Raw genomic sequence first — 72089 nt, 5'->3', positions numbered from 1 at the left:
TAATTCCCACTTAGTCTTTTTTAAAAGACTAATACAGTAAAAGGTTGTCAGTGAATGTAAATTCAGAAAGGGTAAAAGGAAGAGATAACTAAAAGCAGACTACACCTCCCCCAAGGAAGCCATCTCCTGCAGACATATTTTTGTTTTAGTTGAAAAATGTGGTTTTGGAAAAACACAGCAGGTCAGGCAGCATCCAAGGAGCAGGAGAGTCAATGTTTCGGGCATAAGCCCTTCATCAGGAATTAAGTATTTGTGTTTTTCCTTCCAGGGTCAAATAGATGGCATTAAAATCTGACTCTAACCCCAATCTGTGTATATTGGTAGCCTGAGATATTAGAATGTGGACGAGTGTGCTGTGAGGGTCATACGTTGCGAACAGCCATTAAACATACCTGCAAGTGAATGAGGAAAACAACATTTCTCACTCTGAAAGCTGCCTGCCAGCCACCATTGAAAAGAATCAGGTTGAGAGAATTTCAACCTGTAAAACCAAGAATCTTGAAATTGAATATTGAACTGTCAACATCAATGCTACCAATACCATAACATTTTCCTGTCTACTTTTCTTGAACAACCCAGAAACTGATCCATGTGGTCTTTTAAAACATTTTTTGGACCCTTATTCCTAATCTGTGTATGTGTGATGCATTCTTCTTGCCAATTTTTCGATGACCTCAGACACATGTAGCTAAGTAATTTTTTTTACTATTCAACTTCCTCTGCCTACAAGATGCATTGCAGAAATTCGCCAAAGATCCTGAGACTGCACTTTCCAAGCCCCTAACCACAGCCATCTAGGGCAACAAACCCTGCATCTAGGAATGCCAGACCCTGCAATTTCCCCTCCAAGTCACTCACCATCCAGACTCTGAAATACTGTATATTGCTGCTCTTTCAGTGTCGCTGGGTCTCAATCCTGGAGTGCATCTACTTGCAGCACACTTTCTCAAGGGAGGCAAGCATCGGGCAATAAATGTTGGCCCAGCCATCCGTACCCACATCCCATGAGTGAACAACAAAATTTTAATAAGTCATAGAATCATCGGTTGCAGCACATAAAGAGGCTAGCTGGTCCATCGTGACAATGCTAGCTCTCGACAAAAGCAACTCTGTAAGTCTCACCCCTCCTCCTCCCTATCTCCATGCCTTTACAAATAATTTATCTTCAGTTGTTTATTGAATTGTCTTTCGAAAGCGCCATTTGCAGCTGCACCTGTCACACTCTCAGGTACTGCATTCCAGATCATAACCACTTGCTGTTGAGAAAAGTTCTGCCTCCTGTCACTGGTGCTTCTTTCATTAATAATCTTCAATCGGTTTCCTCCGATTCTTTGCTTTTCTGCAAATGGCTGCCGTTTTACTGTGTCTGTCCTGCCTTCTCATGATTTTGAGTGGTTCTATTAAATCTTCGCTCAGCCTTCATTTCTCTAAGGAGAAGAATGCCAGCTCTTCAAATCTAGCCACATAATTGAGGGTTCGTCATCTTTTGGAATTTTCTCGTAGACCTCTTCTGCAGCGTTTATTAAAGCTTTTGCATCATTCCTTAAGCGCACTGCCCAAATTAAACATAATGATGGAGTGCATCAATTCAAGAAGGGATTGGCAATAAATGCTAGCCTAACGCAGCAACACCTACTTCAGGGGAACCCACTGAGCCTTAGATGACATTTTCCTTAACATCATTACGACTCATTGGGGTAGTGCACTGAAAATCAAGCACCACGATTCCTAGCACTACCACACATCTGAAAATTTGAATCAAGTACCAAATTACCCCATTTTATCTAAGAGCCGAATTCAGTTAAAGAATATGCACACCTGATTTTCCTCTAACAAGAAAATAGCTACTTATTGTAATCAGACTGTTTTTAAACTAAGGGCAGGAAAGAGACATGAATTACTAACTTATAATTGGAATTTAAACTCTACACCTTTTTAAAATTCACATACAAATATAAACAGACACACAAAGAGACAAGATGAGTCACAGGTATTATGAGAGGGGGAGGAGAAACAGAGTTATTGTTCTGAGACCAGTTTGGCTCACTGCTGCTGATGAGCTGTTTTCTGTCAGTTCCATTAGTTTCCTTTCAACTCTTAAATGAGCAGACAAGGTTTATCAGTGTGCTGATTCTCAGGTTAAGAATTTGCAGTGCCAAGTCTCTAAAGCCTTTGTTTTTAATAAATTTTTCCCTCTCATTAGGAGATTTGCAGACACAGCATTTTACAGGGAAAACAATTAGTAGGAGATTTTATGTTGCTTCTTCACACACAGACAGAGAGAGAAAAAGAGAGAGAGATGTACATGCTTTCTCTTTGCATGGGAAAAGCTGTTCCACTATTTCTCAAACACAAGGTTGGAGCCACTGTCTGAGGAACCAGTCAAGAAGTTGTTACTATGCTGCACTCTCTTGAATGCACAACAACAACTGAAAACCAACTTGGGTTATTGAGTCATGGAAACAGACCCTTCGGTCCAACTTATCCATGCCGACCAGATATCCTAAATTAATCTCGTCCCATTTGCCAGGACTTGGCCCATTTCCCTCTTAAACCCATCCTATTCAGATACCCGTCCAGATGCCTTTTAAATGTTGTAATTATACCAGCGTCCACGAATTCCCCTGGCAGCGCATTCCATACACCCACCAACCTCTGTGTGAAAACGTTGCCTCTTAGGTCCCTTTTAAATCTTTCCCCTCTCACCCTAAACCTATGCCCTCTAGTTCTGGACTCCCCCAACCCAGGGAAAAGACCTTGTTTATTTACCCTATTCATGCCCCTCATGGTTTTATAAACCTCTATAAGGTCACCCCTCAGCGTCCGACGCTCCAGGAAAAACAGCCCCAGCCTGTTCAGCCTCTCCCTGTAGCTCAATCCTCCAACCCTGGCAACATCCTGCTAAGATTTACTTTGCCAAAATGCAGCACCTCACATTTATCTAAATTCAACTCCATCAGCCATTCCTTGACCCATTGGCCCATCTGATCAAGATCCCATTGTACTCTGAGGTAACCTTCTTCGCTGTCCACTACACCTCCAATTTTGGTGTCATCTACAAACTTACTAACTAAACCTCCTATGTTCACATCCAAATCATTTATACAAATGATGAAAAGCAATGGACACCGATCATTGTGGCGCTCCACTGATCACAGGCCTCCAGTCTGAAAAGCAACCCTCCACCACCACCCTCTGTCTTCTACCTTCAAGTCAGTTCTGTATCCAAATGACTAGTTCTCCCTATATTCCATGAGCTCTAACCTTTCTAACCAGTCTACCATGAGGAATTTTGTCTAACACCTTACTGAAGTCCATATAGATCACGTCTACCACTCTGCCATCATCAATTCTCTTTGTTGCTTCTTCAAAAGACAAAATCAAGCTTCTGAGACATGATTTCCCACACACAAAGCCATGTTGACTATCCCTAATCAGTCCTTGCCTTTCCAAATACATGTACATCCTGTCCCTCAGGATTCCCTCCAACAACTTGCCCACCACCAACATTAGGCTCACTTGTCTGTAGTTCCCTGGCTTGTCCTTACCACCTTTTTTAAACAGCGGCACCACGTTAGCCACCCTCCAGTCTTCTAGCACGTCACCTGTGACTATCGATGATCCTATTATCTCAGCAAGGGGCCCAGCAATCACTTTCCTAGCTTCCCACAGAGTTCTAGGGTACACCTGATCCTATTCTCTCTCTGGTTACCCTTTCATCCTTAATGTATTTATAAATCTCTTGTGATTCTCCTTAACCCTATTGGCCAAAGCTATCTCATGTCCCTTTTTGCCCTCCTGATTTCTCTTATAAGTATATTCTTACTGCCTTTATACTCTTCTAAGGATTCACTCGATCTCTGCTGTTTACAACTGACAAATTCTTCCTCCTTTACCTTAACCGAAACCTCAATTTCTCTAGGCATCTAGCATTCCCTACCAGCCTTGCCTTTCACCCGAGCAGGAATGTACTGATTCTGGACTCCCATTATCTCATTTATGAAGGCTTTACCTGTGAACATCTGCCCCCAATCAGCTTTTGAAAGTTCTTGCCTAATACCATCAAAATTGGCCTTTCTCCAATTTAGAACTTTAACTTTTAGATTGAGTCTGTCCTTTTCCATCACTATTTTAAATCTAATATAGTTATGGTCGCTGGCCCCAAAGTGCTTCCCCACTGACACCTCAGTCACTTGCCTTGCCTTATTTCCCAAGTATAGTTCAGGTTTTGCACATTCTCTTGTAGGTATCTCCATATACATGTTCTTGTACAGACTTAACAAATTCCTCTCCATTTTAAACCCTGAACACTATGGCAGTCCCAGTCTATGTTTGGAAAGTTAAAATCCCCTACCATAACCACTCTATTATTCTTACAGATAACTGAGATCTCTTTATAAATTTGTTTCTCAATTTCTCGCTGACTATTGGGGGATCTATAATACAATCCCAATAAGGTAATCATTCTTTTCTTATTTCTCAGTTCTGCTCAAATAACTTCCCTGGACGTACTCCCAGGATTATCCTCCCTCAGTACAGCTGTAACATTATCCCTTATCAAAAATGCTACTCCCCTTCTCTCTTGCACCCCCTTCTATCCTTCCTGTAGCATTTGTATCCTGGAATCACAGGTCGGCGCAATATCGAGGGCCGAAGGTCCTGTTCTGCGCTGTATTGTTCTATATTCTATGTTCTATGAATATTAAGCTGCCAGTTCTGTCCATCCCTAAGCCACATCTCTGTACTACTATGATATCCCAATCCCATCTTTCTCACCGTGCCTTCAGTTCATCTGCCTCTTGAATTGAAATAAATGCAGTTTAATATAACTCATTCTCTGCTTTGTTCCTGCCTGCCCTGACTGTTTGACTTGCTCCCTTTCCAAACTATACGAGTCTCAGACTGATCTCATTCCTCACTGTCGGAAATGTTTATCGTGAGGGAGCATAATTTTAAGGTTGGAGGAAGGTTTAGGAAGATGTCAGAAGTCAGTTCTTTACATAGAGAGTGGTGGGTAGGTGGAATGCACTACCAGCAGTGGTGATAGAGTCAGATACATTAGAGACACTTAAGTGACTGTTGGATAGGCACATAGAAGTTAGTACAATGAAGGGTATGCAGGTTAGTCTGATCCTAGAGTAGGATAGAAGGCCAGCACAATATTGAGGGCCAAATGGTATGTACTGTGCTATACTGTTCTATGTTCTATGTTCCAAAGTCTACTTTTGCACCTTAAGATTTTATAGAAAAGAGCACAGTCTTACTATTCTAAAAAAACACTGCAAATGTTTTATGTTTTTTAAAATTTTAGTCAAGAGTCAGATCTCAATAAAACATATAACCAAAAAGAACCCACTCAGGAATAAAAGAATGACTAGAGTAAGATGAGGAAGTGGGAATTTGTGTGTGAATCTGAGGACATAGGGGAAGCGCTTAACGAATACATTTCATCAGTATTCACATTGGAAAAGGGCAATGTTAGTGAGAATACACAGATACAGGCAACACGATTAGATGGGATTAAGGTTGACAAAGAGGAGGTTTTAGCAATTTTGGAAGATCTGCAAATAGATAAGACCCCTGGGCCAGATGGGATTTATCCTCAGATTCTATGGGAAGACAGGGAGGAGATTGCAGAGCCTTTGGCTTTGATCTTCATGTCATCATTGATGACAGGAGTAGCGCCAGAAGATTGGAGGATAGCAAATGTTGTTCCCTTGTTTAAGAAGGGGAATCAGGACAACCCTGGTAACTATAGGCCAGTGAGCCTTACTTCGGTTGTGGGTAAGGTTTTGTAAAAAGGTTATCAGAGATAGGATTTATAATGTGGAAAGGAATAATTTGATTAGGGTAGTCAATACAGTTTTGTGAAGGGTAGGTCACGCCTCACTAACCTTATTGAGTTCTTCAAGGAGGTGACCAAACAGGTGGATGAAGGTAAAGTGGTTGATGTGGTGTATATGAACTTCAGTAAGGCGTTTGATAAGGTTCCATTGCACAAAAAAAAACAGTTTTGGGATTGAAGGTGATTTAGTGGTTTGGATCAGAAATTGGCTGAAAGAAGACAGAAGGTGCTGGTTGATGGGAAATGTTTATCCTGGAGCTCAGTTAATAGTGGGGAACCACAAGGATCTGTTTTGGGGCCACTGCTGTGTGTCATTTTCATAAATGATCTGGATGTGGGCATCGAAGGTTGGGTTAGTAAATTTGCAGATGACACTAAGGTAGGCAGAGTTGTGGATAGTGCCGAAGGATGTAGTGGGTTACAGAGGGACATAGATAAGATGCAGAGCTGGGCTGAGAAGTGGCAAATGGAGTTTAATGCGGACAAGTGTGAGGTAGTTCACTTTGGAAGAAGTAACAGCAATGCAGAGTACTGAGCTAATGGTAAAATTCTTGGCAGTGTAAATGAACAGAGAGATCTCGGTGTCCAGGTGCATAAATCCCTGAAAGTTGCCACCCAGGTTGATAGGGTTGTTAGGAAGGCATATAGTGTGTTGGCATTTATTGTTAGGGGGATTGAGTTTCGGAGCCATGAGGTCATGCTTCAGCTGTACAAGACACTGGTAAGGCCGCACCTAGAGTATTGCGTGCAGTTCTGGTCATCGCATTATCGGAAGGATGTGGAAGCTTTGGAAAGAGTGCAGAGGAGATTTACTAGGATGTTACCTGGCATAGAAGGAGGGTCTTATGAAGAAAGGCTGAGGGAACTGAGGCTGTTTTCATCAGAGAGAAGAAGGTTCAGAGGTGACTTATAAAACATATAAGATAATCAGAGGGTTAGATAGGGTGGACAATGAGAGCCTTTTTCCTCAGTTGGTGAAGGCTAACACAAGGGGATATAGCTTTAAATTGAGGGATGATTGATATAGGACAGATATCAGGGGTAGTTTCTTCACTCAGAGAGTAGTAGGGGCACGGAATGGCCTGCCTGCAACAGTACTAGACTCGCTGACATTAAGGGCGTTTAAATGGGCATTGGACATAGATATGGATAATAATGGAACGGTTAGATGGGCATCAGGTTATTTTCACAGGTCGGCACAACATCGAGGGCCGAAAAGCCTGGACTGTTCAAAGTTTGTGAGAAGATTTGTAGCTCGGGTGCTCGTTGTTGTGGTTCTGTTCGCCGAGCTGGGAATTTGTCTTGCAAACATTTCGTCCCCTGTCTAGGTGACATCCTCAGTGCTTGGGAGCCTCCTGTGAAGCACTTCTGTGTTGTTTCCTCCGGCATTTATAGTGGCCTGTCTCTGCCACTTCTGGTTGTCAGTTCCAGCTGTCCGCTGTAGTGGCCGGTATATTGGGTCCAGGTCGATGTGTTTGTTGATAGAGTCTGTGGATGAGTGCCATGCCTCTAGGAATTCCCTGGCTATTCTCTGTTTGGCTTGCCCTATAATGGTAGTGTTGTCCCAGTTGAATTCATGTTGCTTGTCATCTGTGTGTGTGGCTACTAAGGATAGCTGGTTGTGACGACAAGCAACATGAATTCGACTGGGACAACACTACCATTATAGGGCTAGCCAAACAGAGAACAGCCAGGGAATTCCTAGAGGCATGGCACTCATCCACAGACTCTATCAACAAACACATCAACCTGGACCCAATATACCGGCCACTACAGCGGACAGCTCAAACTGACAACCGGAAGCGGCAGAGACAGGCCACTATAAATACCGGAGGAAACAGCACAGAAGCGCTTCACAGGAGGCTCCCAAGCACTGAGGATGTCACCTAGACAGGGGATGAAACGTTTGCAAGACAAATTCCCAGCTCGGCAAACAGAACCACAACAGCCTGGACTGTTTCTATGTCCTATTCAGTACTTAAAAAAAAGACAGCAAGGTTACACTTAAAAACCATGCACTTATCTGCTCTCTCTCACACAGGTTCCTCCAAGGTCAGCTGTCAATTTCACTGTTTGTTAAATTTTCTTAGATGCACTCCGAAATCTAGAAATACTATCTGTGGTCAAAACTAACCTGCACACACATACCCTTACACAATGTGTATCGCTTCTCACCCACTGTTCAAATAAAGTAATACCTGCAGATAAATCATCTTCAGACTGCAAATCACCTCTTTCAGTCTCTTGGTTTAAAGCAGTATCTTTCACCACATTTTTAATACACAATCTGATAAAAATTGGTCTTTACAATGCACAGCAACTTATATTTCATATTGAAATTTATTTACTAAAATATTAGGACATTTTAAATTTCAATTAGCAATGAAGCATTTGCACAAACATTAAAAGTTTATGGAAGTGTTTACATGTTTAAGTTTGAACAATTAAGTATCCCTAAAACACTTGATTTTTTAATGTTAAATTTCTGCAATGATGGAATGAAAATGGACATTTTTAAGGCAATCACCACTATAATGACAAAACAAAGCTATGCATTAGGTTATCAGTAACATACATGACAATATTGTTTTTGTTGCTTCCTCATTGTTACGTTCCTATAATGTTAACTGTATACTTTTGAACAGGATATTTTGCAATTTTCTTAATTGCAACACATTCATCAACTATTGCAACTTGGGAAATTATTAGGTAATGCATAAAATATTCCCAGTTGGATCTGTAAGTACCCAACTAGATTGCGTTATTAAACACTTTTAATAATCAGTTCTCTGTTACAATTAAGTATCAAATAGATCTAGGTAACAAAAAATATTCCACAAATGAAACAATTTAAGTTCATTATAAAGAATACATTTACAGTATGAAACATTATCATGAAACAAAGCGTAGTTATTCATATATAATCATCAAATGTCTAATAAATCATATTTAGAAAGGAAATCATTTTACAGAGAGGATATAGCGCCAAAGCTAATAATATATAGTGAAGTGAAATATCCACGCTTCATTCACCCCAGTTGAGAATGAAATAATCTAAATTGTAATCTATTCCTATTTTTCATATCATTAGCATCTAGAATATTGTTCTACAGTTATATAGTAAAATAATGAGATCAGAAGGAAAATTATTTCAATCTTCAAGTGGGTCCATTCACAGACAAAGTTGCATTTAATATTTATGTAATATTAGTAAAAGTTTCATGACTTGCTTATGATGAATCACAGAATTTATAAGAACACAACAAGTTAGACAGAGCTGCTAGTGATTAACAATCCCTGAGGGATAGTCCTGGGATGTGACAGTGGTTTCTGGCTCTAGCAGGGTTCCCAGTCAAGGAATGATGTCCCACAGATGTTGAAGAAGCACGTTCTAGAAATGCTGAACAGAATCCTCAATGTAAATACTCGCAACATCCTTGTAAATCTTTTCTGAACTCTTTTAAGTTTCACAACATCTTTCCAATAGGAAGATCGGAATTGCACGCAATATTCCAAAAGTAGCCTAAACAATGTCCTGTACAGCCGCAACATGACCTCCCAACTCCAAATGCCTTCTTCACTATCCTAACCACCTGCGACTCCACTTTCAAGGAATTATGAACCTAGACTCCAAGGTCTCTTTATTCAGCAGAACTCCCTAGGGCCTTACCATTAAGTTTTATTGCCCTGTCCTCATGAATCATCTTTGTTACTTCCTCAAAAAACTCAATTAAGTTTGTGAGACATGACCTTCCCTGCATAAAGCCATGCTGCCTATCACTAATAAGTCCATCAGGTCCCAGGGACTTCACTATATTAATGCTTTTCAAAACACCAACACCACCGTTTTTACATTGGTATGCCCCAGAATGTCAACATACCCCTCCCAAGACTCACCAACCATCACGTCCTTCTCTGTCGATGTATAGGATTTGTTAATGACTCCATCCACTTCCTCCAGCTCCATGCATACATTCCCCCTTTGTCCTTGAATGGGTCTATCCTTTCCCGAGCTACTCTCTTGCTCCTGATATGTGCATAAAAAGCTTTGGGACAATCCTTAATTCTGTTTGTCAAAAACTATTGCTCCCAATCTACATTCCCCAGTTCCTGCCCAATATTGCGATAATTAGCCTTGCTCCAATTCAGTGCTTGCACCTGAGGACTAACCTTATTCTTAATCCACAAATTCCCGAAACAGTCCCCCTCTGATACTTTGATCCCCTGGCCAGGCTCATTCCCCAATACCAGGTCTCGTAAGGCCCCTTCCCTAGTTAGACTATTTACATACTGTTTCAAAGAACCACTCTGGACACACCCATCAAATTCTCCTCCATTCAAGCTCCTGGTACTGAAAGAATCATAATCAATACAGGGGAAGTTAAAATTAGTTACCAGAACAATCCTTTTGTTTTCACATTTTTCCATAATCTGTCTACACATCTGTTCCTCCACCACCCATTGGCTGTTGGGAGGCGTGAAGAACAATCCTGATGAAGGACTTTTGCCTGAAACGTCGATTTTCCTGCTCCTCGGATGCTGCCTAACCTGCTGTGCTTTTCCAGCACCACTCTAATCTTGACTCTAATCTCCAGCATCTGCCCTGAAGTATAATCCTATCAAAGTGATTTCACCCTCCCTATTCCTGAGCTCTACCCATATGGCCTCACTGAATGAACCCTCAAATGTGTCTTCCCTCAATACAGCTGTGATATTCTCCCTGGTCAGCAATGAAATTCCTCCACCTCTTTTACATCCCTCTCTATCTCACCTGCAACAATTAAATCCTGGAATGTTAAGCTGCCAGTCTTGTCTCTCTTTCAACCAAGTCTCTGTAATAGCTACAACATCATAGCTATATGTATTAATCAAAACTCTAAGTTCATCTGCCATACCTGTCACACTCCTCGTATTATAACAAATGCACTTCTGACCACCCATCCTGCTGTGTTAAATAACATCCCCATTTGTTCTTCCTCTTAACTTTGTTGACCTTAGTCTCTAACCCTTCCTTGGTCATTTTACTTGCTGCTCTACTGCTCTGGTTACTGCTTCCTGAACCATATTAGTTCAAAACCTCCTGAGTGACACTAGCAAATCTCCCTGCCAGGATATTGGTGCCCCTCCAGTTCAGGTACAACCTGTCCTTCTTGTAGAGGTCCCACCTCTCCAGAGGACATCTCAATGATCCACTTATCTGAAGCCCTTCCTTCTACACCAGCTCTTTAGCCATGTATTTAACTGCACTATCTTCCTATTCAAGTCTTCTTGACATGTCACACAGGAAGTAATCCCAAGATTACAACTCTTGAGGTGTTGCTTTTCAACTTGCTACCTAACTCCCTGAACTCCCTTTGCATGACCTCATCTCTCTTTCTGCCTGTGTTGTCAATACCAATACCTCTAGCTGATCCCCCTCCCTCTTCAGACTATTCGGTGCCCACTCAGAGACATGAATAGTACCTTCACTACAATCTAGTCCCATTGTTAAACACAGACTAGCCAACGTGATTTCCATAAGATGTAAATGTTAGCATTTTCTGTTGCCTAGATTTAATAGATGGAAAATCTTGGGTTCAAAATGGTCAAAATTCATAATTTATGCAGTTTTAAGCTGTAAATAAGAAAAACAATATTGTTGAGAAGAGATTTATTAGTTCAATATATGCAACCAAAAACAATGATTGACTAAAACATTTGCCATCTATCCTCATTCTCTTATTATCAATAAAAAAACTTAACATTAATATCTATTATTATTTCTAACTACTTGTTTTGGGAGTTAACAACAGCACAATTGTAAAATATTTATATAAATTAATTGTATGTTTGAAATAAAAGTTTTGGGAATTCAATAGAAAAAAAAACAAATTTCTGAAATCTTTGTGGGGTGAGGGGCATAATCTATGCAGTTGACGTATGGCTCAAATTTAACAGATGGAAAATTAAACTCGATGAAACCGAACAAGCAGAAAGTTGTGGGAAAGTATGTGACATTGTTTATTTTACATTATAGCATGAAAACAGGTTGGACTGATAGAATTAAAGCACTGTTTATAATTGTTAATTTGTATGTTCACTCTACTACAAAATAAAGCAGCAAGTTGTTTGGTGAGGTTTGTGGGGTACTGTTGTTGCATCCTTGCCTTGAGCTTGAAGATGCAGGTCCAATGCCCACCCCAGGACTTGATAGTCAGGGAAGATGTGTTCATAATTCAGTTAAGTTGGTTGAGAATCAATCTGCAAATCTTTCCATTATTCACCCAAAGCAGGCAGTAAGGGTAGAAAAGATTCCTGGTCAGCCATGAAATGGAAAGAAATCTGGAGCTTCCACCATCGCTGCGGGTAGTTTCGGACTACAATAGGCATGGAAAAGTGCATGACGACATGGCACCTCAGACTTCTTGGGAGCCAATTGGCTGGACGGCCATTATGGATCAGACTGGTGCCAATAGTGTAGAGTTCGATCCCCCTTCTGACTGGAGTAGACTTGGCACCTACCTCCTTGCCCTTTCCATGATGGAGGTTACAGCACTGTGATTGATCCTGCCTTTGGACAGAGAAAAGAAATGAAATGATTCATGTCCAGTCGTATTTCACTAAATGTTTGCTTAATCTGCTAGTAGAAAGATAAAATACAAATATTTGGTTAAGGAACCACTAATTACTATTAATACCAAGTTGGGTTGCACTGTATTTTGTGCAGATTTGGGGTAGTTTATTCCTTCTCAAGATCGTAAGGAATTCAGACAATACTCAGGAGTGACTAACATGTAACAAGCCCCTGGGAGGCTATGACCATGGACTGGGTCCAAAAGGAAGGAACCCAGCATCTTGAAATCCAATGGTGACAAAGTGAAGAAGGAAAGCAAGAGCAGTGAAAATCATAAGCAATGACCCCAGCTAATTATCCACAACCAGACAAGAAATGCCCTATCTGCCATAGAGCCTACAGATCCCAAATCAGCCTCACCAGTTATCTTCAGACTCATGGAAGACAATCATCCTAGTCTGCACTGAGTAGGAGGGCTAATGCCACTGAACCCAAGGATCAGTAATAGGGATTTCAAAATAGTATTTTATCAACATTAACAACACCCTAACTGATATATGTGTCACTTACAAGTGGGTTTTGCTCCCAGGAAATCACATCACATGCACTGACAAGAAGAAAAAAAGATAAGTTATTTCTAAAAGTCAAGGATATGTAAATGTCAGCCTACTTTCTTAATTCAGCGTTTGTTATGATGTTCTTAAAAATCAGAGCATTTTGAAGTTTTAAATATCTGTCTTTAAAACTGGGTCTATGAATTTTAAAAAGAAGTATTTTCTTTTAAGACAGATTTTTTTAAAAAATCAGAAGGTACATGCCCTCATAATTTAATCCTTTCGCCCCAGTCTATGATGTCCTGCAATGTTTCTGTGATGTTCCAACTCTAAGATCAATACCCCACTTCCTGATTTCTAATGAACATCACTTGCATTTCTGTTTAAAGGGTGGCTTACAGTAAACAACTGTCTTTATCTTTTTACATCTGAAAGAATTCAGGAATGTTAGAAATGGGGAAAAGTGTTGTTTTTGCAGATATAGAAAAAGCATACAGAAAAGGGGTACAGCAAGAGAACTATTAACTCTGCAGGTGTTTAGGGAAGAGTATCTCTACTTTTCAGTGCATAATTATGGATAATTAAGTACTAACTTTAATGTAGATTTATTAAAGAAAATAATTCCTTTTACCATAATGTTTAAAACAACAGTTTCAGCAAAAAGCTAAGATTACTGAAACATATAAGCGAAGCATGAAAAAGATACGTTGTTAAGGTGTATGTTCAAGAATGGAATGTACCTGTGGACAATGAAAGAAGTTACAAAGGGAACATCGAGATAAGAGTTTAGCCTTATGACAGCTCGTGCAAGGGGGAAAATTGTCAACTTGGAAAGAAGGGGGCATGGAGCATAGATGGGCAGAGGCAAAATAGTAAGAAAGATTGGGTAATGTAGGGATCGGAAGAGGTGACCTCACGTAGCTCAAAAGTATAACTGTGTAATAGTTTGAATAATCATCGCTTCAATTGCTTTCTGCAGTTGGGGTCCTTTCTTGCAAGATCGTAGAATAAATTGTCTTGTTTCCAGCTTTGGTGGTCTCGTCTAAATTTTATTGAATTTTGTTTCTAACAGGAATAGCAGACATTCCTTGTTTTGTTATTTCCTTGGTATTAACTTTCTACTTTAAAACAGTTACACAAACATTAACAGTGTCAGTGGAATGTTATGTTCAGCCTCTTTATGCTGATAAATAGGCAATAAAATATTTTTAGCCTAAAATTTATGTAATAAATTTATTTTAATTTACCTCTAATCTGTGAATAGAATTATCATGATGGTAATGTGTAAGAAGAAAAATTTAGATGTTGGCAGACCAAAGGAAATAAGAATTTTCCTTTTAGTTTTTGAACATTATGTGTCTGAAGAATTCTGAATGGTTCACATTCTATATACATTTTAAATAATGACGAGAAGCTAACAACCCAATGTCTCTGGCCAGCCAAGTTCCAAATGAATGCTTTTAATAATGTCTGAACTCACTGGAAAAATATTGAAAGGTGTGGGTGAACAATAGATCCTGGAGTTCAAATGCTTGATTTCTTAAAGTGTGAATACAGGCCGACAAATCCAATATAAAAAACATCTTAAGTTTCATGAATTGGGAGGGGGGGGGAATTTTCTCATTGTTTCTGAATCTTTCACTGTGTTAGAGTGACATGAGAATTTTCTTATGCAAGGAAAATCAAATGTGTATTTCTGTCCAACTTCCACATTGGAATGTTTTTCAATTCTCATTCATGTCGTGGTGCTGCAGCTCATCCATAATCTTCCTGGCAAGTTATCGTTGGTCACATTGAAATATTGAGTGACAGCCAGTGACAAGAAGAGTGTCCACATTTCCTGATGCAGTTGGGGGAAGGTTGGATAGAGTTCCGTGAGATTCAGCTGCTTTCAGGATACACTTTTCTCAGCAAAACTGGAAAGTCCTTCCAAACTAATCTCTCCGAACTATTGAAATTCTGCTTTGTGCAGATAATAAACAATCTTTGAGACAGTATTGCTTTTTCTATTCCCCCTACAGACATCTGGGCTCGTTTTGGAGTGCATTTCACTGAATTGGGCATCTCGAAGAGTTTTTTTTGCCCTGCCTTCGTCGATGTCCAAGAAGGCATCCGAATTACTGATGCTTGTATTTTTCCCCACAGGTTTGTTGGTACTTGATTTGATGCGATTGTATGCAAGTGTTACAAATATCACCAAGACATGTAATGGTGATATCAGAGTTGTAGTATAATTAGAATGTAAATATTAATGACATGATGTAACATTGACATCAGCAGTCACGTGCTAACAAGACTCTGAGAAAAGAGTAACTTGTACTGGATAACTGTTTTGCAGAGATCAGTATTGTTCATTATAGTGTGCAAATAAGAGATTGATGGAACTTCTGAGAGTCAGACAACAGCCACTGTTAGGTAAGGCAGAGTCTTAGATGCAGCACACTAATAGTGGAGACAGTACAAATTAGCAGTCTGCCAGCAGTGCAGGACAGAACACCCAGTCCCAAACTGCAAGGCAGCATAACCCATGAGAACTGATCAACTTGTATCAGTAAAACTGGATAAACCGTGTGTGAAAGCCAAGACATCAGCACTGATCCTCTTTCACCCCTGTTTTTCCATGATTCCTGCTGGTTTTATACAAGTTTGATACCAAAAATTAAAATGCAAATAAGCAGATGGAGAAAACTTGTATCAAACGGTTGGTACAGTTGTTTTAAAGGTACAGTAGCATTACAAAATGTTCTCAAAATTTCACGCCAATGAATACAAGGGTGAATACATAATGATGATTTTTTATAATCCATTGGTTAGAATACAACGTATGACCATTAAAGTTGTTTTTCAAAGCAGCTGTAGCCAGGAAGGGAAGCGTGCACAGTGACATGAGTATAGCTGTAAAGGTTCAGACGGGGTAAGGTACAGGAATGGACGGTTGCCTGTAGACACAAGAACGTTTGGTGCTTTTCTGGATGTACGACATGGTTGTCACTGATCACATGATGCCAGTTGACCACAACTTCTGAATGTTCTGATCAGAGTAACCAGGGGATGGAAGCTTTTCAAATGTCACACTCCTTGCATTGGGGAAGAAAACAACAGCATATTAACGAAATGGTGAGAGATTGCAGAGTTCTGAGAAGCAGAGGACCCTGTGTATGGTAGTTCATGAATAACAATATTTGCAATAGATTGGTGTGCAGGTATAGCAAGTAATCAGGAATGCTAATAACATGTAATCTTTTATTATATGGGGAATTTTATACAAAAATATGGAAGTTATGCTTCAGTTACATGAGGTGATGGTGAGACTGCATCTAATTACTGTGAACAGTATTGGTCACCTTATTTAAGGACTGATGTAAATCTATTGGAGGCAGTTCAGAGAAAGTATACTGGATTGACACCTGAATTGGATGGATTGTCTTCCAAGGAAAAGTTTGACACACTAGGCTATATTGATAGAGTTTAGGTATGAATAAACTCATGGAGTGATACAGCATGGAATCAGATCCTTCGGTCCAACCAGTCCATGCCAATCATAATCCCAAATTAAACTAGTCCCATCTGCCAGTGCTTGGCCCATATCCCTCCAAACAATTCTTATTCAGGTCTTTTAAATGTCGTAACTGTACCCGCATCCAACACTTTCTCTGGAAGCTTATTCTACACATGGACCACTCCCTGTGTAAAAACATTGCCCTACATATCTTTTTAAAATTTTTCACCTCTCACCTTAAAATCCCTCACCCTAGGGAAAAGGCTTTTGCTATTCACCTTATCTACGCCCCTCATGATTTTATAAACCTCTATAAGGTCACCTCTCAACCTCCTACGCTGACAGAAGTCTCAGCCTATCCAGCCTCTCCTTATAATTCAAACCCTTCATTCCTGGCAATATACTGGTAAATCTTTTCTGAACCGTCTCCAGCTTAACAATATCCTTCCAATGATGGAAGACCAGACTGGACACAGTCTAGTAGAGGCCTCACCAACATCCTGTACAACCTCAACAACGACATGCCAATCCATATATTCAATGGTCTGAGCAATGAAGGGAAGCGTGCTAAATGCCCTCTTAACTACCCTGTCTACCTACAATACAAATTTCAAAGAATTATGAACCTGAACCTCTAGGTCTGGCTGTGACTTGGTTTAAACATATAAAATCTATAGGGGCCGTGAGAGGACGTTTTGTCTTGTGGAAGAATCTAGAAAAAGGGCCACTGTTTAAAAATCAGGGATCATCTGTTTTAAACAGAGATTAGACAAAATTATTTCTCTCTGATAGTAATGAGTCTTCCTGAGAATGTGGTGAAAGCAGAGTCCTTTAGTATTTGTAAGGGAGAGGTAGATAGGTTCTTCCGAAGCAAAGGAGGAAAGGTTATCAGGAATGAGTGGGAATCTGGATTGATGCAACAATCAGATCAGCCAAGATCTTATTGGATGGTGAAGCAGGCTCAAGAGGTTGAATGATCTCCTTCATATCTCCTCAGTTACACTTTCCTAGACTATTTCCATATCTCGTTATCTTCTTAAGAATCTAAAAAGTCTCTTGATCTTTATCATATACTTAGCAGCTGAATTTCTGCCTCTCGGAGAGGTACAGAATTCCAGGGATTTATTACCTTTTAAGTGAAGACATTTCTTGTCATCTCAGGTGAGCTGCATTGGTTGGAGTTCAAACAAGCATCTCGTCCAACATGTGAAGGCATTGTACACACTGTGCTTCACTGAGGCTGAGATTCTGCCCCCCACCCCCCAGACCCTGGAGGATGTGGCTTTCTGATAGGAGCCCTCCTCCCATTCCTCACCCTTTGAACTGCTCCGTGTCCCCATCTGCTCATCCCTGCCATGGTATAGGTCAAGGGAGATAGAAACCACTGCAGTAGGAACAAGTGGTCTGAGCAGAATCCTTGAAGTCAGAACCAAGCCCTTCCTTATGTGCCTCACACACCCTATCGATTTCAGCAATATTAAACAGTACAAACCACCAAACCTTTCTATTGTCTCGGCAACAGCCTTTGAATTCAATCAGCATCTCACCTGAAAGTGATTGGTGATTCTTTTAAGAGCATCCGGTGGAGACCTCTTGTGGTGCAGTGGTGGAATCACTATCCCTGGACCTGGAAGCCCGGATTCAAGTCCCAACTGCTCCCGAGGTGTGTTATAACATCCCGAACAGGTTGATTAGAAAATATTTACAATGGAGCTTCTAGCCTGGCTGTAGACTCCTGGCCGGTGAATTGGTGGGAACTGGAGGCCAAAGTCTCGGCTTGCCTAGGCCACTGGACAGGACAATTCTGAGTGCTGTCTTACAGGAGCTGAGGTCTAGTTATAAACCAACTGGTGGCCTCCATTCTATTGTACCAGCTGGTCCCCATGACCCCTCCTCTTGGCTTTGTCACAAAAATCCAGAGAACATTGGTTCACTTCTTAGGAGACAAAGCAATGTATTGGGTCGCGGCAGAGATTCTGAGTCTGAGCAGGACTGTCAGTCGCTGGTGTGCCTTCACACGTGAGTGATGTCTTCCTGCCTTCAGGCCCTGCAGCGATACCTTTACATTACCTCCTTCCAATGGGTGCGTGACCTCAGTTATGACACGCAGCTCCTGTTCATCCTCAGGACACTTGTGTAACCAATCATACTGGCTTGCTTTATCTTTCTAAACTAAGCAATGTCTGCCACACTGGTTCCCTACATTATACTTAACCCGATCACATTACAGCACCATCACCTTCAGCAGTAGCTCGTCTAGCAGTGATTCAGCTAACCTATCACAATGCACTACCATTATCTGTTATTGGGGCCCTGTAATATGATCCTGGGCATGCATTACAACACTAAGCTGCCAAAGTAACTTCCATATCAGGACCTGATCAATGTCTGTAACATGGTTGACTCGTGCTGGGCCTACCCTCCTTCACGGGTAGCAGCTATTGTCAGATAGCCGTTGGTCAGGAATCCACACCTCCACAATTGCGGGTTCGAGTGACTGATGGAAGGGAGGGCAGTGGCCAGTCGTGTGAATAGAGTCAGGGACACACTGAGTGATGGAGGTCTGGGCACTGAGTGGAGGAGGTCTGGGCACTGAGTGATGGAGGTCTGGGCACTGAGTGATGGAGGTCTGGGCACTGAGTGGTGGAGTTCTGGGCACTGAGTGACGGAGGTCTAGGCACTGAGTGACGGAGGTCTAGGCACTGAGTGATGGAGGTCTGGGCACTGAGTGGTGGAAGTCTGGGCACTGAGTGGAGGAGTTCTGGGCACTGAGTGGAGGAGGTCTGGGCACTGAGTGACAGAGGTCTGGGCACTGAGTGACGGAGATCTGGGCACTGAGTGACGGAGATCTGGGCACTGAGTGGTGGAGGTCCGGGCACTGAGTGGTGGAGGTCCGGGCACTGAGTGATGGAGGTTTGGGCACTGAGTGACAGAGTTCTGGACTGGGTGTTGCTGTGGCAATGAACAGTTAGCTCACAGTCGATGCCATCCAACACCTGAAAATGGCAGTGCTCAGACTCGACGTCACGCATCAGTTGGAGGATGTGCCAGTGTGTGATGGGATCCTGTCTGCTTGTACCCCTGCTCGGAAGGAATTTCCCATTGGCCCCAAAGTCCCAAATGTCCCTCAGGAGTCTTCACCCTGAGCTGCCTCCTGAATATGTGTTGTGTGTCTCTCAGGAAGGCAAAATGGTGGTTCCTGTATAGATTGCTGCTGCACACCATCCACCTCGACTCTTCTGTCCACTGCCTGGACATGCCTTAGCATGCCTACTTACTGCCAGGCTGTCTACACAGGAGGCCTCCCCCTTTCCCTCAGGGCCCTGGGGTGGAGAGTGGTCTACATAGTAGTCACCTATAACCGCAGATTGCGGTAGTTCACTGACTCCTAGTCCAACTGTTTACTTTGCAACACTGTGGAGTCAATGGATTATGTATATTATCAGTTGTAAGCATTTGCGTTCCCTTTTTAGTTATTTAGAAAATTCTTCTGTCGTGCTTTTGGTTGCACTTCAGTCCCAAGCACCTGATCTTTTGGCCCCCGGTGGAGGGGTTTGGGCTGATTGGAGGCCCTCCTTGTGGATGTGTTCCTGGGCCTGGCCAGGCTAGCGAGAAACTCGAAACGTCAATTCTCCTGCTCCTCAGATGCTGCCTGATCTGTTGAGCTTTTCCAGCAACACACTCTCAACTCTGATCTCTAGTATCTGCAGTCCTCACTTGCTATTGGCTATAAACTGGTCCAGGCAGTGGGCTGTGCAGAGGGTCATCTGTGCTGACTGCCCACCCATTTCTGCCGTTAGATTTGAGCCTGGGTATCATTGATGAAGGATCACACAGCATCCACCAATGTTTTAACACCTTTAGGAAGAGGTGGGCACCATGGGGGATGGAGTATATTATTTCCAACTCCATTTTAATTGAGTTCCCTCCCTAAAGCCCAGTTCACACTGTAATGGCAGCATTACCCTTAACAGGATTTGCTTTTGAATGTTCAATTGGCCACATAGGTGTTTTCCTGGTGGTGGAGAGATGAATAATAAAGTACATACACAATGGTGTCTTTTTATGGTGTCACTGTAAATAAAAATATTATACACAGCCATGGGTGATTCATGTTAGTGTAAAGGGTTAAACATAAGCATTACTGTTGGGCCCTCTTGGGTGCAATGGTAGTGTAAGGGGTTAAAAAAAGTGAAAAGAAAGACCTTGGCTGAGGTCATCTTGTGGCACAGTGGTTGCATCCTTATCTAACCTGGGTCCCTGACGCTGTGAGGCTGCAGTGCTAACCACTGTGCCACCCTATGTCACTACTGGCAACTCATCACTGGCAATACATGCTCAGTGATGTGACAATTTTCCTACTAGGCAATCCCAACTCTTGAGCAAACGACCAACACAAGATGGTTCAGGTGCAGCCTCTCCAACTGTGGCCCATCTGCACTCTGTCCTGAAAAGGCAGCTACACTGCTCCAAAATACTGCTACACAGCTGACTTTGTGACAACAAAAGTTAGCCCTTGCTTTTTATTTTAATCCGTACCCGAGCTGCCATCTGCCTTTGTATAAGTTAGAGAATCACAATTACGACTAATTCTGGATGTTTGAGAAAGTTGGCCCAGAAGGTTTGAGGCAATAAACAAAAGAAGCACTCTTGATTTCAAATTCATGGGGATGAGCAACTAACAGCGTGCTCCCACCAATGAGAAAGCTCATCAGATCAAGCACCAATTTGGCTTCAAATACTGACCACGCCCTCCTTGAGGCTGTTAGCCAATGAGCAATAAAGGCTTGAAAGAACAATTCACCCAATTATTTGCCCCTCCTTGCCACTTCCAGGGCAGGAATGTGGGAGGCTAAGTTGCGACTTGAGTCCCAATGTTCCAATCCTTGGAAAAGTCCTTTCCTCAACTTATAACCACAGAGTGATGGCTAAGAGCACAATTCAGGTGGGAGATGATAAGACAATACCTTAGGGGGTTGTAGAAATTGAAAAAAAAAACCTGCAGATGCTGTGAATCAGAAACAAAAACAGAAATTGCTTGGAAGAGCTCAGCAGGTCTGGCAGGATCTGTGGAGAGAAGTCAGAGTTAACATTTCGGGTCGAGTGACTCGTTTTCAGAGACTGTAGTATAACTCACTGCCCCTTCTCTTCTACCTTGAAGAAGTTCTGCTCCTCTTATCACATAATCTGTTACTACAACACAGCCCATTGCTAGTCACAAACAGCCCCCATTGATAGCAATTCACCCTCTAGTCAGATTGTTATCCACCCCTTTGTCGTCCAACTGTTCCTGTCTCTCACTTTGGGATCTATCCCCACTGTGTGGAGTTTGCACATTCTCCCCGTGTCTGTGTGGGTTTCCTCCGGACGCTCCGGTTTCCTCCTACAGTCCAAAGATGTGCAGGTCAGGTGAATTGGCCATGCTAAATTGCCTGTAGTGTTAGGTGAAGGGATAAATGTAGGGGTATGGGTGTGTTGCTCTTTGGCAGGTCGGTGTGGACTTGTTGGGCCAAAGGGCCTGTTTCCACACTGTAAGTTATCTAATCTAATCAGTTACTCCTCCTCACGCCCTATCCTCTGCATAGAAACCAACATTTTCTGAGCTACCTTCTGAGGAAAGTCACTCCACCTGAAATATTAACTTGGATTTCTCTCCACAGCTGCTGTAAGACCTGCTGAGCTTTTTCAGCAATCTCTATTTTTGTTTCTTACAGGGTTACAGAGCCATCTATATCTCATCTCTAACCAAATTAATGTTTGTGTCATAAGAATTTCAGGTTTGGTGAATTGGGAGGTTGCTCTAACCCATTAAAAACATGGAAACGAAACATTTTCTTCAGTCTGGCATTGAATATACGGCTCAGTGGTTAGCACTGCAGCCTCACAGTACCAGGGACCTGGGTTCGATTCCTGCCTCGGGTGATTGTCTGTGTGGAGTTTGCACATTCTCCATATATCTGTGTGGGTTTGCTTTGGTTTCCTCCCACAATCCAAAAATGTGCAGGTCAGGTTGATTGGCCATGCTAAATTGTCCATAGTATTAGGTGCATTAGTCAGAGGGAGATGGGTCTGAGTGGGTTGCTCTCCGGAGGGTCGGTATGGACTGCTTCCACACTGTAGGGAATCTTATCAGTGTACCTGTTGAAATTCAGCTATCGGAGTTTGTGTCTCCCTATTGTCAGAAACCCTGATCAAACGGTGAACAGATTATTATTTTGTGACTTCTGAACAGCTGACGTCCTTTACAAAAAAGAATGACAGATTAATGTTCTTCTAAAAAGATCTCCTGAATCCTAATTTTACAGGGATAAGAGGTTCTGCCATTTTGTCTTAGTTTCACAGAATGGTTTTTATTTCTGTTCGTTCACTGCTGATACCAGGCTTAGAATAACATGTCGATTGCTGTCATCAACTCTGAAATTAAAGCAGTAACTTTGAATGAAATTAACTGTGCTTCATCTAATACATCAGAGAATATTGGCATTAAGGTTGGTGACATAGAGCTCCCCATGTCAAAAGAAAGACAAATAAAAATACGCAACAAGCACAGCCAATGTCAACGCAGGAAGGATAATATGATAAGTTATGTTAACAGTGCTATTTATGTGTGATTGAACGATTATGTCAAAATGGGTGGAAAATGTAAATAGAGATTACTTTTCTCTCATGAAGCCTTGCGACAACACAATCACTTGCGTTTACTGAGTCTATTTATCTGACAAAACATCTGAAGGTGGCTCGTGTGAATATTCTTGAACAAAATGTGACGCCAAACTATTACATCTGGATATTAGCACTTGTAAACAAAGTTTTGAAAGGTAAGCTCATTTTGGGAACTATATTTAAGGAAACGAAAGGTAGTGACAATGGGGATTCGGGAGGGAGTTTCAGAGCTTAAGGCCTAGGCAGCTGAAGAAAAGACACTGTGATAGGGCATCTAGAATTGTGGGTGTGCAAAAGGCCAGAATTCAAGGAGCACAGAGAACTTGGGTGGGTCAGGTCGGGTCAGGTCAGGTTGGGGTGGGGGAGCTGGAATATATCAGAGATAGAGAGGTAAGGTCATGTAAGGATTTGAAACTAGAATAAGTATTTTAGAATGAGTTCCTAGCCTGAGAACCTTATAAATCTGTGAACACAGGAGTGATGGTTAGATCAGATTTGGTACAAATTAGGATATGGGCAGCAAAAAGTCACACAACACCAGGTTATAGTCATCAGGAGCAGCGCCCTGAAAGTTAGTGCTTCCAATTAAACCTACTGGACTATAACCTGGTGTTGTGCGATTTTTAACTTTGTACATCCAATACTGACATCTCCAAATCATAGTAAAGGAAGTGGTAGAGCAATAACTCTTGCTAAGAAGTGGTGTAGCAGCAGAGAGAAGGGTGTGACACTTATCCTGGTGAGTAAAGACCTTTGACCTTGCTGTTGCACTGCCAGCCATTCCTCTGGACCATGGAGTCCACTCTGACATGGATGGTGAAATCAGATCAGACTGCAGAGGTCTGATGGCGTGGTCTCCTCTGCTGGTTCTCTGAGAATGAGCTAAAGGTTTGTGGATCCAGTACATTGGGAAAATGATGGGGAGAGTATTGGAGTAGTCCACTGCAGTGATGATGTGGCAGATGTGCCATTGCACAGTTGGAGATGGACAATATTTTGAAGGTAGTGATGGGATTGTTGGAGATTTCAACTCATGTCCCGAGAAGTGGGCTGGGTCTCTGCATTAATAAATCAGTGAGCCACAAAACCATCATCTCCCTGTATATAATTTAAAATTAGCATCCCCTTTGTGTCATTGCTAATTTACTACTACATTTAATAATGGACTGTTGTGAAGTTTCACCAGCAATTTGTCTTTCAAGAATTAGAACTGTTCATAATTATTTTGACTGCAAATCTAACTTAATATTTACTTAAACTGAGGCACATAATGAGCCATTTAGAGCTAACACTATATATTTGTAAAGTATAATCAGGTTTAATTGCTTTCAAAAGTTGCCAGTTATTGTGATAATTAGAATTGGCTCATAACTCAAAGCCGGTCAATATGCCACCAGGAAAGCAGAGAGAGCAAACGAGATCCAAGTAAATCCAATCCATTGGATGAAAAGCAATAAAATGGTCATCAGGCGCCTAAATAAACAGAGAAAAAAAATTCAAAATCTGTTGAAAACAAAATAGCTACTAGGTTTGAGTTACCATGGCGCACCAATGTTAGGCAGCCTGTAACTACACCACAACAAGCTGATTAAAATGTTGAAATGCATTCAATTTTTCTCACAGCAATGATTTTACATCATAGATGTCTTATCAAAAACATCACTACTTTTATTGTTCTCTATTTTGGTTTGGAACTGGAAGCTGAAGTTGAGAATTCAACTTTAAACAGTAGTTTGTGTTTAAAAACGGGAGGGAATTACAGACAAATGTTTGTTGTTAGGAACTGGCCTGGAAAGATAATGCAGTGTCTAGATTAGAGAGTTGCTGAGAAAATACAGCAGGTCAGGCAGTATCCAAGGAGAAGGAAAATCGACGTTTCGGGCAAAGCCCTTCATCAGGAATGAATTATTCAATTTTCCTGCTCCTTGGATTGCTGCCTGACCTGCTGTGCTTTTCCAGCACCACTCTAATCTAGACTCTGATCTCCTGCATCTTCTGTCCTCACCTTTGCCCTGGAAAGATAATGCAGGTTAATTACTGCTCCAAGGACAGTGTAGATGAATTGGCACTGAGATGTTGCTGTGCTCAGGACTGGCAGTTGGTTGGGGCTGGTCAGTCAACCACAGAGAATGGTGAAAAGGGAAGCAAAGCTTGTTAAGGAAGCTTCTTGGATTGCTGGTTTTTTTTTGGTTTTGCTCTCTTTGACTTACCTCTAATTGTTAACATGTTATATGTTCAAAGGAAAGAATTTTAGTCGATAACAAATAAGTCAAAGTTTCCAGAGGACTACTGTAGTTGTTTGCATTACTGATTATTTCCGAATTCAAGCAAGATATTCAACTCCATTCAGCTGAAATACTACCTGTCATCTAAAGATTTCACGAAGCCCTGATATTTATCATTGAAATGGTTATCGAACTAGCAAATGGCAACTCTTTCATTTTTAAAAAGGTATCCCTTAACTGTTGCTGCATGAGAGGTTTATGATCAAAGAAGATTGGGCTCACATCGTAGATATTAATTAGATTGCCTTGTTGTTTATCTGTGTTGTCTGAAAGTTACATTATTTACAATAAATAGTTAATTTTTGTTTAAATTCTTAACTTGATGTGCAAGATCTGTTATTCATAAAGTCTTATTAGGAACAATTGGGCAAATTTGAGGGGTGTTGAATATCTTGATTGCATTGTGTTTCAAATCCAGTGTTAATGAGGCTAATTTGGTTTGACTTGCCATCCCTGAGTCGTAACAGTATGCAATTCTGATAGAATTGTTGACAGTAAAAGTCTTGCGACAATTAGGAATAATATTTGTGAAAAGAGTGCACACCCAACACAGGACTACAGGGGAACAATGATTATCCAAACAAGATGGGCAGGCACTATTTCATTCGGATAATTGATTATTCAGTTAATCAATTCAATGCCTTTCCTCTGGGCGTTGGAGTTTTCTATTAAGTCTGCTCCCTGTTCAGATTAGGCAGCAGCACACTGCGCGAGAGCCTCCACCCACACCCCCCCCCCGCAACCCCACCTACCCCACCCCCCCAGCCCTGTCCAAAACCCCACCCAGGCCGCCCCCCCATAGCCCCGTCCAAAACCCCACCCAGCCCGTCCCCCCCCATAGCCCCGTCCAAAACCCCACCCAGCCCGCCCGCCCGCCCCCCCATAGCCCCGTCCAAAACCCCACCCAGCCCGCCCCCCCCATAGCCCCGTCCAAAACCCCACCCAGCCCGCACCCCCATAGCCCCGTCCAAAACCCCACCCAGCCCGCCCCCCCCATAGCCCCGTCCCCCCCATAGCCCCGTCCAAAACCCCACCCAGCCCGCCCCCCCCCATAGCCCCGTCCAAAACCCCACCCAGCCCGCCCCCCCATAGCCCCATCCAAAACCCCACCCAGCCCGCCCCCCCATAGCCCCGTCCAAAACCCCACCCAGCCCGCCCCCCCATAGCCCCGTCCAAAACCCCACCCAGCCCGCCCCCCCATAGCCCCGTCCAAAACCCCACCCAGCCCCGTCCAAAACCCCACCCAGCCCGCCCCCCCCAGCCCCGTCCAAAACCCCAGCCCCCCAACCCCGTCCAACACCCCAACCCCGTCCAACACCCCCCCCCCAACCCCGTCCAACACCCCACCCCCCAACCCCGTCCAACACCCCACCCCCCCAACCCCGTCCAACACCCCCCCCAACCCCGTCCAACACCCCCCCGACCCCGTCCAACACCCCCCCAGCCCACCCCCCGACCCCGTCCAACACCCCCCCAGCCCACCCCCCGACCCCGTCCAACACCCCCCCAGCCCACCCCCCGATCCCATCCAACATCCCCCAGCCCAACCCCCAACCCCGTCCAACACCCCCCCAGCCCACCCCCCAACTCCGTCCAACACCCCCCCAGCCCACACCCCCCAATCCCGTTCAGCATCCCCCAGCCCACCCCCCCAACCCCGTCAAACACCGACCCCAGCTTGCCCAGCCCCCTCCCCCAACATTGCACCCCAACCCTGTCCAACACCACACCAAGCCCATCCAACACCGCTCCCCAAACACCATCCAACACTGCCTCTTGCGCGCTCCCCGGCCGCACCCCATCCGCCCACACCCCACCCCACCGCACGACCCCTGTCCTCCCTCTGGGGCAGCCGGACTGGACACCAACAACAAGACTTCTGCTGCTGCTCTTGCCTTTTGGGGGGGTGGGGGGAGGTGAATCCCTCACACACACACACACACACACACACACACACAGCCTTTTACTGCAACGTTTTGATGGTTCCACCTCTGCCCTGTACAGGACGATACTGGACAGATTATCTGGGGAAGGGGGGCTTAGGGTACACCCCTGTGCAGAACTTCAGGGAAAATGTGTGGGGAGGTGGGAGATCAGTCATTTAGAGACGGTGCCTGTGCTCCCATCTGTCCAGGACTGTTCTCGGCAGTACTTTTAATCTCTGTAATCAAAAAAACGCAATCAGCGTTAGACAGACATCTTCGATGTAATGCTTCTGTACCTTGAGATTTTTGGATAATCCAATTTTCGGATAATTGAGGTTCCTTTGTATACATGTGTTTGTCTATATCTAATATATACGTTTATATGTAGTTGGATGACACATTTCATGATAAACTGCCACTGTTTTAATTTTTAGCTTAAATAAAAGCTCTAAGTTAAAATGTAATATTTCTTCAATTAAATCAAAGTTGATGTGCTATCATTATAGGCTGCTGTTTATCTCCAGTAAATCGCTATCAACACAAGAAGATTTTCACACTTAACTGTTCCCTCTGAAGCTCTATTAAATGCAAATAATTAGATGGGTTTCCATCACCATTATCCGTGAAATTACTTTGAAGAGCAAACGCAAATACTTTTAGCTGCAGCCAATTACCGCTTTGAAAAACAATGATAGTCTTCTGAACATTCCTGGAGCCATTGCAATACGTGTCAGCTAGGTTTCATTTGTTCCAGGTAGATGAACCCCAGCAACATTTCCTCTGTTCCTGGTGAATTATTGTTCCTCTTGTGCCAGGTCACTGCTATCAGAACAACAGGCAACAATATTTTCATTCACCGATCTTCAAGCTCTATTATTGATTCAAGCCTGGGAAATCAGGACATGAATTTTGGATTCATATTGTAAATGTTCAGTAAATTTGTGTAAGTGGTTTTGTGAAGATTTGCTTTTAATTCTTATTTATTAACAGAAGGCAATTCGATAATATGAATATAGCAAAATTATTTTGCCATGTGCAACACACTTTGCAAGGATTAATTTCTTTTGTTGAGTCATTGACAAAATGGTGATGGAAGTTCTGCATATTTGCATAAAGCAATGAAACTGCTTTTTTATTCCAGCTGAATCATACCTCCGATCCCTGAAGCATCTTAGACAGTAATTGAACTCTTCATCTGGAGTTATAAAAACAAGTGCTTGTAGTCAATGGGATAGATGGTAACACTGCTGGAGGGCTAGTCTGTTATTTAATCTCCCTGCACAACAAAGGAAAAAGCTTGATTGAGCAGGCATTTATTGTTAAATCCATTTTAAAGCCCAGAAACAGGGGGCCGAATCTTACTACATTTTTGGCCAAGGTTCAGTTTCATGAGTTTCTCTCTATGAGGCCACACATGATCACTTGACATGTCTTACCAAACTTGACTCATTAATGACCTACCCCACCCCTATGGTACTCCTCCCACCTCCAGCCCCATTCTACTACCCACTGTTCTTGAAAGAACACTCCACTTACTACGGAAATCTACCAGTATCTTTGAAAAGCAGCTTTGCGCTCAGATGAGGGCTGGCATTCCAAAGATTCCCTGCTCACCAATCATGTGTCTGGGAAGGGGAAAATGGTGCCACATTTCTGTGAAAGGGTCTTGGAGGTGTCAATGAACAGAGTGATGTACATCTTCTTAGAGAATCAGCAGAGGAAACCATGCCATCAGACCTCTGCAGTCTGGTCTGATTTCACCATCCACGTTAGTGTGGCCTCCATGGTCCAGAGGAGTGGCTGGCAGTGCAACAGCAAGGTCAAAGGTCTTTACTCACCAGGATAAGTGTCACACCCTTCTCTCTGCTACCTCACACCCACTGTATCTCTGCTGCTACACCAATTCTCAGCAAGAGTTATTGCTCTACTACTTTCTTTACTATGATTTGGAGATGCCGGTGTTGGGCTGGGGTGTACAAAGTTAAAAATCACACAACACCAGGTTATAGATTCTGGATTAGTGGTGCTGGAAGAGCACAGCAGTTCAGGCAGCATCCAAGTAGCTTCGAAATCGACGTTTTGGGCAAAAGCCCTTCATTGAGATCTAGTCCACTAATCCAGAATCTGGTTTCCAGCATCTGCAGTCATTGTTTTTACCTCGTTGATTTTAACACCAGGTTATAGTCCAGCAGGTTTAATTGGAAACACTAGCTTTCAGAGCACTGCTCCTGATGATTATAACCTGGTATTGTGTGATTTTTAACTTTCTTTACTGCCATGCAACATCTTCCCTCACTCAGTCTCGTTCCCATTCAGCTTCCCACACAACTAACCCTGCAATGTCTTTGTGCTCTCTACTCACTCATCCAGGATACCTTCCCATGTTTTCAATAGAACAGAATTTAATTTATTGTCAAGTGTAAATTTCCAAACGTATACGGTGAAAAGATTTTTATAAGGTTTATAAAATCATGAGGGGCATGGCTTGGGTAAATAGACAAGGTCTTTCCCTGGTATAGGGAGTTCAGAACTATGAGGGCATAGGTTTAGAGTGAGAGGGGAAAGATTTAAAAGGGACCAGAGGGGCAACCTTTTCACACAGAGGGTGGTACGTGTATGGAATGAGCTGCAAGAGGAAGTGGTGGAGGCTGGTACAATTACAACATTTAAAAGGCATCTGGATGGATATATGAATAGGAAGGGTTTAAAGGGTTATGGACCAAGTGCTGGCAAATGGGACTAGATTAATTTAGGATAGCTGGTTGGCATTAACAGGTTGGACCTAAGGGTGTGTTTCCTTGCTGTACATCTCTATGACTCTCCATCACCATACCACGGCACTTAAATTAATGACAGAAATCATAAATAAGAAGAGAAAGAAGTAAAAATTCATCACAAATCAATTAACAACTTCTGGGTTCAGGGTATGTTGGGAAATTGGGCCAAAACCGCCATGCAGGGCCAGGCTAAGACCTCCATGCCGGGACTGGACCTCCATGCCGGGACTGGACCTCCATGCCGGGACTGGACCTCCATGCCGGGACTAGACCTCCATGCCGAGACTAGACCTCCATGCCGGGACTAGACCTCCATGCCGGGACTGGACCTCCATGCCGGGACTAGACCTCCATGCCGAGACTAGACCTCCATGCCGAGAATAGACCTCCATGCTGGGACTAGACCTCCATGCCGAGACTAGACCTCCATGCCGAGACTAGATCTCCATGCCGGGACTAGACCTCCATGCCGGGACTAGACCTCCATGCCGGGACTAGACCTCCATGCTGGGACTAGACCTCCATGCTGGGACTAGACCTCCATGTTGGGATTAGACCTCCATGCCGGGACTGGACCTCCATGCTGGGACTAGACCTCCATGTTGGGACTAGACCTCCATGCCGGGACTAGACCTCCATGCCGGGACTAGACCTCCATGCTGGGATTAGACCTCCATGCCGGGATTAGACCTCCATGCCGGGACTAGACCTCCATGCCGGGACTAGACCTCCATGCTGGGACTAGACCTCCATGCTGGGATTAGACCTCCATGTTGGGATTAGACCTCCATGTTGGGATTAGACCTCCATGCTGGGCTGTTGGAAGATCCCGAAGCCACCTCCGAAGCAAGGATGAGATCTCCATGCTGAGACGAGACCGCCGCACCACAAGTAGACCTCCACGCTGGGCTGCTGGAATATCCAGAAGCCAACTTCTTTTAATGACTTTGGTAGAAGGAGTCTTCTTCTTGTCCAGGACTAGTGATGGGGTGGCTTCCAATGATTCAGAATGGCAGTATAGGCCTGGCATGACCTCCTGGTGTGGTGGTCTTGTCCAGGAGAGGCAGTCTCGGTCTAGTGGGGCATTCTTGTCCTATCACGGGAGTTCTAGTCCCATCCCCTGCCTGAAGCAGACATTCAGCCCATCAAGTCCACACCAGCCCTCCAAAGAGTATCCAACCCAGACCTACCCCCTTACCCTATCCCTGTAACTCAGCATTTGCCATGGCTAATCCATGCAGCCTTCATATCCCGGGACACTACAGGGAAATTTAGCATAGCCAATCCACTTAACCTGCACATGTTTGATCTGTGGGAGGAAACCACGACACCCAGAGGAAATCCATGCAGACACGGGGACAATGTGCAAACTGCATACAGCCACCCAAGGTTGGAGTCAAACCTGACATCCTGCTGCTGTGAGGAAGCTGTGCTAACTACTGAGCCATCATGCCTCCCAGAAATGGAGTTAATGTTATCAATGAGGGATGGATCCTGTACAGTTTAGACTCTGTGTGCAATGGTTTTGCCTTCTAAAGGACCTTACATGAGTAGGCTGTGCAGCCCACTCCCACATAGGACAAGGCACTTACCCTGCTCACTCCAGGGCTGGTCACAGCTATTTTCTTTCACGTTGTATGGGTTTGATTTCCAGCATAATGGAAGGCGACAGCGAATGCTCTGAGTGGATTCAAGCCTCCACTTCTCTGTGCAAATGAGGTGTCAAACATCCAGATCCCTTTCCTGTTTGCTCTACTCACGAACCCCATCTGCTTCATACCTCTACATATCCCCACCAAACTGCTTTCACAAGCTTGTCTGCCTTTTAGAATCATAGAATGCCTACAGTGTGGAAACAGGCCCTTCGGCCCTACAAGTCCACACCGACCCTCCGAAGAGTAGCTCACCCAAACCCCCTTTTCCCTCTGACTAATGCATCCTACACCATGTCACCTAAGCTGCTGGCACATGGTGCAGGCATGACATTGGTGTAGTACACTGCCATACAGAAAACTAGATGGATCCTTGAGTAAAGAGTGCTGCCCGGCAAGGCAAGCTGCCTAGCTGTGTGACAGTGTGGCAGAGCTAGGCAAGGCAGTGATGCAATGTGTATCCAAGTATGTACCTACAGAGCAAGTGAACAGCCTTTTTCAGACAATGAGCTGGATGCCTATCCCTGCGTGCAAAGTAACCTTCCAGCACTGGTCAAACTCTAGAGCCCAGTGTGGCAGAGATTGACATCTCATGGGAAAGCCCAGCGTGGAGTCGCTGCAGGCCCATAGTTAAAGAAAGACTTATTTGGAACTTTTAACTTTATTTCTTATTCACTACTTTATACTGAGAAGAATTGTAATGTTAAACTTTTAATTTATTTCTTCATTTTTCTATTTTTTAACCTAAGATTTTATACCCAGGTATGTTGTAACTAAGATGGCACCATGAATAGTGGGCATTGTAAACTTTTCACTGTACTCCTGTAACCCTGTACTTGAATACAATAGAACCTAATGCTAATCATAAACAAGAACAGAAATTGATAGAAAAGCTCAGCAGGTCTGGCAGCATCTGTGGAGAGAAATCAGAGTTAACGAGCTTTCCTCAGAACTTCAGTTTTTGTTTCTGACTTGAAATATCCGCAATTCTTTCGGTTTCTAATTTTATTTCTCGTTGCCAGTGTACTCTGTAATGGGAGGTCTCATCTTCCTAAACATCCTGCAAGTGGATCAGAGAGCTGCTATGAGGATTTTCAATGGTTGGCAATTATAGGATGCCAATGTCCAGGGAAGACAATTGCAGAGGGTAGCGCCAAGGGATTTTGCCCTGTGATGCTGTGGTGTAGTAACCAACATGGAGGGTCTTTGCAGCCATTGCAGAGCTGAAGTTGTCAGAGACCTGTTCTGACTTCCCCATCAAAGATCCTCGGCATCACCTTTGGTCGATTGATGCTGCCTGACCTGCTGTGCTTTTCCAGCACCACTCTGATCTAAACTCTGGTTTCCAGCATCTGCAGTCCTCACTTTTGCCCTATCACATTTGGTCGGGCTTTTATCAGTCTGACAGAATGCTGCATATTAACAAACAAACCAAGGTCATTAACAACCATCCTCCTTAATGTACAACTGATTGCTGCCTAGCAAGAATCACACCTCAACATGCCTTTTATGGGCGGCATGGTGGCTCAGTGATTAGCACTGGAGCCTCACAGTGTCAGGGACCAGGGTTCAATTCCAGCCTTGGGCGACTGCCTCGTGGAGTTTATACATTTTTCCCGTGTCTGCCTGGGTTTTCTCCCACAATCCAAAGATGTGCTGATCAGGTGAATTGGCCATGCTAAATTGCCCATAGTGTTAGATGCATTAGTAAATATAGGGGAGGGAAATGGGTCTGGGTGGGTTAGTCTTCAGAGGGTCAGTGTGGACTTGCTGGGCCAAATGGCCTGTTTCCATACTATAGGGAATCTAATCTAAACAACCTGAACCTAGGTAAAATAATTGTCCTCAATGTTGTGATAGATCTTGCTGGAAGTTTTACACAATTCTGTCACATTTCCTATTAAAGTCACATCATTCAATCTCTGAATAAGATGCCACCCATGGTCCCAAATTTTCTTGCAGCTGGTCCCACTTTTCTAGTGAAAACCATGATGGTACCTTATTTATACCAAAACAATCCAACTTATACACAAAAAAGATTTCCAACATCTTTTATCATCTGGTTTGATGGTATACATGATGATTTTGTGTTTAAGAAGCATTGGACAAGGAGAAGGCAAAGTCAAGAACATCAGAACTAGGAGCAGGAGGTTTCAGCGGCTCAGGACTGCTTCACCATCCTATAAAATCATGGCTGATCTGTCCTTGGCCTTAATTCCTCTTTCGTGCCAACTCCTCATAGCCCTCAACTCCTTGATATATCAAAAATGTATCTTTCTGTCTTATTTTACATTTCTTGTCAATGTACTTCTTAATCAATTTTGTTCCTTTTGTTTTGTTAGAGCTTCATTCATTCACTGGCCGTTCCTATAATAATCCTAATCCTCTGGCCTACCACTAGTTTTTGCTACTCTTTGTATGCCATAGTTTTTGATTTGACCCTCTCCTTGACCATCTTTGTTAACCACAAAGAGATATCCCTTCTCATTAAGTGCTTCTTTTTGACCAGAATAAGTATTTGCTGAGCATTGTGAAATATCTGCTCAAATGCCTGCCATTGCCCACCCGCTGACGTTCCCATAAGTCCACTTTTCCAGTTTACTCTTAACAGCGCTTTTTTAACACCTCTGTAATTTCCCTTATTTAAGTTGAGGGCACTGGTTTAAAAGCTCTCTCTCAAATGGAATTTCTAAATTGTTGGAACGTGCTCCCACCTACCTGTAATAACTTGCCTGTCCAGCCATCCCTATTTTATTTAATAAGTCTAGATGTTACGTATTTTGATATTGAGTTTCCTAATTACTCTCTTCCACTGCAATATTATTCCTGAATTATACCATTTGGCCAATCAAAAGTGACATAGATGAAATACCCATAAATCACCTATTTCTGTGAGGTAGCATTTTGGCTTTAGCTGGTAGAGACAGGTAAAAGGTACTCTCTTGCTGCTGGATTTTACCTTCTACTGCTGTTGTCTTTCTCACACATGTCTGCTTTCAGTGTCACTGACTTGCTTACACTCTCCCCAGTCCTTGAAGACTATCTTCAGGATTAAATTTTGAAGTAACACTATTAATTATACATTAAATCTATACAGTTCTATACACATACAAGCTTGTATCTTATAGTTATACAGGTAAGGTCAGAAGTCAGACAACATCAGGTGATAGTCCAACAGGTTTATTTGAAATCATAAGCTTTCTGAGTGTTGCCCCTTCATCAGGTGAAGTCACAGTGATGTTACACTGTTAGCTCCGAGACAGGCACAGATGCAATGGGCTGAAGGACCTTCTTCTGCACCACATCTCTGTGACCATGACTCATCACAAGGTTGCCCCAGGATCCCAAAGCCCTTGCACAGCACACTATGCATCCCGTGGTGCACTGGGAGAAATTCAGAGGGATTCTAAGCCATTCCTATATCCCCATACCTGTTATGCCCATTTTTCAATGAACAACACACCCTTGCTGTGGGCTGCTTTAAATCAATGATTGCAGTTTTCATGAGAAAACCTATTGTCCATAATCACTTACAAACTCTTAAAATACAAACAAATCCTGCTGTCATGTCAAAGTTCCACAGCAAAACACACAATGCTTATGTATCCATGTTATTAATAATTAGAACATTTTTGTCATTACATGGAGATTGTTGAGTGAATCATAACCAGAGCATTATTTGTTGCATGCAAGAGCAGAACTGCTTAGATTTTCTGTAGGGGTATCAATTGTTAGTTCTTTCTGTCGTGACACTCACCTGTTTTCATTACCATCTGACACCATCAGTTTGACACAGTATTTTAGGTTTTCAGTGAGAAGGAGGGGCCATACACCATAACAAACATTAGATACATTCAATATGGTGAATATTCACAAAGTTTATACCAATGTACTCAATTTGACTTACTACTTCAGATGAAACTATTCCAAATGGCTTCCAGACTTTCTTTAATGTATGTTACTCTTCCAAACAAGGAAGCAAATTACCACTTTGTTTTTATACTTCTCAATCTCCAATTATTTCTTTCCTGAGAGCAATGAGTCCTGTCCGGGCTGAGTATGACAGTGAGGACTCTCCACTATCGAAATAGGTGTCCATTATCATTTGTTAGCAAGCTAAGCTTGATCCTTGTCTCTCATATGGATACACACATACTGCACATACACAAAAACACAGACGCACACACACCGTAATAATGCAGATTATAACAATGGTAGTGAAAATGGACTGTCAATATCCAAAGAACAAAGAACAGTATAGCACAGGACCAAGTCCTCCAACCCACCAAGCCTGCGCTGACACATAATGCCTTTCCAAACTACAAACCTTTTGCCTCTATGCGGTATGTATCCCTCTATTCCCTGCCTATTTATGTCTCTGTCAAGATGCATCTTAAACGTTGATATTGTATCTGCTTCTACCACCTCCCATGGCAGTGCATTCCAGGCATTTACCACCCTCTGTAAAACAAACAAACTTGCCTCTCACATTTCCTTTTAAACACCCCCCCCCCCCCTCCCCTTTTACCTTAAATCTATGTCCCCTAATAATTGACATTTCTACTCTTGGAAAAAGACTCTGACTATCCATTCTATCTATGCCTCTCATAATTTTGTAAACTTCTATCAGGTCGCCTCCCCCCAAGCCTCTCACATGAAAACAAATCAGGTTTGTCCAATCTTTCCTCATATCTAATTCTCTAAACTAGGCAACAATGTGGTAAACCGTTTCTGTACCTTTTCCAAAGCCTCCACATACCTTTCTAGTGGTGTGGTGGCCAGAACTATACCCAATATTCCAAATGTGGCCTCATTAAAGTTCCATGCAGTTGCTACATGACATGCCAACTTTTATCTTCAATGTCCTCACCATATGCCTTCTTCGTCAGCTATCCACATGTGTTGCTACTTTCAGGGAACTGTGGACCTGTAAGCCTAGATCCCTCAGTATGTTGATGTTTCTAAGGGTTTGGTCATTTACAGTAAGCTTTCCTCCTGCATTAAACCTTCCAAAATACATCACCTCACATTTTTCCGATTAAATTCCATCTCCTATTTCTCCACCCAAGTCAGCAACCCATCCATATCTCACTGTATTCTCTGGCAATCCTCCTCACTGTCTACAGTTCCCCAATTTTTGTGTTGACTGAGAACGTACTAATCAGACCACTTACATTCTCCCCTAAATCATTTCTATATATTCCAAACACCAGGGGTCCCAGCACTTGATCCCTGTGGAACACTGTTGTCACGGATCTCTGGTCAGAAAAACATCCTTCCGCCAAATCATCATTAATTTCAGCTTTTACTTTAAAACCAGATATTTTTGTGGACTAACATGGTTTTTAAAAAGATAGTATTGACCTAAATGACTGCTGTGAGCATCTAACAAACCCAGATGACCCACATACATGAAGTTGGCTGCTTCAGATATACTATTTTAATCAAGAGACACTGAAACTCAGTGAGGTATGAAGAAACGTATACCTCTTGTTCTACTCAAACTTGTATGATAACTGCCCATACTCAGAGGTGGAAGCCTGAAATGAAATAATGACACCAATGTCACAATCCACAAAGGGGACAGCAGCCTTTGGGCAAAACGAGAGAGAAAGCAATACAGATTGATAACAGCAAGGATATTGCAAGCTGCTATCGCTCTCTTTCTTCTTTTTCTGTCTAACTCTTAATAAGTGGGATTGAGTTGGCCTTGAGAGGGGGGCATGAATACTAGTTGTGGGGCACATGGAAGACTCATTAAACATACCTTTAATAAGATCCCCGGATTCAGACTATGGTTCACAACTCCTCTGAGGGGCCACAATACATGAGGGCATGGCTCTACCTCATGGAAATTATGAAGAGCTAGGAGATATCAAGCCCAGCAATGAAACTGGCCAGGTTGGAATTGCTGGGTGCCCTATCTTGTGCCAGCAAAAATGCTGGTGCCACAAACAGGGGCAGGAATCCCGGAATCAGGTCCTGCCTGCCATTTTAAAGTGGCTCTGGAGTCATCCTGACTCCCCAGAAACCTGGCCCAATATCTCCTTATATGGCCCAGTATTGCATTTTGTTCTATATAGTTTCTGGAAAGCAACACGGGAAGTTTTACTACATTAATGATGCTACATTATTAAAAGTTTAGGTTAGATTACTTACAGTGTGGAAACAGGCCCTTCGGCCCAACAAGTCCACACCGACCCTCCGAAGAACAACCCACTCCCCTACATTTACCTCTTCACCTAACACTACGGGCAATTTTACATGGCCAATTCACCTGATCTGCACATTTTTGGACTGTGGGAGGAAACCGGAGCACCCGGAGGAAACCCACGCAGACACTGGGAGAATGTGCAAACTCCACACAGACCGTTGCCTGAGGCAGGAATTAAACTTGGGTCTCTGGCTCTGTGAGGCAGCAGTGCTATCTACTGTGCCACCATGCCGCGATATAGATGTTGCTGTAAACACAGTTTCCATCATATTTCTGGAGTAGCTGTCTGGAAATTTCAGTGCAACAAGTTGCTGAATAGTTATTTGGTCATAGAGATCTTGGAGTATTGCTGAAAAAGTCAAGCTTCAACAACATGTGTCTTTTTTAATCATGTTGCTAAATACCAGTTACAGAGGAACCTCAATTATCTGAACGACACAGGCGGGGAGTATTTTGTTTGGATAATCGAATGCCAGATAACGCAGTTTAGCCAAGCATCAGGACCTTGTGATCTTGTTCAGATAATCCGAAATTCGGATAATCGAATACTGGATAATCGAGATTCCTCTGTATATCACATATTTACTTGCAATATGGATGTCAGAATCTCTTATGACAAATAAAAAAAATCTAGAGAAACTGTTTTCAATGCACTATGGCTACACTTGATGACAATCCAAGTCTAAAATGTCCTTTTGCTTCCAACTAAATAATTGCTAAAACGATGAACTAGTTGATTGTTTTTTGGGCAACATGCTCACAGTGTCTGCGTCACAACCGAAGGATTTCTAGAAGAATAAAAGAAATATGTTCCTTAGTTATGTTTTAGCTTCATGACATTTTGTTGAATTTTGTTAGATCAGGGCTCATAATCTTATGTGTAGTATTGTGTCACTTTTCATTCTCTTTGTAGTACTGTTTTCAATACCCATGGCAACAGTATAGTCTAAGATTTAAAACACAACGATCTTGTGAACAATTCTTACTGTTCTTCAGCTTCTTAAATTTAAACCATTAAAATTATATACAGGCTCCCATCAGAGACAGAAAGATCTAACGCATGCAATGTTTTCATCACTTTAATAGTCTGCTGGTGACTTGCTGTCAGAATTAAGTAAATTTACCTTCTGCAGTGTTCACACACGTGTAATACTATATTATTGTAAGAACCTGATGTACAGCCATTCTGTATAACACAGTGACTCTGGAGAACATACAAAAAATAAATTTGTTTCTCATTCACATTACCTGTCACTGCTGGAAAACCTGTGGATAACGGTGGTAGATAATTCAGCTTGTTTCTAGACAGCCTGCTCTCTGTTTGCACTCCAGGGTTCTCTAACAGACCGATTAGGCTGCCACACAACAGCTGCTACTGAATTCTTCAGCTGCTTGATGACCACAAAAAGAAATAAAGCCAGCAAAAGCAACAAAAAGAAGAAGAGAGCCAGGTATATTACCAGGTTGTATCCCCAATCCTTACTGTCCTCTTTTGCTGGTGTGAGTGGAGACTTCAAAGAGACTGTGCTGAATGTGCCATGAGGGGACTTGTAATCTGAAGTATAATCCTTCAATAGATAAATCATTTCTGTCGTTATCGATACATCAGTTTCTACTCCATCACTCATCTTGGCATCCAGACGTGTGAAGATTGTCATATGAAATTCACATTCCTGGATTTCTGTTGACTTCTTTGATCATAACATGATGGAAAGTTGAATGTACAAATACTAATAGGGTTTGTTTAGCGATAACATAGTTTGCAGTCAGATGCTTAACTGGTTTCACATTCTCAACCAGTGAAAGGGGTCTTCTTTATCTGGTCCTGTATCATTTCAATTCCCTTCATCTCTCTTCACTATTCTTAGAAATCTCCTATAAATATATTATTCATCAAGAACAGCCCCTTCAATTGGATTGGCTGACGATCACAAGTGCTTACTTCCACACTGCCAACATCTAAAACATGACACATTGTGAAAGCTCGAATCCACACTATATTTACAACTAAACAAAAGAAAGCAACTTTCAACACTATTATTTCACACCATACTTCTTTACAATTAATGAATTGTATTTTACATGTATTTATGGCCTTTCTACAAAAACCTTTATCATTTTATACAAAATTGTGAATTAGTATAGTTGAAGTGACGAACGTCTGTAATATTTACTTCCAAGTGAATGTGATGCAATCATCTATTTGCACTTTTCTACATTGAAATGTCCACAAAGGCATCTTTTTGCCCTGTGAGCACATCAATATTAATGCATTTTCAGATTATTTCACACAATTGAAGATGTAATGCACAATCCAACTGACGGCAAAATCTAATTTCTGTTGCAGAAATGTAACATAAAATTGCACAATGCGAATATGTTAACCTCAAACACAAACTCTCCACAATTATTTAACATAAATTCAGTCTTAAAATGTTTTCATTTAATTTGTATTTTGAATCGAAAAATGTAAGCTCATTTTCCAGAGAATGTCTGATTTTGCCAGTTGTATTTGGATGTTAGATGCATCTCCAAATGTCAGATTCTATTCATGAAATATGGATGTTTTTAAAATTTGCGATATAAGTGTGTGCAACAAAAATGTGTGAGAATTATTTCAAACTATTTTAGAAAATTATGTATTGATCATATAGAAACTTTGTCCAGTTTCTGTGCCCTGAATTTGTCAAAAGTTTAATTGGGAATAGAAGTAAACAGTTTTACAGTGGTCCAGAATTTCTTTCTATGTTTCTTTATTTTTCAATTAATTTTTATGCTTCTGTTTCTTCGAAGTACAAGGTGATAACCCTGCGGCATTGTCAATAAGGCATCTAGCATCTTGGTAAATGATGGGAACAATAGTCTTTCTCCTCAACCTATTAAATTTAAACTAAAGGATCACATTGGATGATGGGTAGGTAATTGTATGAACCAGGAGTACAAAGAAAAGCACAGATAAAGGGAAAATGACCTGAATTAAGTTCCTTTTGATATAAAATTTAAATATTAACATTGATAAAAATCTAGGAACAATTGAACAATTTGCCTTCCTTGAGAAGAACTTTTTTGCAGAATTTGTAAATATTTTAAAGGCACAATTCTTGATTACCAAGGGAAGAAAGATTTTTGGAACATGCAGAAATGCAGAATTGAGATTAAAATCAAATCAATCACAATCTTCTTGAGTGGTGGAGCAGATTTGAAGGGCTGAATGGCCTATCCTTATTCTTTGTTCAAATGTTTCTATTACCTGCAGGAACGATTCATAATTTTATTGGACTGTTTCTGGTATCCATGTTTCATGTCATTAACAAGCTATCGTGAATTGCCGGTCTTATGTGCCTACAGTAGGATTACAATGCTTTTAAACTATAAATCCCACAATTTTACGATACACAATAGAAAAATCTGAAGCAAGATGGTAATTGTTCAGTGGAGCAGGACATGCTGTTCAAATTTGTCATGAATCATATCTCTTCCTCATTACAAGTTGCTAGACTTTCAGGCAATAATATTGACAGGAGTTGCCATAATTTTGTCAACAAATTCTGGAGCATTGGTGCCATCTTAAAATATTCCACATTTACTATCAAGGTCAGCTAGTTGTTCATTTTTCCACCAATAACATCCTTCTGTTTCGGCAAATTCTAATATGCGGGTTGGTTATCATGCTTACCTACTGTCAGTAACATGATGGTACTGAGTGAAACTCTTGACTCTAACTGTGAATTGTCTGCAATTTCTGGACCACTGTAAAACTGTTCAGTTCTATTCCCAGTTAAAATTTTGACAAATTCAGGGCACAGAAACCGGACAAAGTTTCTCTATGATCAATATATAATTTTCCAAAATAGTTTGAACTAATTTTCACACATTTAAACATGCAACATGCAAATAAAAGTATATTTTTAACATACTTTTATTTGTATGTCACCATTTTGCATGATGGTAACATGCAAATAAATGTATATTAAAAACAGAAACGTTTGACATTTCTTCCATTTCACATATTCTTCCTCATCAACTGTCAACTTTTGCTATCAAAATGAGTCTAATAAATCCAAAAAAGACTTCAAGAGAAACTACTTTACCCAAAGCATGGCAAGAATGTTGAACCTGCCCATGTACATTAGTAGAGCTGAATGACTGAGTGAGTGAAATCCCTGCTGTGGAGGGCTGTGGGAGGCTCAGTCATTGAGTTTAAGATTAAGATTGATAAATTTCTACATATTTCAAAACATCAAGAGATACGAGCATAGTGCAGAAAAATGGCGTTGAAGTGAAAGATCAACTGGTTCTCTTTGAACGACAGACTGATTCAAAGGACTGGATGGTCTACTTCTGCTCCTGTTTCCTGTATTCTTACAGTCTCACAGCATAAATGCACTTAAACATGTGAAACAAACAAAGAATGGAAGGGAAGACTGTTAGAAGTAATGAAGCAAGGTGGGTTAGAAACGTAACCATGGGCCAGTTCTTAATCTGCTTCTACACTCTACATTCTATCCAAATACGGCACGTATTCCCTTAAATGCAACAAACTCTTGTGACAAGTTTTTTCTTTCTTCTTCCTCATTTACAATTCCATCATGGATATTGCAGGTGGACTGCGAGCGCCCGGAACAAACTCCAAAGGCTGGCTCCCTAGCCAAACAAAAGCTGTAAAAATTACGGCAGATGCTGGAATCTGTAGACAAAGCAACAAATGCTGGAGGTCACAGCATCCGTGGAGAGCAAGTTAACATCCTGAGTCGAGATGACTCTTCATCAGAGCTGAAGTGAAGTGTGGAGGGAGTCAGCATTTGTGCTACAGTTAGGGGGATGGGGTGCGGGTGTAGGGTACAGGTGGAGGTAAGATGTTGAATGTTCAGGTTATGTGATTGGAGTTTGAGAATGGCAGAACAATGGTGTGTCTCCTGCCAGACTTGAAAGGACAGACAGTCGCACTGAGATGGGGAGAGGGGTGAGAGGATATGGTAACAGGATGTAACAAACTAAAAGAAAGGGAAAAATAGGGGACTTGGTTCACAATTTAAGACCATAAGACATAGGAGCGGAAGTAAGGCCATTCGGCCCATTGAGTCCACTCCGCCATTCAATCATGGCTGATGGGTATTTCAACTCCACTTACCCGCATTCTCCCCATAGCCCTTAATTCCCCGAGACAACAAGAATCTATCAATCTCTGCCTTGAGGACACTTAGCGTCCCGGCCTCCACTGCACTCTGCAGCAGTGAATTCCACAGGCCCACCACTCTCTGGCTGAAGAAATGTCTCCGCATTTCTGTTCTGAATTTACCCCCTCTAATTCTAAGGCTGTGTCCACGGGTCCTAGTCTCCTCGCCTAACAAAAACAATTTCCTAGCGTCCACCTTTTCCAAGCCATGTATTATCTTGTAAGTTTCTATTAGATCTCCCCTTAATCTTCTAAACTCCAATGAATACAATCCCAGGATCCTCAGCCGTTCCTCATATGTTAGACCTACCATTCCAGGGATCATCCGTGTGAATCTCCACTGGACACGTTCCAGTGCCAGTATGTCCTTCCTAATGTGTGGGTTTCAAAACTGGACACAGTACTCCAAATGGGGCCTAACCAGAGCTTTATAAAGTCCCAGTAGCACAACGGTGCTTTTATATTCCAACCCTCTTGAGATAAATGACAACATTGCATTTGCCTTCTTGATCACGGACTCAACCTGCATGTTTACCTTTAGAGAATCCTTAACTAGCACTCCCAGATCCCTGTGTACTTTGGCTTTATGAATTTTCTCACCGTTTAGAAAGTAGTCCATGCTTGTATTCTTTTTTCTAAAGTGCAAGACCTCTCATTTGCTCACATTGAATTCCATCAGCCATTTCCTGGACCACTCTCCCAAACTGTCTAGATCCTTCTGCAGACTCCTCACTTCCTCAGTACTACCTGCCTGTCCACCTAACTTAGTATCATCGGCAAACTTCGCTAGAATGCCCCCAGTCCCTTCATCCAGATCATTAATATTATTAAGCTGTGGCCCCAACACTGAACCCTGCGGGACACTGCTTGTCACCGGCTGCCATTCTGAAAAAGAACCTTTTATCCCAACTCTCTGCCTTCTGTCAGACAGCCAATCCTCAATCCATACCAGTAGCTCACCTCAAACACCATGGGCCCTCACCTTGCTCAGCAGCCTCCCGTGTGGCACCTTATCAAAGGCCTTTTGGAAATCTAGGTAGACCACATCCACTGGGTTTCCCTGGTCTAACCTACTTGTCACCTCTTCAAAGAACCAGGTTTGTCAGGCATGACCTCCCCTTACTAAATCCATGTTGACTTGTTCTAATCCGACCCTGCTCTTCCAAGAATTTAGAAACCTCATCCTTAATGATGGATTCTAGAATTTTACCAACAACCGAGGTTAGGCTAATTGGCCTATAATTTTCCATCTTTTGTCTTGGTGTTGAACCCAATATTATGTCTGGAAGGCTGTTAACTGCCTAGTCTGAAGATCAATGTTAAAATGTCCAGCTACAGGAAGGTCGGGGTCATGCTTTTGTACAGACCGGAGGTGTTCTGCAAACAGTCACCCAGGTTGCGGTTGGTTTCTCCAATGTAGAGTAGGCACATTAGGTGCAGCCAATACAATACAAAAGATTGGAGGAGGCAGAAGTGAAATGTTGTTTCACCTGGAAAGACTGCTGAGGCCCTTGGATGGTGAGCAGGAAGGAGGTGATGGGTCAGGTGTTACACCTTCTATGGTTACACGGGAAGGTGCCGTGGAGAGGAGAGATGATGTTAGCAATTGTGGAATGGACTAGGGCGTCCCAGAGGGAACAATCCCTGTGAAATGCAGATGGGGGAGTGAGGGGAAAATGTGTTTTGGTGGTGGTGTTCTGCTGGAGTTGTCTGAAATGGCAGAGACTGATCCTTTGAATGCAGAGGCTGATGGGATAAAACGTGAGGAGAAGGGGAATCTAACCATGTTGCTGTGAGTGATGGGAAGGGCAAGGCAGAAGCACAGGTGGGCCCGGTCAAATACAATGGGTGGGAAACCGCAGACATGGAAGACACTAGCCATGTCAGCAGCTCTGTTTTGGAAGGTGGCATCATCCAAGCAGATATGAAATAGGTGAAGGAACTGGGAGAACGGGATGGAATCCTTGCAGCTTCTGGGGTGTGACGAGCTGTAATGAAGGTGGCTATGGGAGTCAGTAGCTTTGCTGTGGATGGCAGTGGACAGTTTATTCCCCAAAATAGAGACAAAGAGGTCAAGGAAAGGAAGGGAAATGTCAGAAACAGACAGTGTTAAAGTTATGGGAGGTGGAATTTGGAGGCGAAATGAACAAACTTTCAAAGGTCCTGGTGGGAGCATGAAGAGGCACTGAAGCTGCCATCGATGTACTGAGAAAAAGAGTTGTGGGAGAAGGCCAGTGTAAGACTGGAACAAGGATCATTCCACATAAAGAGGCAGGCATAACTGGGACCCATGTGGGTGTCGATAGCTATTCTATACTGTAGGGAATCTAAAAGTCCTTTGACTTGGCAGAAGGGGGATAAATTAAAGTAGAAATTGTTCAGTGACAGAAGAAGTTCAGCCAAGTGAGGAAGAGTGGCAGTGGATAGAGATTGTTCAGGTCTCAGGTCAAGGAAGAAGTCGAGAGCTCTCAGACCAACCTGGGGGACAATGGAGGTATAGAGGAATTGGACATCCCTGGTGAACAGGAAGCAGGTAGGGAACTGGAAATTGTCAACCTGATGGAGGGCATCAGAGCAATTGTTGATGTAGGTGGGCAGGGTCTGGACAAGGGGAGAGAGGATGGAGTCAAGGTAGGAGGAGATGAGCTCAGTGGAACAGGAACAGGCTGATACGATGGGCCTACCAGGATGGTCTGGTTTGTGGATTTTGGGAAGGAGTTGGTAGCGGGATATCTGGGGTTGGGGCACTACCAGGTTGGAGGCAGTGGGGGGAAGATCTCTGGAGGAGGTCAGTGACAATCCTGGCAACAATGGTTTGATGTTCAGATGTGGGGTCATGATCCAGGGGTGGTGGGAAGAAGTGTCCAAGAGCTGGCATGCAGCCTCCACAAGATAAAGATCAATGTGCCAGACTCCAACCATTGAAAAATTGTAAAAATTGAATTGGATCAACTCACAGGTCAGTTTGAAGTTGTGCAGGTGATGAGATTGCACAGCAACAGTAAAAAATAACTCCTTATCCTCTGCCGCAATACATATAGATTTCCTCAATGGAAGCAGTTGGTTTTATTGTATGTAGTTGTTACATGCAGACAAAAGACATTCCGGGAATTCAAGTGCATAGAAAAAATAGGTACGCAGTAAAAGGGTCAGTTGCACTTCACACATTTGGTTGTATTAACATGAATATTTATTCCCCATACTGATTACCGTGAGCCAAGTTTGTAGTTTGTGCTTCCTGGGTACTCAGTGGCAACATACCCATTCAATAATACAGCTTAATGTCAGCCAGCTCCAAGTAAAGAGAAGAAGCATTCTAGGGAGTACAGAAAGTTTCTATCGAGAATATTGACTGCAAGATTGCAGATAGTCCTTGAATGCTGCTTTGGAGGTTCTGGTGCACATATTGAACCAGAAGGGAACCAGAATGCCTTCAGGCATTACCTTCATTGACTGTGAGAAGAAGTTGCAAAGTTAATGCCAAGATCTTAGTTCCAAGGACTTAAGTAAAAAAATAGCAAAAGTTTGATGAGTCCACTAAAATTGTCAAGTGATAAAATACTCTAATGAAATCCCTCTCATCTCTATCTTAACTACGCACAACAACCCCCTTCCCAGGCTCCCTTCATTCTCCCACAATAACAAAGGATCCATCTTCTGCACAATAACAATCTGTGATATGCTGGAATATTCCTCCTCATCCGCATCACTATTCCAAATCTCCCTTCCCAAATCTCACATCGTAAACATTGTATGCCAGCTACTTCATCATGACAGGCACAATTTTGAAACACTGCATTTGACTCTCTGTAGCACACAGTCATAGTCATAGCGATCCACAACACAGAAAAGAATCCCTCAGCTAATTATATCTGCACCGGTCTGAAACAATCACCAAAGTATTCCAATCCCATCCTCCAGCACTTGGCCTAAGCCTTGTATACCAGGGCATCACAAATGCACATCAAAATGTTTCTTAAATGTTATGAAGGCTTCTGCCTCTCGCACTGTTACAGGCAGTGTGCTCCAGATTCCATCACCCTCTGGGTGAAAAAAGCAGGTGAGATACATTCCCTTAAAAGTATATGCTATTGTATCTTCAACTGCTGTCAATCATTATGTTCCTGAACAGGATGTGAAATGTTAATCTCACGATTTGTTGTGCAGTTTAAAGCAGCCACTAGACAGCATACAGACATAACCCATAAGAGCAGGAATTCACGTCTACTCTACCAATCAATACTGGCTGGTGTCACCTCAGTCTTAAATTCACTTTCCTGCCTGCTCTCCTTAATGCTTCAACCCATTAATAATTAAAAATCTGTCTATCTCCTCCTTAAATTTACTCAATGTGCCACATTTCACACTTTCACAGCTGTTTGAGAGGAATAATTTCTCGTCATCTCTGTTTTAAATATGCTACTGCTTATCCTAAAGTAATGACCTCTTGTTCTAAAGATGAAATATCCTATCATCTACAATGTCAATCCCCTTTATTATCTTTCTACCTCAGACAGATCTCCTCTCATTTTTCTAAACTCCAAATTAGAGTTCCGGCAACCAACTCAACACGGACATCTACTTGAAACCCACTGACTCCCACAGCTACCTGCACTACACCTCCTCCCACCCTGCCTCCTGTAAAAACGTGATCCCTTGCTCCCAACTCCTCTGCTGCAGCTGCTCCCAGGGGGACCAATTCCACTCCAGAACATCCCAGCTGGCCTCTTACTTCAATGACCACAAGTTCCCCTCCCACATGGTCAACAATGCCCTCCAGCGCATCTCCTTCACTTACCGCACCTCTGCCTTGAACCCTACCCCTCCAATCACATCAAGGAGAGAATCCCCTGGTCCTCACCTTCCACCTCTGCATGCATCACATCATCCTCCACCATTTCTGCCACCTACATTCAGACCCCACCCCCAGAGTTTTATTTCTCTCCCCACCACATTCAGCATTCCGCAGAGACTATTCCCTCTGCGACTCCCTCGTTAGGTCCACACCCCCTACCAACCCACCCTCCATTCCTGGCACCTTCCCTTGCCACCATAAGAGGTGTAAACCCTGCGCCCACTCCTCCCCCATCACCTCCATCCAAGGCCACAAAGGAACCTCCCACATCTGGCAGAGATTTTCCTGCACATCCAAACACCTCAACAACTGAGGCCGTTGCTCTTGATGTGGTCTCCTCTACATTGGGGAGACAGGACGCCAACTCTTGGAACATTTTAGAGAACATCTCTGGGACACACACACTAAACAATCCTACTGGCCCCGTAGCCGAACACTTCAACTCCCACTCCCACTCCACCAAGAACATGCAAGCCCTGGGCCTCCTCCACTGCCAAATCCTAGCCAACCGATGCCTGGAGGAAGAATGCCTCATCTTCTGCCTTGGGACCCTCCAAACACACGGGATCAATGTGGATTTCACCAGTTTCCTCATCCCCCCATCTCCACCTTATCTCAGATCTAACCTTCCAACCAGCACCATCCTCTTGACCTGACCTACCTGTCCATCTTCCTTCCCACCTATCCGCTCCACCCTCCACTCCAACCTATCACCATCACCCTTCACCTTCATCAGCCTATCACATTCCTAGCACCCTTCCTTCCAGCCCCACCCCCATTCCCACTTATCTGTCAGCCCCCTTGGGCACCCCCAAATTCCTAATGAAGAGTTTATGCCCGAAACGTCAATTCTCCTGCTCCTTGGATGCTGCCTGATCAGCTGTGCTTTTCCAGTGTCACACTTTTTGACTCTGATCTGCAGTCCTCACTTCCACCAGAGTACAGTTGCCTTTCTATTCTTCTGACCAAAATAACATTAGACTTATCCCACCAAACTCCATCTGCTAGGATTCAGACGTGCTCTACATTATCTCCTAGTGAACAATGTACATGAATAATCTTATGTTCAAATAAAGACATATTATTGTTTCACAACCCTTGTGTGTTATTATTGTTTACATTGAAGGCAAATAATGTAACATAACTGATACTTCCCATAACTTTGTCTCTTCTCTCTTTTCAGAGTAAAACCTAATATTTTATGGTAGGTGATGAAGAATTGGAAGTATTTCTGCCAATTAAAGCCGGCCTTACTGAAGGTACACCATCACCTTCATAAGCACGAGCTAGAGAAGAACAGTTGAATAAAGAAGTGGATAGTGATCTGGCCAGCAGAGAGAACAGCTGTTAATGGAGACTGTTAGTGGCTGACAATGGGCTGTGTGTAATAGCAGACTATGTGATCACAAGGCTTAGTGTTTGGGGCTGGGGCTGAGGACATAGGAAAGTTCAAGCCCTAAAGTTACTGAACTCGATATTGAGTCCTGAAAGTTGTAGGGTCTCCAAGCAGAAAATGAGGCACTGTCCTTCCAGCCTGCACTGAGCTTCGCTGGAGCACTGCAGCAAGCCTGAGACAGAGATATTGGTCAGGGAACAGGGTGGTGCGTTAAAGTGGCAGGCGACTGGAAGCTCAGGGTCATTTTTACAGGCAGAGCATAGGTGTTCTGCAAAGCAGTCAACCAGTCTATGCTTCGTTTTCCCGATGTAGAGGAGACCACATAGTGAGCAGCAAATGCAGTAGACTACATTGTGAGAAGTGCAGGTAAAGTGCTGCTTCACCTGGAAGGTATGTTTGAGCTTTTAGATACTGAGGAGAGAGGTAACTGGGCAGGTGTTACACCTTCAGCGGTTGCATGGGAAGGTGCCATGGGGCTGTGGGGGAGTGGGGGTTGGGAATGAAGGAAGAGTGGACCAGGGTGTCCCAAGGGAACGGTCCCTGTGGAAGGCAGACAAGGGAGGGGAGGGGAATGTATGTCCGATGGTACATACTACTTCTGAATCTCGGTGGTGAAGGAAGTCAATGTTTGGGATGTATTGCCAATCAAGTGGACTGCTGTGTCCTGAACTGAGTCAAATTACAGGTATTATTGGAACGGCACTCATCCAGGCAAATGGGCATTATCCCACCACTCCCAATTTACACCTTGTGGAAAATGGATATGCTTTGGGGACTCAGGAGGAGAGTTACCCACTTCAGGATTCCTAGCCTCTAATTTTCTCTGATAGCTACCGTAGTTATATAGCCAGTCCAGTTTAGTTTCAAGTGAATGAGAACCCCAGAATGTTGATACTGGGGAATTCAGCGGTGGTAATTCAATTGAATGATTAGTTTCTCTCTTGTTGGAGATGGTCATTGGCTGATATATGTGTGGCGTATATGTTGCTAGCCATTTGTCAGCCCAGACATGGATCTGTCCTTGGTCATAGCAATCCCTCTTATTACACAGACAAATATAAAGTCTCGAAAAAATAATTATTAATATAGTTATGTTATGAAACATTTATTATTGGAAACTTGTGTTCTGAAAATGGACAGAACCACATATAGCCTTACTTTGGCTTGTTTCTCTATATGTGTGGGTGTTAAGGGTAGACTTTAATTTCATTTTTGAGTTCCAAGTGTGTTGACAGTATTTGGAAATGAGTTTACGTCCATTTAAAGCAGGCAAAAAATAGCTTGAATGTGAATAGTTCTGTGCTTTTGCAAAACAAGGATAGAAGAGAACAAGAATAGGCCAGCAAGGTGCATTATGACATAAGGAGACAAAGACAGTTTCCTTTTAAGAAAGGCAGAACCAACTAGAAGGTTAGGGAAGGTGCAAGCCTCTATCAGAGAGAACAGCAGAGGTACAGTTCGCTTAGCAGTCCGAAGCAATTTGGTCTGAAAAAAAAGTCCCATGTGGTTTAATGTCAAGAAGAGAAAGTTTCAGAAGCAAAATGCTGTGGAAGAGGAGTTTAAGGAACCCGTGTTATGAGATTTGTGAGCTGCATCAGTGTTAAGAGTCTCAGGAAGAGACTTTGACTGAAAAGGATAGCATCTTGTGAATACAGAAATTTGCCACAAAGAAACCAAGTACAGCCTTGCCAACCAAACAAGAAACTTTAAAAGTAGAAATCAGGTCATTACTCACTGAGGCTTTAATATCTGTAAGGTAAACCATCATATCATTATCCAATTATACCTGCCATCATGTATAGCAGCAAATGGTATTCGCAAAACATGTTCACTATAACCAACTGGGATAGAGACAGGAGCCTACAAGTCATGCATTAGGGTTGCACATCTGTAATTCACAATTATTTTTGTTAATATTAGATACAGTTGAAAATTAATTGTTTAGTAAGTTTGCCTTTTTGGTTTGGATTCGATGGTGGTCTTCAAATTTGTATTAAAATGGGGAATAGAACCATAAGACCTGAAAAGTACCAAGCAGATGGTGATAGTAAGGACACTATGCCAAGAGTCATAAAATTGTTGTTCTTGAGGGATGAAAATAACAATTTAAAATGTCTCAGAAGTTCAGTATTGTTTATGAGAATGCTTGAAAAGGACTTTAAAGAGTTTGCATCAATTGTAAAGGGATCAACTATAATTTTCTTTGGACAATACCAAATACTGATCCACGTCACCTGGCAACTATTGACCTAGAAGCAGTATAAATAACAAAGTTAAGATATAGATTTAATTTATAAAATAGAATCAGAAAGAGGAACACCGAGAAGGCTTGTGAGGAGAAGAAGCAGATCAGTCTTAGGTCAGTCTTACTGTTTGGCAGAGAATACTTGGATCCACTGTTTGAGCTGATTAAAAATGTCAAATACTTCGAAAGCTCTGTGAAAAGTAAAGATACATCAGTGGGCTGGATGTTTTCCCAAAGTGGTCAAAATGTAAACTGGGGTGTAATTTAGTGGTTACTTAGTTGAAAACTTCTGTGGAAAGCTACACCATCAAGACAAAGTTAAAAATCACACAACACCAGGTTATAATCCAACAGGTTTAATTGGAAGCACACTACATATCATGACCAGCAGGGCAGTTATGGATAAGGGATAAAGAGAAGGATAAAGATCTTGAGAAATGTACCTTGCTGAAAATAATTATGCCAATGAAATTCATGAAAATTGGATAGAGCTCCTGAGCTATTGAGTAAACGAAGAACAGCATATTGCAGAAACGTGTAGCTACATAATGTCATACATGCTGAAGAGGAATGTATCTGATTGTATAAGGTTATTTTTGTTATATGGACTAATTAAAATGAAATTTATGTCTATCTGAACTATCACTTGCCTGTTAATTCATGTTTAATTTGAGTTGGTTCTGACTCATATTAAAAGTTAGAAAAAGCGAAACGTTGTTCTTCACTGGGGATCATTCAGTAAATTTCACCATCTTGGCTTATGATTTCCCATTGGGACTGTAACTTTCACATTGATGATAACGCCTCTCTCCTCTTCTTTCTCTTCATGCTGCTTAAATTTTGTCATTTTCCATTGTCCAGGTTATATTGAGAGCTAGATTCCCACCACCTTAGTTTTAGTTGGGCTGGAATCATCAGAATTCCCTCTCTGAAGCTCTCCATCTTACCTTCTTAATGGCCTTCCTTTGACCAAGCAGCTGGTCACATTTCCTTACGTCCCTTTCTTTGATTCTGTGCCACTTTTTGGTGAGGAGGTCTTGTCACGCAGCAATTAGCAACCCTGCCTCTGAGCCGTAGCTCCAGATTGAAGCTCCACCCCAGATCCAGTTGGCCATGGAAGGAGTATCCATGACATGGTTCAAGATTCATAATTAGACTGCTAATTCTTCAACATTTTCCCATTATTTCCCAAAAGAAAGAAAGCCTTCACGCAAATATGGAAAAAACCAGTCTTTGTCTGTTTACACTCTTGTGAAATCATTAGGCTGTGTATCCACACTAAAGATGCTGTTATGTCCAGAATTCCAGTGTCGAGCAGCTTTGTTGCTCTGCTTGTAAATTTGCTGACTGCTTCCTTTTCTCCACCTGTCTTGTGAATGTTCCATACTGAATAAACACTGATATTTCATATTTACAATGAAACAATGATATATCAGTTTACTCAGTTGTTAGCACTTCGGTTCCACCAAAATATGAGCACATAGTTTACAGCGGCATTGTGCCACCTGTTAAGACACGGGTTTAATTTAAAACCAGCAGCACAGCAAAGATTTATCCCATGCAGTAATCTGTAAAAATTGGAGTGGTCAAGAACTATTTAAAGTAAAAATTAACAACTTTATTCCTTAAATAATAACTGAGAATAATTAACTAACAACTATTTACAATTCCTTCTTCTAAACTATCTTTTATCTTCCCTTCTATAATACTAGTCTGATAGTACTCACAATTAAGATTTACAGAAAATTCAAATTTTAAAACCGGCCAGCGGTTGATTCTTCTCTATCTTCATCGGTAAATTGCCCTCTCCCTGTCCCCCCTCAATCCCAGATCAGTTTTGAAGCTTCTCTCCATGTAAACTTCTTCTCGAATCAGGTACTTCTCAGAGAGTTCTGACCAGCAGTCTACAGGTGTTGGACTTGTGGCAATTCTCCTCCCAACTGTTCAATTTTCCGCGGTCTTAAATCCCAAAGCCTCGGATTGAGTCATTGGCTTTTAAGATTGTCAATATACACAATTCAAACTTGATTGGAATTTGGTATTTTCAGGGTATATAGGGGTGGCATGGTGGCACAGTGGTTAGCACTGCTGCCTCACAGTGCCAGAGACCTGGGTTCAACTCCTGCCTCAGGCAACTGTCTATGTGGAGTTTGTATATTTTCCCCATGTCTGCGTGGGTTTCCTCCGGGTGCTCCGGTTTCCTCCCACAGTCCAAAAATGTGCAGGTTAGGTGAATTGGCCATGCTAAATTGCCCGTAGTTTTAGGTGAAGGGGTAAATGTAGGGGAATGGGTCTGGGTGGGTTGCTCTTCGGAGGGTCAGTGTGGACTTGTTGGGCCGAAGGGCCTGTTTCCACACTGTAATCTAATTTAAACTGATCGGCCTAATTCAAATCTGTTTTGCCATTTCTAGGCAACTAGCTGCCCCAGTAGCTGGAGCACGTTAGATTGTGTCTTATTGAGAACACTTGGTGCTGCCACTGTTAGCTTTTACTCTCTTAAAGGTACAGTACACCCACATACAACCTACCATTTAACTCACTCACCCACACACACACTCACAGACATATACTGACAGAGACACAGGCACACACACCTAGGTTGTGAATATTGGCAAGTGTACGTAAGCAAAGAAGAGACATCACAGTTCTATGTGATGCTGTCACCATCCAAAATGGGATATCGTCGGTAAATTAGCATATTTACAAACTGAAGTAGCCTGATAGTAGGCAAAAAATGTGTTTCCTGGTCACCAGTCTAAAAATTATTTTCATATGCTGAGTGGCTGTGTGAGATTCTTGTTTACAAAAGCCAATGGTGAAGATCAATGCTAAATTAGCTCAGCCAATGTGCGGTTGTATAGCAGAACAGTATTGCTGTATTATTGGAGGCACCATTCTCCGAAGAGACATGAAGTGGACGTCCTGCCCAGCTGGTCATGTGAACAATACAATTGATATAGGTCAAGCTGATGTCTTTCATTTTCCCTCTATCCCAATTAGTGATTTCGCAAACTTTGTTTTAACTAGTACTTTATGAACCAGCACTCTCAAAAAACTGGCAAAAATTATATACCTCAATACCACAAACATTACTGTATTATTCTATCCAGTTACTACAGCTTTTTAAGTTATTTACCTCAATGTAAATATATTTGTTGTTCAATCAAATGGCTACATGAAATATCAACAGTTGATTCAATTTCAAATCAATTTCTCTTCAAATACTGCGATCTACCACGAGGTCCAAGGAGTCAGTTCAGGGTGTGAGTGAGAAGACTCTCCACTAGTAAACTTTATTTAGGACAAGGTTGCATTATTATTTATGTTAATTATTCTGTGAATAAAGTATAACAATAATGCATATACCCCCTGCATTACATTTCTAATACTTAATGTGTGGTTTTACTCTGATTATGTCGACCTCTTGATTATCCAGAACATTTGATCAACCAACACACTCTGGTCCCATAAGTGCTGGTTAATAAAACACTTGCTGTAATTATTGATTATTTATTCACTACATTATGATTTCATGTACAGGTATTTTCCAACATAACAATATATAACAACACTGTCAAATAAGTAAGTGTTTTTATATGTTTTAACATGATAAAAGGTTATATGAATCTAATTACCCATTGTTAGATTTATGTAGCATTTTGTTATAGTTCCTTATTGATGTTGCATCCTGCACTGAGTAAGACTAAAACATGTTCAACTGCTTGTAGCAATATTGTACTGATAGTCCATATACTGCCCAACAGAGAGGGCAATATAACAAAATGATCAGATCACATTCTTTGGGCCATCATTCATGACATTATTAAATGCTTTACTGTGCACCACATTCTTGTGAGTTTCTTCACCAGTTTCCCTTGCAGACACTAACATGTCACTTGTACACGTGAAGTAATTCACAGTTAGCTTAAGTGGCGAGAGTGAATTATCTTTAGATTACTTACAGTGTGGAAACAGGCCCTTCAGCCCAACAAGTCCACACCGACCCACCGAAGCGCAACCCACCCATACCCCTACATCTACCCCTTACCTAACACTACGGGCAATTTAGCATGGCCAATTCACCTAACCTGCACATCTTTGGACTGTGGGAGGAAACCGGAGCACCCGGAGGAAACCCACGCAGACACGGGGAGAATGTGCAAACTCCACACAGTCAGTCGCCTGAGGTGGAAATTGAACCCAGGTCTCTGGCGCTGTGAGGCAGCAGTGCTAACTACTGTGCCACCGTGCCGCCCAATCCTTGAGACATTCCATTGGCGACAGGCATCCAGTCTGAAAAACAACACTCCATTACCACCCTCTGTCTTCTACCCTTGAACCAGTTCTATATTCAAATGACTAGTTCTCCCTGTATTCCATGAGATCTAAACTTGCTAATCAGTCTCCCATGGGGAACCTTGTCAAATGCCTTACTGAAGTCCATGTAGATCACGTCTGCTGCTCTGTGCTCATCAATCCTCTTTGTTACTTCTTCAAAAAACTCAATCAAGTTTGTGAGACATGATTTCCCACGCACAAAGCCATGTTGACTATCCCTAATCAGTCCTTGCCTTTCCAAATACATGTACATCCTGTCCCTCAGGATTCCCTCCAACAACTTGTCCACCACTGACATCAGGCTCACTGGTCTTTGGTTCCCTGGCTTGTCTTTACCGCCCTTCTTAAACAGTGGCACCACATTAACCAACCTCCAGTCTTCCGGCACCTCACCTGTGACTATCGATGATATAAGTATCTCAGCAAGAGGCCCAGCAATCACTTCCCTAGCTTCCCACAGAGTTCTAGGGTACACCTGATCAGGTCCTGGGGATTTATCCACTTTTATGCGTTTCAAGTCATCCAGCACTTCCTCCTCTGTATTATGGGCATTTTTCAAAATGTCACCATTTATTTCCCTACATTCTATGTCTTCCATTTCTTTTTCCACAGTAAACACTAATGCAAAATACTCATTCAGTATCTCCCACATCTCCTGCAGCTCCACAGACAGGCTGCCTTGCTGATCTTTGAGGGGTCCTAATATCTCCCTAGTTACCCTTTTGTCCTTAACGTATTTGTAAAAACCCTTTGGATTCTCCTTAATTCTATTTGCCAAAGCTATTTCATGTCCCCTTTTTGCCCTCCTGATTCCCCTCTTAAGTATACTCCTATTTCCTTTATACTCTTCTAAGGATTCACTCGCTCCTTCCTGTCTATATCTGACATATGCTTCCTTCTTTTTCTTAACCAAACCCTCAATTTCTTTAGTTACCCAACATTCCTTACAGCTTCCAGCCTTTCCTTTCACCCTGACAGGAATATACTGTCTCTGATCTAATTTCTGAAGGCTTCTCATTTTCCAACTGTCCCTTTACCTGCAACCATCTGTCCCCAAACAGATTTTGAAAGTTCTTGCCTAATATCGTCAAAATTGGCCTTTCTCCAATTTAGAACTTTAACTTGTAGATCTGGTCTATCCTTTTTCATCACTATTTTAAAACTAATAGAATTATGGTCGCTAGCCCCAAAGTACTCCCCCCACTGACATCTCAGTCACCTGCCCTGCCTTATTTCCCAAGAGTAGGTCAGGTTTTGCACCTTCTCTAGCAGGTACATCCACAAACGGAATCAGAAAATTTTCTTGTACATGCTTAACAAATTCCTCTCCATCTAAACCATTAACACTATGGCAGTCCCAGTCGATGTTTGGAAAGTTAAAATCCCTGACCATAACCACCCTATTATTCTTACAGATAACCGAGATCTCCTTACAAGTTTGTTTCTCAATGTCCCTCTTAGAGGGTCTATAATACAATCCCAATAAGGTGATCATCCCTTTCTTATTTCTCAGTTCCACCCAAATAACTTCCCTGGATGTATTTCCGGGAATATCCTCCCTCAACACAGCTGTAATGTTATCCCTTATCAAAAATGCCACTCCCCCTCCTTTGACTCCCTTTCTATCCTTCCTGTAGCATTTGTATCCTGGAACATTAAGTTGCCAGTCCTGCCCATCCCTGAGCCACGTCTCTGTAATTACTGTGATAGCCCAGTCCCATGTTCCTAACCATGCCCTTAGTTCATCTGCTTTCCCTGTTAGGCCCCTTGCATTGAAATAAATGCAGTTTAGTTTATCATTCCTACCTTGTTCTCTGCTTTGTCCCTGCCTGCCCTGAGTGTTTGGCTTGCTTCTTTTCTCAACTATACCAGTCTCAGATTGATCTCTTTCCTTTCGCTATCTCCCTAGGTCCCACCCCCCACCTTACTAGTTTAAATCCTCCCGAGCAGATCTAGCAAATTTCCCTGCCAGTATATTAGTCCCCTTCCAATTCAGGTGCAATCTGTCCTTCTTATACAGGTCACTTCTACCCCAAAAGAGATTCCAATGATCCAGAAATTGTGAATCCTTTTCCCGTACACCTGCTCCTCAGCCATGCATTCATCTGCTCTATCCTCCTATTCCTACCCTTACTCGCCCATAGCACTAGGAATAATATGGCTATCCTTCAGGACCTCCTTTTTAAATTCCTGCCTAACTCTCTGTATTCTCCCTTCAGAATCTCAACCTTTTCCTTTCCTATGTCATTGGTTCCAATGCGTACGATGACCGTCTGCTGGTCCCTCTCCCCTTTGAGAACATTCTGCACCCTCTCTGAGGCATCCTTGATCCTGCCACCAGGAAGGCAACACACTATTCTGATTTTCTGCTGCTGGCCACAGAAATGTCTGTCTGTGCCTTGGACTAGAGAATACCCTAACAGAATCGATCTCTTGGAACCCGACATACCCCTCATTGCTTTACAGCCAGTCTCAATACCAGAAACTTGGCTGTTCATGCTACATTCTCCTGAGAATCCATCACCCCCTACATTTTCCAAAACAAGCAGACTTGTTTGAAATAGGGATAGCCACAGAAGACTCCTGCAATACCTGCCTACCTCTTTTACCTTTCCTCAAGTTTACCCATTATTGTGACTTTCCTCCCTTCCTATAACTGCCATCCATTTCACCCATTTGCTCTTGTAAATTCCTCATTGCCTCTAACTGTCTCTCCAACCGATCCATTCGATCTGATAGGATTCCCAACTAACGGCATTTATTGCGGATATAATCCTCAGTAACACATAAACTCTCTCTCAACTCCCACATCTGACAAGAGGAGCATATCACTCTACTAAAGGCCATTTTTGCTTCTTCCAATCTGCAGACCCAGAAAATAGCCCTGTCTTAACAAAACACTGCTCTAGGCTAACGTAATCCTTATGGTTTATATTTTTAAGTTTAATCGAGAGAGATATGTTAATAAAACATATAATCAAGAAAGATTATTCACTATTCACTCTATTCACTACTATAGACTTACAGCTAGGCCCCAAGGCCACACTTAAAACTATTCACTTATCTGTGTCTGTGCTGTGACCTTTCCCAAACAGGTTCCTCCAAGATCAGTTGTGAATTTCACTGTTTGTTAATTTTCCCAGATACACTCTGATGTCCAGCGATACATGAATTCAAACAGCAAAGGCAGTAACTGCGCAGGTTCACTGCTGTGTCAGGGAGTAGTGTGGGTTGTTTTTTTCTCTCTCTCTCCTGCACTGACCTCACCATGTGATGCCTTTGTCTGTTCCTCTCCCTTTTAAAAATGCTGTTGTTTTGGCTTTTTTTCCTCCAAAGTTCCAAAACAATGCAACAGCATATCAAACAGTAATTGCTGATCATGGAATTCTGGGAAATCACCTCCAACACCTAAACTACCTCAAAAAAGGAGCAGCCTGTTACAGCCAGAAATTTCTCCCGTCGTCTATCTTGGATTACCCAGAATCCTTTAAAGAAATAAAATTTGGAAGTATAAAACTAGTCCTACTTGCATCCTTGGCAATTATTGAAAAAGTACTGGAATCAATTATTAAGGAAGAAATAGCTGAACATTTGGAAAATTATCTCATCGAGCAGAGTCAGCATCAGAATTAGTCTGACTAATTTATTCAAATCTTTCCAGGAAGTCTCAACCAATAGACAATAGACAATAGGTACAGGAGTAGGCCATTCTGCCCTTTGAGCCAGAAGCACCATTCATTATGATCATGGCTGATCATCCACAATCAGTATCCTGTTCCTACCTTTTTCTCATAACCCTTGATTCCACTATCTTTAAGAGCTCTATCCATCTCTTTCTTGAAAGTATCCAGAGACTTGGCCTCTATTTCCCTCTGGGATAGAGCATTCCATATATCCACCACTCTCTGGGTGAAGAAGTTTCTCCTCAACTCTGATCTAAATGGCCTACTCCTTATTTTTAAACTGTGTCCTCTGGTTCTGGACTCATGCATCAGCAGAAACATGCTTCCTGCCTCCAGAGTGTCCAATCCTTTAATAATTTTATACGTCTCAATCAGATCCCCGCTCATCCTTCTAAACACAAGTGTATACAAACCCAGTTGCTCCAAGCTTTCAACATATGATAGTCCTGCCATTTCAGGAATTGAGCTCGTGAATCTACACTGCACTGCCTCAATAGCCAGAATGTCCTCCCTCAAATTTGGAGACCAAAACTGCACACAATACTATAGGTGCGGTCTCACCGGGGCCCTGTACAGCTGCAGAAGGACCTCTTTGCTCCTATACTCAATTCTTCTTGTTATGAAGGCCAGCATGCTATTAGCTTTCTTCACTGCCTGCTGTACCTGCATGCTTGCTTTCATTGACTGATGTACAAAAACACCTAGATCTCGTTGTACTGCCCCTTTACCTAACTTGATTCCATTTATATAGTAATCTGCCTTCCTGTTCTTACCACCAAAGTGGATAACCACACATTTACCCACATTAAGCTGCATCTGTCATGCATCCGTCCACTCACCTAGCCTGTCCAAGTCACCCTGTATTCTCATAACCCTCCTCACATTTCACTCTGCTACCCAATTTTGTATCATCAGCAAATTTGCTAATATTACTTTTAATGCCTTCATCTATATCATTAATGTACATTGTAAACAGCTGCAGTCCCAGCACTGAAACTTGTGGTACCCCACTGGTCACCGTCTGCCATCCCAAAAGGGACCCGTTTATCACTACACTTTGCTTCCTGTCAGCCAATTTTGAATCCACGTCAGTATTTTGCCCCTGATGAGGAAGCCTCAATCAGAGTGATAGAAGGGAATTGGTACATGTGTTGTTTTCACACTTCCAGAAGGTATTAGCTGCAGTACCTCAGAAAAGGTTAAGTCATAAGATAAGAGCCAATGGTGTTGGAGGTAGTATATTGACAATGGTATTGACAATTGGGGCCAATGAAGGGCTTTTGCCCGAAACGTCAATGTTCCTGCTCCTCGGGTGCTGCCTGACCTGCTGTGCTTTTCCAGCACCACTCTAATCTAGACTCTGGTTTCCAGCATCTGCAGTCCTTGTTATTACCTAATGATAGAGAATTAGCTACTGCAGGAAACAACGAGTGGGTAAGGGGTTTGCTTTCTGATTGGCAGTCTGTGACCAGTGGGATTCCATAGTGATCAGTGCTGGGACTGTTTACAATATATATGAATGACGTGGAGGAAGGAAGTGAATATACTGTATCCAAATTTGCAAACAACACAAAAATGATCCTACTAAATGGTGGAGCAGACTCAAAGTAGTCAACTGCCAATTTCTAATGGTCTTATGACTTTGTGAAAACTCATCTCAATCACCTTTAAGGAGGGAATTTACCTGGCTTGGCCAACATGTGATTCCAAACCTACAGCAGTGTGGTTCACACTGGTTAACAGCCCTCTGAAGTGGGTCACTCTATCAAGGGCAAATAAAGATGGGTAATAAATACTGGCCATTCCAGAATGCAAGAATCAAGAAAAAAGAATGGCATCCTTGCTCAACAGATAATTACCTTTGCTTCAACCCTTGGTCTTGATTTTATTTTTCTTTTGGCTTCCTAGAAATGTACCATGAAGTTAAGGTCTATCTTTGAGCCATATCGACAGCAAAAAGACTTTCTTTAATTTGAGAGTGTAATCTGCAAGACAATTGAATATTCATTCCTACCAATGTACAGAGAGAGCAATGTGTATCATTTATAAGATGCACCACAGCAATTCATTCTTATGTCTCATGATAAGTAGATCAGCACTACTGCCACACAGCACCAGGGATCCAGGTTCGATTCCGGCCTCAGGCAACTGTCTCTGTGGAATTTGCACATTGTCCCTGTATCTGTGTGGGTTTCCTCCGGGTGCTCCAGTTTCCTCCCACAATCCAAAGATGTGCAGATCAGATGAATTGGCCATGCTAAATTGCCCATCGTGTAGGTTATTAGTCTGAGGTAAATATAGGTGAATGGGTCTGGGTGGGTTACTCTTTGGAGGGTCAGTGTGGACATGTTGGGCCAAAGGGCCTGTTTCCACACTGTCGGGATTCTAATTCTAATGAGACACAATATATCAGTGTGCCTTTAAGGGTCATGCTCATGATGTCATTGCATTACATCATGTGACCTTAGAGTATAAAGATCATATACACCATCTTGCCTCAGATCACTGAAGCATCACAATATAAAGATCACATTTTCCATCTTACCTCAGATCACTTGAATCCTCATATAATATTGAAAGTATGCCGCTCTCTTTTCAATGTTGTCATCATTGTCATTGGTGTATTGTGAGGGACATCTTTTAACATGGGAATGCTTTTGCACATCAGCGGACACACAACCCTCGACAGAAGGTAGGTCCAGTTCCAGCAGCAAGGAAACCTCGATGATTGGGGATCTCTCTATTGCTGTGCAGCTGCTGATATCAGATGGATATCTTTCACCTGAATCACTGTTAAGGACATGCTTTGGATTTCTCTTTGCCTGGTCCCTCCCCTCTGACCGTACCATCATAGGTGGCCATGTCAGGAGCTGATAATTTCCGATGGCATTGCTCTCAGACTCACTGGAACACTCAAGCCTTCCCCCCACAGCAAGGTAGCAATCCATGGAATGGTAACCTGTTGTAACCTATTAACTTAATATTAGCCCAGACTCTGATATGATTGTAATGTCAGGTTTGTACATAATTGTAGCTGTAGCAAATTTTTCAATACCCTGAGATCCACACCTGTTTTTTTTTAATGTTACAAAGAATAAAATAAGCATTGCCACATCAGGAAGCAAATCCACATCACTTACCAAGGATTCTGCAACAGCACCTTCCAAATCCAAGGTCTCTATCATCTGAAAGGACAAGGGAATCATTTGAACACTCTGCAAGGTTCTCTCCAAGTCATACATATCCTGTCTTGGAACTATAACACCATTCCTTCACTTTTGCTCAATCAAAATCCTAGAACTTCCTTCTTAACAACACTAAGTGTATCAACCCAAGGACTGCAGTGTTTCAAGGCATTGCTCATTCCTCACCTTAATGAGGGCTGTTAGGAATGGGAAGCAAATGCTGGTTTGACCAGTGACACCCAATTCTGAAAAATAAGTATAATCTCCCTTCAGAATTGCTTCCTTTCCCAGCATGCAGTTCTCAGTATAATCTCATTTATAGTCATGCCATTATATTACAGAATCACAGAAGTGTTGCAGCATAGAAGGAGACCATTTAGCTCACGGTAGCTCAATTCCTGTTTTTTTCCCATGCCCTTGCACATTATTTTTATCCATATAATCATCCAATGCCATGCTGAATACCTCAGTTGAACCTGCCTCCACCATTGTTCTAAGCAGAGCATTCCAAACCCCAATTACTTGGAGTCATAGAGATGTACAGCATGGGAACAGACTCATCGGTCCAACTCGTCCATGCTGACCAGATATCTGAAATTAATCTAGTCCCATTTGCCAGCACTTGGCCCATATCCCTCTAAACCCTTACTATCATATCCCTATCCAGATATCTTTTAAAGCTTGTAATTGTACTAGCCTCCACCACTTCCTCTGGTAGTTTATCCTATACGTGCACCATCCTCTGCGTGAAAAGATTGCCCCACAGGCCCCTTTTAAGTCTTTCCCCTGTCAGTCTAAACCTATGCCCTTTAATTCTGGACTCTCCCCCCCCCCCCCCCCGGATAAGATCTTGTCTATTTTATAAACTAGTGAAAAATGATTTACATCACTTTACCCTTGCTTCTTTTGCCGATCACTTTAAATCTATGCCCTCTCAATCTTGTTCCTTTTATGATACTCTTATGTCTACTGAATCTCATTAACTTCAGAATAGGCTACAATACTTAGTTCTATTTAGGGCAACATCGTTTAGACACTAATTTGGCTTCAACTGTCGTGAGAAAAACATTTACTTCATTCCGAGCTCCCATTTTAATCTCTTTCAGAAAAAAACTTGTTCCGAATTTAACTAGTCTTTGGTTAGGGTCGAGTTCCCCCTTTTGTTCCCAAGTACATTTTTGGTGCCATTTTCTAATTACACACCAGGTTAAGTAATTTTGCTCCTGAATATGATATGAACACAGAGAGCAATCTTTCAAATTGTTCAAGCTTCCTCAAAATCAAATGTACAATTTCCTTAATGTCACAAATGGTATTAAGAAGAATTCTAGCCTATCCATGTTGTCATCTTTTTGTTGTGTATTGCACTAAGACATAACATGTTTAACTGTGACAGCCATTATTGAACTAATTTTATATATAGCTCCCCAACACAGTGCAACTGAACGGCCAAGATAATACTCAGATCTTGCAATATTCCATGAATAGAAAGACAGATCCATAAATACTGAATGGTCTGCTACTATTCATACATCCGTATAATTCAATTGTTCATTAAAGTTTAGGTTGGTTCCCACAGATGGGAAGAGAGTCATGTGGTCCCATTATATCAGAGAAAAATAAATAAGCTAATGAGATTTAATTTCTTTATTCGGGAAACTGTTGGAAAATATTTTAACATGTGCTCACATTGAGAGTTTGGTCATTATTTTTGAGCAACTTAACATGGCTTTAGAATACAACCTACTTCACTAACCGAACTGAATTTTTGATAAATTGATAAATACAACTGCATTCTGCTTTAAAGAAACAACCAGACTGGTTAAGATTGCCTCCTTGATGTTGTGTGCTTTGAATGTGAAAAGTGCCGAATAATGTGCTGTACAATTGGCTATTAAAAACTGTTTCTTTAAGAATTCTTAGAATTTAGAATGGGGTAGTTAGCTGATTGGGATCATTACGCAGCATTGTTGAGGAATACATCGTATGGACCTCGCCACAAGCAAAGATCCAGAGGGCTTCCAGCTGCTGTTCATCATTCCTTTTCATGATATGGAGGAGTGTTTAAATAGAACCATTGTTAAATTTGTATCTGATAGAAAATGTGCACAGTGGTTAGTAATTCAGACCAAATCAGTGGGACAGATAAATTGCAGGTTGAACAGATAAAATTAGGTGCATGTGCCAGTTATTACTTATTGTGAGCAAGTGCCATGCCATGAACCTGGGTCTATAGGCATACTGAGCCGAAAATGTGTTGCTGGAAAAGCGCGGCAGGCCAGGCAGCATCCAAGGAACAGGAGAATCGACGTTTCGGGCATAAGCTCTTCTTCAGGAACGAAACGTCGATTCTCCTGCTCCTTGGATGCTGCCTGGCCTGCCGCGCTTTTCCAGCAACACATTTTCGGCTCTGATCTCCGGCATCTGCAGTCCTCACTTTCTCCTCTATAGGTATACTGTGCAAGAATACATGTTCGCGATAATATGTGAGGAAAGTGGTCTGCAGGTGATCATGCCTTAAAGATGCAACAATGTTAGACAGTTACAGGAAAGGATTTAGAGTTTTTGGATTTATGTCCAGGCTTTGACACACACTAACTGTATTATGTTCCATTTTAGAATTGGTAAAAGTGGTGCTTTGGACAGGGCATAATGGCAGGTGACTCAATTGATTTTTGTTTTAATAATTCATGGGCTGAATGTCTAGGTCAGCATTTATTGCCCATGGTAGAGGTGGGTACTGCAGATGCTGGAGATTAGAGTCAAGATTAGAGTGGTGTTAGAAAGGCATGGCAGATCAGGCCGCATCCGAGGAGCAGGAAAATTGACGTTTCGGGCAAAAACCCTTCATCATTTATTGCCCATCCCTAATTGCCCAGAAGGCAAGTTAAGAATCAACCACATTGCTGTGGAGCTGGACCAGGTAAGGACGTCAGTTTTCTTCCCTAAGGACCATTAGTGAACCAGACGGGGTTATCCGAAAATCGACAATCATCATCATTGAACTCTTAATTCCAGATTTTTATTGAATTCAAATCCCACCTCTGCCATGGCATGACTTGACATTGGGTCCCCAGAACATTACCTAGGATCTGGATAACATCACTGGGCTGTCACCTCCACAGATCATGCTCTTGGTTTTGAGGATATGCCTCATGCATTAAAGTTCTTACCTTTAAAAAAGATAAGGCTTACAGTAGATATGTCAGGAGTTTGTAAAATGATAAATGGATTACATACAGTCCCATAAGAGAGGTCATTAGAAATAGCTTTTAAAAGGAGAGCTAGAGATCATGATCCTGCTTTTTAAAAATTATTTATTCATTTTTGTGGGATGTGGGTGTCACTGGCTGGCCAGCATTTATCGCCCATCCTTAGCTGCCTTTGACAGGGTGGTGGTGAGCTGCCTTCTTGAACCGTTGCAGACCACCTGCTGTGGGATGACCGACAATGCCTTTAGGGAGCGCTGCTGAAGTCATACTACCTGGTGAACGAGCAGCGCTCCGAAAGCTAGTGCTTCCAATTAAACCTGTTGGACTATAACCTGGTGTTGTGTGATTTTTTATTAACTCAGATGCCAATGTGATTGCTCCTGCCTGAGATAAAAGCCTAGATTAAATAAGCTGGATACGGATAAACTGATCACTCCTTAAAACAGGTATCGCCGGACTCTGATAGGAATGATTCCAAGTGCAACGTGGCCAATGGGAAAACATGCAGCAGTCATGGGCAGTGAGTAAATGCGATCGACCAAGGATCTGTGAGTATAAATCTATCAGTGTTATGGCAGGATAGGGAGATCTGTGGGGACCCTGGGGTCTCTCATTAATCAGTATATGATAGACAAACATTCACTCTTTGACAGATGAGAAAGAGTGGGTCGGATCTGTGCCAGACCTTAGATCAACAGCGAAATTGGCTCATGGGCGAAAAAAAAGGTAAAGACCAAGAAAATAGGCGTCCTTTTGGTCCATCAATTGACTGGCCCTCATAGGTCAGACTTTGGAATCCACAAAGAAATGGACCGACTTCAATCCCAACTGAGGGAACTGGAAAAGAAAAATCAGTTGCTACAGGTTAGTCATTAGGGATCATGGCCACCTTATAATGCACGGGAAGGCCCAGTTGCACCCCTTGGACCATTGGACGACACTCCCGAGGGAATTCACCCGGCCCCAGTAACTCGCAGTGGGGAAGGAACTAACGCAAATATAATATATATGCTGTTTACACCAGGTGAATTGCAGCCAATTGTAGCTTCCCTGGGTCGCTTCCAGCCCTGCAGTAATAATGCAAAGGTTTGGGCTGAATTAGATACCATCTGGGTGGGCCACCAACTACATTTAAGGGATATATCCACCAACTGGTCCAGGCTGCATGCTCCCAGGACAAGTGGTGTCTACTATCTGATGGGTCTTACATAGGTGATGCCGCCCAGCAATGAGGTGAAGATTATAGGAGAGGAAGATGGATCCAGGGCACCCCTATTAAAGGAGATATCGAGGTTTAGCAAGAGCCCTTCAACAGATTTAAGGCCGAAATCCAGTGTGTTACGGGGAAACCGCCCACCAATTGGGCAAAAATAACAAACACCAAACAACAGAAGGGGGAAGGCGCCTCCGAATATGGAGAATGACCTTTTAGGATCTATTCAGAATGCTCAGGGATTCCCCAGACAGTCCACTCTGACCAGGCGTTCATTCAGGCTCTCAAGGACTGGCTGTCTCCCGCACACCAGGCAGTCCTAAAAATGGGGGCCGTCTCCTGTTCCTTGGATGCTGCCTGACCTGCTGCCCTTTTACAGCAACACATTTTCAGGGCCGTCATTCTCTAAGACTATGACGTCTGGGTAGAATGGGCAACAGGTGTTAAGGAGGACACAGGAGGAAAACCCCTACCGTACGCATAAAGCAGGAAAACCTAGGTGCTGTCACAAAGACAAAGTCCAGACCCACGTGTCATAATTGCGGCAAGATGGGCCACTTTGTCTGGGATTGCAGGGGGAGGAAACAGAGCAACAAGAAGCCCACTTGTGTCTGTCAGTACAGTGGCAAAAGGGGCCACTCTGAAGGCACTTGTTGGGAAAAGCATGGCAAACCAACAAACACCGAGAGTACATCGGATTGACATCCGGTAGCCCTCATGGGCACGGGTGACAAGGAGGGAAGGATTTACGTGACTGTACTGGTAGGGGCCAGACAGTGTGAGATGCTAGTGGACAGAGGGGCCTCCATATCTACTACTGACCTACCCCTGCCCACAACTAACAAAATGATTTATGTGAAGGGGATTAATGGACATTTGCATACTTGAGTGAGACCACTGTAGCAGAAATCAATAATCTATATACCGATGCAATTTTATGTATATAAAAATAATGAAGGAACTATTATGGGAAATGATTTAATGAAGGAGTACAAAGTCCTTATAGACTGTGGGAAAGGTGAATTAATCTGGTCCCGTCCTGTTGGGGGAAAGGACAAAATGGGGTCTTATGCGAGCTGCCTGAGCACTATCCAAGTCGCCTCCTCTACGGGACGTGATTGGCAGCTCGAGGACAACAGCTTTGGGGCCATTTGTGCCTCCATCCCAGGGGCATGCGCGGAGACTAAATCAGATACAGGTTTGATTAAAGTCAACCCCATAATCATGGAGGGACCGGAACACAAGCCACATCGCCAATACCCCATAAAACTAAAGGCCAGAAGGGCCGTTGTGGAAATTGTGGAAGGATTAGTGGCGAGGGGAATTCTTTGAGACACTATGAGCACTACTAATTCCCCACATGGCCGGTCAGTAAACCTGATGGAAGTGACCATCATCCATTATACAGCCCTAAACAGGGTCACTCCTAAACTACAGTCTATAGTCGTCAGTCCATCCACAATCTTAAATGGGCTCTCCCCTTCCCACAAAATCTTTACCATACTGGATACTGCGAATGGATGCTGGTCTATCCCCCTCCATCGTGACTCGCAAGATAAGTTTGCATTTACTGTCGGGGATAAACAGTACATCTGGACCACTCTTCTCTAGGGACTCCATAATAGTCCAGCCATCTTTCACCATGTAATGTGTGAGGCACTCAGGGAGATTGACCTGCCCCACGGCAGTATGATACTCCAATATGTTGGTGACATCCTCCTGGCTTCTGAATCCAAACTAAAACATCAGGAGGTGCTGTACTTAGTCTTGAAGCACTTGCAGGACGGAGGATTAAAAGCCAGCCCAAAGAAAGCTCAAATTGGGAAAACTAGCGTTCTTTACTTCGAACGTCTAATTTCCCAAGGCATGAAAGAAATGCCTGTAGACAGGAAGACAGCTATACAACAGGTGCCAAGGTCCGTGACAGTCCGTGGTGTGAGAAAGGTCTCGGGCTTGTTCAATTACTGCAGGAACTTTATCCCTGAGTTTGCCAAAGTTGTCAAGCCCATACAACGATTGGTAAAAGGGGGTAAACCTGTAACAGACCCCGTTGACTGGGCACTGGAGCAAGATGACAAAACTGAAAGCCGAGTTAGTGTCAGCACCAGGACTGGGATTACCAGATGCTCGTAAAAACTTCCACATTTACTGCAACGAAAAGGGAGGTTTTTACTCGGCAGTAGTAACGAAGCTCCATGGCAATAAACAGTGACCTATAGGGTACTACTCTAGTGCTGAGGGTCCCGCAGTGAACGGCTTGCCCAGATGTATAGCTGCTTTAGACTGTGCCTCAAGGGCTGTCAGGGTAAGTCAGCCTATTGTGATGACAGGGAATATTGCTTTACATACCAAACACACCCTCGTAGAAATGTTAAATATGGGAAAATTACGCTTGGTTTCTAACATGAGAGGGGCAAAATGGGAGGCTGTTCTTTTGCCACCAACCAAATCCATTACCATAGTACGAGATATCCAGGAAAACTCAGCAGAAGGGATATTAGGTGATGGTGAACCACGTGTCAACAATGAAGTGGAGGAAAGTGGGATAAAGGATGTACCCGTGGAGGCACCAGATGAGACCCTGTTTGTGGATGGCTCATGGAAATATGTAGATGGTTTGGCACGAACGGGATGGGCAGTAGTGAACATGGAACTATGAGTTGTCCAAGTGGGCAGAATAGAGGGAGGCCTCTCAGCCTAAGTTAGTGGCCCTCACCAGGCCTTCATGGAGGCGGCAGGGAAGAGGGTTAACATTTACACTGATTGTAGATACACATTCAGGATTGTCCATGATTACATAACCGTTTGGGGATTTGTCACCACAGGGGGCACCCCTGTTAAGTATAGGCAGATAATAAAGACCTTACTGGAGGCCAGCGAGTTCTCATCAGAGGCTGCAGTGTTAAAGGTCAAGGCCCACCCAGAGGGAACCAGATAAACAGAATCCCAAGTGGCACATTTTTAGGGGAAACCAGGCAGCTGACAAAGCTGCTCAATCAGCCCTAGAGACAGAAGACATCCATCTTTTGTTTGCCATCTTTGCTGAGGATGACCCCACCATAATCATTTCCCAACTGCACGCTGATACCCCTGAGCGTGAATGTGCCAGGCGGAAAGTGCAGGGGGCTATGCCAGACGAGAAAGGTGTCTGGAGATTGAATGACAAAGTCCTGGTCCCTACGTGGATCCAACATACTCTAATACAATTACACCTACTTCAATCCAAACAGTCCATCACTGAGACTGAGCGATTCTTTATGATCACCTCCTCCGCCTATGGGACTGCTAAGGTTGCTAGGGAACTGATCAATGTGGCCTCAACCTTGGAAAGGCTGGCTAATGAGACTGCCGATGGCTTTGCAGCTGTTAGTACAGCCATCTCCAAAGTGTCAGCTGAGGTTATTGCCACCCTTACTGTTGTGTTGCAGATCCGTTTGGCCCTTGACTATTTGCTAGCGGCACAATGTGACACCTGTGCTGTTATTGGTCCCGAGTGCTACACATACATTCTGGACACTCGGGCAATATATCTAACCTAGAGGATCACATCTGCCTGGAGGCTGATAAGATCTGGCAGGAAGGGAAACAGGTTCATGATTATAATCCCCCAGGGTGGCGAGGATGGCTGCAAGGTGGATCTCGGGGCTTGTACCTTTTACATGTCTTCATCAAGTTCATTGTTATCGCCATCGCTTGTTGCGTTGTTATAGCTGGCCTTACCTCAGTTGTAAAGTTTTGACAGTGAGAATTATGCTGGGTGTAGCCTCCACACTGAGTCACCCCATTTCTGCCCCCACTGATGATTATTGGATTAGATTAGATTACTTACAGTGTGGAAACAGGCCCTTCGGCCCAACAAGTCCACACCGCCCCGCCGAAGCGTAACCCACCCATACCCCTACCCCTACCCCTACCCCTACATCTACATCTACCCCTTACCTAACACTACGGGCAATTTTAGCAATGGCCAATTCACCTGACTTGCACATCTTTGGACTGTGGGAGGAAACCGGAGCACCCGGAGGAAACCCACGCAGACACGGGGAGAACGTGCAAACTCCACACAGTCAGTCGCCTGAGGCGGGAATTGAACCCGGGTCTCTGGCGCTGTGAGGCAGCAGTGCTAACCACTGTGCCACCGTGCCGCCCACAGGATGTAGGTGGTCTGTTCGTCATGCTCCTGCATGTCTCGGACCACAAGGGGGGGGACTGAAAACAGAAACTAACTAAAGAAGAAATAATTATAGAACACAACGGCGTGGTATGTCACTCCCAGAATCAGCGATCTCTGTGCACATGCGCAGAACATGAGAAACTATCTTTCGCGGGCTTTTGTTGTACACGTCATCCAGACCATAAAAACTGATGTACCTGTTGTTCAGGGAGAGATGGTGCGGTCAAGTCCATGGTTAGGGTCAGAATTGCGCTGCCCCTCCCAAAAGCTTTTGATTTAATAAATTTGATTGACTTGCTTCTAAAGTTGAGTTTTGTAAATATTACTACAGCAGGAAGTCATGGAGCCATAGTACGTTGTGGGCTGATTGCCATATCACAATGCCTGAGCAAGTGACCACACAGTATACACCTCACTATATGTTGTTACTGCTCAGAAAGAAGTCCAGGGAAGGAAAATGTTGGGCAAATGGCATAGCAAGGCAACATGCAGCAGGTTTGGAAGGTAAATCTCAAAGTGCATAAGGACTCTAGACATCAATGGACTGTATTCAGATTTTTTTTTTATATTCCAGATTTTTAGCCATATAATTATTGTGGACACAAAAGCAGGTCAGAGGCTAGGAATCCTGGAGCATGTAACTCA

The 72089-nt window shown here is 42.7% G+C and overlaps 1 protein-coding gene across 2 annotated transcripts; it reads right to left on the bottom strand.

Annotated features, from left to right (window-relative positions):
• Window positions 1-11678: 11678 nt before the first annotated feature.
• Window positions 11679-39609, bottom strand: LOC140485482 (small integral membrane protein 43-like). Of its 2 annotated transcripts, none has more exons than XM_072583680.1 (2): window positions 39216-39609; window positions 11679-12395 (listed from the first exon to the last, which is right to left on the bottom strand). In XM_072583680.1, exon 1 carries the CDS (start codon window positions 39593-39595, stop codon window positions 39269-39271), a length of 327 nt encoding a protein of 108 aa, XP_072439781.1. In that variant the 5' UTR covers window positions 39596-39609; the 3' UTR covers window positions 11679-12395; window positions 39216-39268. The 2 variants fall into 2 exon arrangements, with proteins under 2 accessions (XP_072439781.1, XP_072439780.1); XM_072583679.1 differs by lacking the exon at window positions 11679-12395 and adding an exon at window positions 28538-28600.
• Window positions 39610-72089: the final 32480 nt, after the last annotated feature.

Source organism: Chiloscyllium punctatum, chromosome 14 (assembly GCF_047496795.1).
Source record: "Chiloscyllium punctatum isolate Juve2018m chromosome 14, sChiPun1.3, whole genome shotgun sequence".
Taxonomy (NCBI): Eukaryota; Metazoa; Chordata; class Chondrichthyes; order Orectolobiformes; family Hemiscylliidae; genus Chiloscyllium; species Chiloscyllium punctatum.
Note: the sequence above shows the minus strand (reverse complement) of the source record. Positions and strands in the feature narration are given on the sequence as shown.

Bases quoted from the DNA above. Each gene is read 5' to 3' on its own strand.
- LOC140485482 (XM_072583680.1), bottom strand. From the start codon at position 39,595: ATGAGTGATGGAGTAGAAACTGATGTATCGATAACGACAGAAATGATT.